This window comes from Gopherus evgoodei, chromosome 3 (genome assembly GCF_007399415.2).
Source record: "Gopherus evgoodei ecotype Sinaloan lineage chromosome 3, rGopEvg1_v1.p, whole genome shotgun sequence".
Lineage (NCBI taxonomy): Eukaryota > Metazoa > Chordata > Testudines > Testudinidae > Gopherus > Gopherus evgoodei.
The window spans coordinates 16,575,101-16,636,048 of record NC_044324.1 but is presented as its reverse complement, the minus strand read 5'-3'; the positions used below and the strand labels follow the sequence as shown (position 1 = coordinate 16,636,048).

General features: G+C 44.3%; 1 long non-coding RNA gene across 5 annotated transcripts; it reads right to left on the bottom strand.

The window, feature by feature from the left end:
- Positions 1 to 7,153: 7,153 nt before the first annotated feature.
- LOC115648068 lies at positions 7,154 to 56,875 on the bottom strand. 5 transcript variants are annotated; one of them, XR_003999453.1, is made up of 6 exons: positions 56,735 to 56,875; positions 56,455 to 56,662; positions 43,007 to 43,149; positions 41,166 to 41,296; positions 35,322 to 35,544; positions 7,154 to 7,188 (listed from the first exon to the last, which is right to left on the bottom strand). It is a non-coding gene; the product is annotated as an uncharacterized LOC115648068 (long non-coding RNA). The 5 variants fall into 5 exon arrangements; XR_003999454.1 differs by having other exon boundaries at positions 56,455 to 56,553; XR_003999452.1 differs by having other exon boundaries at positions 41,166 to 41,299; positions 56,455 to 56,875.
- Positions 56,876 to 60,948: the final 4,073 nt, after the last annotated feature.

The window sequence follows — 60,948 nt, the reverse complement described above, 5'->3', positions numbered from 1 at the left end:
GCCCATATGAGAAGAACAAGACTAACTTCTGTCTGACCGACTGTGTAACAATGCTATTCTGCTTCAGGCCAGTCATACTCACAGGATAGTATAAATATAAAACTGGAGAAAGGTAAAATGACTGTCAGGGAGAATATGAAAGATTCCCTTAGGCTGCCGTGAGGAAAAGACAGAATTTGGGTTCAAGTGGGAAACGTGATTTCAAGCTTTGTCAAGATAGGCCAGAAGGGCTAGACCTGAATGAGAGGTACACATTCCCGGGTACTAGACTGTGAAGTATAAAAGGAAGTTGCACTGTAGTGAGGGGATAACACATAGCAGTGCTGGTGAGGAACTGGTCTTGATTGCCTGGCCTCAGTCACATGACATGACAGGAGTCATTATCTTCTGACTCCAGTGGCTACATGATATACAAAATCATAAATGGTGTGGCGAAGGTAAATCACAAGCTCTCCTATGGAACAACTTTGAAATTTCAATTTTTTGGTGGAAATAGGTTTCCATTTTTTGGCCAGCTCTACAGCAGGTACCTTGGCCAAAGGATGACTGGGAGGGGAGGTGATAACCATCTACCAGCATCTGAAGAATACAACTGCTGAGAGACGAAAGCTAGTCCAGTGTTTAGGGTACTAGTCTGGGACCTGAGCCATTAGGATTCAAGTCCCTGCTCTGTCACAGACTTCCTGAGTGAGTCCCTTAGGGTATGTCTATATTGCAGCTGGGAGCATGATTCCCAGCACAGGTAAACAGATACATGCTAGAACGCTTAAAAATAGCAGTGTGGCCAGAGCAGCTTGGATTAGCTGCCCAAGTACTTCCCCAGCGGATTGGGCATGGTAATACTTTGGGTGTAGCCACACTGCTATTTTTAGTACACTAGCTCAAGCAGAACTAGCATGTGTCTGTCTATCCATAGTGAGAAATACAGTCCCAGCTGCAGTGTAGACATATCTTGATTCTCTCTGTGCTGCAGTGTGAAAAGGTGATCGTACTTCCCTCCCTCACCGCAGTGTTGGGAGTATAAATTTATTAAAGATTGTAAGGCACTCAAATACCGTGGAGATGGGTACCTCAGTTAGGAAGAGGCATTATTTGAGTTGAGCAATGGTATAATTAGAAGCAGTGGTTTGAAAGTGAGCGGATGAAAATTGAGTCTGAATAATAGAAATATTCTTTGTGCTCTGGCTCCTTTACCCCATTCAGACAGCGCAAGGGAGCTGGAATTTGTCTGTAGCTGGCCTCATGAGTACTCCCCTGGCAGAGGCAAGATTTGCCAGCTTGGCATAGCAACCATGTTGGTGAAGGGGCAGGGATGGGAAGCATGGACCTGAGCTTGGCCCTTTCAAGTCTCCACTGATTTATGGTCCTTTAGGGCAAGGATGAGACTGCTTCAATAAGGTCTCCTGTTTCAAGGGGCCACTCTGTGTCCCTGCATCAGTCTCCTGTAAGGGTGCTGGGATCAGGGCCAGTTTTATGATCCACGGGGCCCAATTCAAATACTCAGCGGCAATCGGGGGCTTTGGCAGCACTTTGGCGGCAGGGGGGTCTGCTCCGGGTCTTCCGTGGCACCGAAGGACCCCCCACTGCCAAAATGGTGCCAAAGACCCCCGGAGCAGGGCCCCCTTAGGTGGGGGGCACGATTCCAGGGAATCAACCTAAAGCCAGCCTTGGCTGGGATGGTAGAGGCCACGGAGAAGGGTGATGGTGGAATTAAAGCCAGGCTGGGTGTGACCCTAGGCACCCCTGTGTTCACACCCTACACGCTACTGCAATAATGTTTGTACAAAGTATGCCTTAGGAGGTATCATATGAATGGTAATAACACGCTGATAATGCACATGTTAATGTTATAAGTGAAGTTATTAATTCCCTCTGTGTGATGTTACTAGAACATGTTTTAGACCAGACAGCCTAGCCTAGGTAAAAGTGATAAACAGGTCTGTCCTAGACAAAGGAATGTGGGTTTACTTCAATTTACATATTAGCAGTAAACAAAACCATTGAGGTAAACTGGCCGGGCTTATCCGGATCCTGAACTCAAGAGACAGAGAATTAACGTGGCACCTGTACCCCAGAGAGACTTAAGACACTGAATCCCGAGGATGCATTCCTAACTTGGGGATATAAGGAACAGAGAGAGGCTCCATCTTTATTCTTCTCCTTAGAAGACAAAGAAGCAAAGTGATTTGATCTCTGTGATGGACCCTGGCTGGTAAAAGGCTAGAAAGGGGACTTAGGACAAGAGAAACCATTGTGAACAAAGACTGTATCTTGATAGATTAAGTTTTAGATTTTTAGATGCATGGTTTCACTTTTGTTTGCTTGTAGCCATTTCTGCCTTTATCTCTTTTACCAGCTATCACTTCACCCCTGCTCTTTTGTTAGTAAACTGGTTTCGCTTTCATTATAAATGACCAGGGCAATGTAAGTTCAGTAAAGTGTGTGCGTCTAGCTGCTAACAGTGTTCAGTGAGGAATGTTTTACTGTCTCTGAAAAGGCGCCAATCCTAACACTTTCTCTTTGAGGGTCCAGTAAGAGGGATTAGTCCCTGCAATAGGATGATTTTGGGGTGAATTCGGGTCTGGAAGAGTACTGAGGTCAGCCTACAAGGAGTAACCAGGTTGGAAAAAGTCAGGGTGAGGCTTGTGGATCACAGTGAGTCATGAAGAAGGGATCTGAGAGGAGCAAAGCTGGGGTGAGCAGAGAGACTGGAGGTGGCAGAAGCTGGGGAGAGATGGGAGCAGTGCCAAAACTAGGCATTTTAGCACCCGGGGCGAGCAAACATATTTGTGTCCCCTAATAGAGCCCTGCATGAGACTATTTTTTAATCTCACTCCCATCCTGCCCCGCAATACCCACTCCCACATTATTGTTGAATCTTCATCCCACTCCCACTACTCTGGCAGTGTGTCCTGCGGGACCCATGGGATCTCAGTCCTGCTGCAGGGCTCTACCACCTACCATTTTTTCCTTCTACCCCGTTTTTCCACCTCCAAAGCCCCCCCCTTTGGCTTTGCACCATAGGCAGCTTGTGCTGCTCAGGCCACTTGTCCCACCCGGTTACAGCTCTGGACGTGAGCTTGGGAGACAGAGGCTGAGAGCGGGGGAAAGGAGAACAGCTTGGATTTGGGGCACTGGTAAACCATTCAGTGGTGCTGTAGACCCTCACGTTTGTATATGCAATGATGTGATGAGAAAGTGGTGGCACTGGGTGCATTTGAGATACAAAATATCCATATAGAAATGCAAATCTCCACATCATCGTTTTTGGACATTTTGCTGCAAACTCCAATAGGGTCCCATTGATGAGAAAAATGCCACCTAGATCCAAAAATTCTTCTTGAGAGGAAACCACAGAATCATAGGAATGCAGGGCTGGAATGGACCTCGAGAGGTCATCCAGGCCATTCCCCCATGCTGAAGCAGGACTGAGTATACCTCTGTCATAAACAGATAGCTAAGGGTTAATGTCTCTTTCACCTGAAGCACCTGACCAGAGGACCAATCAGGAAGCAGGATTTTTTTTTCAACTCTGGGTGGAGGGAAGTTTGTGGCTAAGTCTCTGTCTGTCTGCCTGCTTTTCTCTCAGCTTTGAGAAGTGATTTCTGTTTTCTAATCTTCTGTTTCCAAGTGTAAGGACAAAGAGATCAAATAGTGAGTTATGTGGTTTCTTTTCTTTGGTATTTACATGTCTATAGTTGCTGGAGTGCTTTGAATTGTATTCTTTTTGAATAAGGCTGTTTATTCAATATTCTTTTAAGCAATTGACCCTGTATTTGTCACCTTAATACAGAGAGACCATTTGTATGTATTTTTCTTTTTTTTTTTATATAAAGCTTTCTTTTTGAGACCTGTTGGAGTTTTTCTTTTCTGGGAAACTTCAGGGAAATTGAGTCTGTACTCACCAGGGAATTGGTGGGAGGAAAAAGTCAGAGGGAGATCTGTGTGTGTTAAATTTACTAGTCTGATTTTACATTCCCTCTGGGTGAAGAGGAAAGTGCTTTTGTTTCCAGGATTGGAATTACAGAGGGTGGACTCCCTCTGTTTAGATTCACAGAGCTTGTGTCTGTGTATCTCTCCAGGAGCACCTGGAGGGGGGAAGGGAAAAGATTTATTTCCCTTTATTGTGAGACTCAAGGGTTTGGGTCTTGGGGTCCCCAGGGAAGGGTTTCGGGGGGACCAGAATGCCCCAAAACACTCTAATTTTTTGGGTGGTGGCAGCAAGTACCAGGTCCAAGCTGGTAACTAAGCTTGGAGGTTTTCATGCTAACCCCCATATTTTGGACGCTAAGGTCCAAATCTGGGACTAAGGTTTGACAACCTCTACTATCCCTGACAGGTGTCTGTCTAACTCAGGGGTGAGCAAAGTTTTTGGCCCCGAGGGCCACATCGGAGTTGCGCAACTGTATGGAGGGCCGGGTAGGGAAGGATGTGCCTCTCCAAACAGCCTGGCCCCCACCCCTATCTGCACCCTCCCACTTCCTCCCCCGACTGCCCCCCGTAGAGCCCCCAACCCATCCAACCCCCCCTGCTCCTTGTCCCCTGACCACCCATAACCACCCCCGGGACCCCACCCCCTGTCCAACCCCCCCTTTTTCCCATCCCCTGACCCCTATCCACACCACTGTCCCCTGACAGGCCCTCCAAAACCTCTGCCCCATCCAACTGCTCCCTGCCTGCCCCTGCAATTTATCCCTGCCCCTTATCCAATCCCCCAGCCCCTGCCCCCTTACCATGCCGCTCAGAGCAGCATGTCTGGAAGCTGCGCCACTCAGCCAGAGACAGACACACTGCTGCACTGCTCAGCAGAAGCAAGCAACCCTGCTGCCCAGAGCACTGCCAGCGTGGCAGTGTGGCCACAGGGGAAGGAAGCAGTCGGGGAGGGGCAGGGAGCTCATGAGCCGGGCAGGCCAGGCCCACGGACTGTAGTTTGCCCCCCTCTGGTCTAACTTGTTCTTAAAATGGATTATTATGAGTGAAAATAAGTTTGCACTGAAAACATGCAGATATCCATTCATTTGAGGTTTTATTTATTTCAAAGCAAAAAATAGCCATTTCCTGGAAATTTCACACAGCGTTGAATTTAGGGGGTGTAAAATTTTCAAGACACTTCATACATTTTTACATCAAATTCTTCTGAGTTCCATGCAAATCTAGTTGTAGGCCAGTTATTATGGCTCTAATTCAAAATGAAATACCACAAAATAGCAGGGAAGGTGACAACAGCAAGTTAACTTTGTAGGGTAAGCCACATGCTTTTGCAGAGGGTTCAAGAATTGGGTGAACTCACCATGAAGGAGAGAAGTTTTCAGACTGACTTCTCAAATTAAATTGCAAAATGTCACTCTAGTCGATACTGTGTAAGATTTGCGCAGGATTTTTTATTGTATATCTTAGTCAAAGAATGGGAATTAGAGTCAATGGGGATTTGTAGAGTTTAAGGTCAGAAGGGACCATTAGATCATCTAGACTGACTCTCTGTATATCACAGGGCAGAGACGTTAACACAGTTACCTCTGTATTGAGCCCATAACTTGTGTTTGTGTTTGGAAAAAGCTTCTCTTCCAGAAAGGCATCCAGTCTTGATTTGAGGACATCAAGAGATGGAGAATCCACCACTTCCTTTGGTAAAGTTTGTTCCAACATTTAATCGTCCTCGCAGTTAAAATTGCACCTAGTTTCTTATTTAAATTTGTCTGTTTTAAACTTCCAGCCATTAGTTCTTGTTCTGCTTCTCTCCAGTAGATTAAAGAGCCCGTTAGTACCCACTATATTCTCCCCATGAAGGTACTTATAGACTAATCAGCTCACCTCTCAGTCTTCTTTTTGATAAGCTAAACAGACTGATCTCTAAGTCTCTCATTGTAAAGCATTTTCTCCAGCCCTCAAATCATATTTATGGCTCTTTTCAGCCCCATCTCCAAATTTTCGACATCCTTTTTTAAAATGTGAACACCAGAGCTATATGCAGTATTCTAGTATCAGTCTCACCAATGCCACATACAGACATAAAATCACCTTCCTACTGCTCACTGCACCCTTCTTTATACATCCAAGGATCACACTTTTTGCCGCAGCATTTCACTGGGAGCTTATTTTCAGTTGCTTGTCCCCTATGACCTCTAAATCTCTTTCAGAATCACTTTGCAAAATACAATCCTCCATTCTGTAGGCATGGCTTGCATTCCTCGATTCCTAGATTTATAACCTTGTATCTGGCTACATTTTCCTGGAAGGAGCCCAGTTTATCCAGTGAACCAGATCGCTCTGTCGGCAGGGCCGGCTCCAGGCACCAGCCGAGCAAGCTTGTGCTTGGGGCGGCAGATTCTAGGGGCGGCATTCTGCCCAATCCTAGGGGGTGGCACGGCTGCCCTTTTTTTTCTCTTGTTTTTCTTTTTGTTCGCTGCTCTGGCAGCCCTGTAGGGGGTGGCGGCTCGGAGGAGGGAAGTGCCCTGTTGGGAGATGGCTGCGCGCTCCGTCTGCCCCAGCCAGTGCCACGTCTGCAGCAAGCCCGGCAGCCCGTGTCCTTCCCTCCCCGCCAACCAGAGCAGCGCGGAGCTCTCCTTGCAGGCGGCACGGCAGGAGGGGCCGAGTGGTGAGCACCCTGGCTGAAGGAAGCCCTGGCCACCCCGCTTCTCTCTCACCCCCAGGCTCCCTCTCCCTCCCTGCTGCTAGCCGGGGTGCACACTCCACGGCCAGGGGCACGTCTGCAGCACAGGGAGTCCCACTAGCCAAAAGTTTGCATCCTGGCTCCAGCCACCCCAAAGGCGGGGGATTTTTTTCCCTCCACTTGGGGCGGCAAAAAAGCCAGAGTCAGCCCTGTCTGTAGGATTGCCTTGACCTCATCATTATTTACTACTCATCTGCAATGTTTACCAGCAGAGATTATATACATAACTTCCAGATCATTGATGAAAATGTTGCATAGCATCAGGCCTGGCACCGATCCCTGTGGAATCCCACTGTCCTTCTGTAGCAGTTAATATCAGTTCAAATTCTGTGCTCTCAAGGAATGCCTTACTACTAGTGATCCCCTGGCCAGCTCAGCTAGGAAGAGAGAGCTTTGACAGGCTTTGAAGAGAGTCCATTTTATCTTCTTTGGCTAGATAGTTGCTGTCTGCAAGGTGGTGATGTATTTGTATGTGATGTAATGTGATGTAATTAACACAATTAACACAATTCAAGCATCTGGAAATGAGAGAGAAAAATATCAGTAAATGATAAGAGGGAGAAGTTAATTCAGTAGCATCAACAGGAAAGAGAGAACCTTATTCAAGGTTGAAAGGGCTAATTCAGACCATTTCCAGAGAAAATCACCTTCATAACTCCCCAAAGCAATACAGTAAGCTTCTTCTTGGCTGAAGTCTTAGCCATGGCGATCCACACTTTTGTCACTTATCAGCAGAGTTGCTAGGATTTTCTCTAACTAAGGAAACATTTGAAGCTGCAGTTGGTTCAACATGCATCAGCCAGTCTCCTAAATGGAACAGATAGACAAAGGCATGCCACAGCAGTGCTCCATATTCAATAGTGGGCCCAATTCAAGGACCAAGTCATCATCTTCAGAGTCCTCAATGGATCCACTGCCTTCAGGACTGCCTCTCTTTCAACATCACTCCAAGATTACTCTGATCAACAGGGGTTGGTTATCAGATCGAAGATCATGTTAGCGGGAAACAAAGTGCAAGTCCTATTCTGAGGACATAAGTGGGGATTTAATTGGAGTTCAGACTTTGTGTTGGGCCTCTGTAGGGGGTGAATTTCACCCTTAATATGTATTGTATATATTTGCAGTATTTAATGCTGAGTTCTTTTTATCTGACTTTGAAGCCATTAGGGTGCTCTTGCTGCATTTTCAAGTTCCTCTGCAATTTTGAGAGCCAGAAGCTTACTCCTTTTTTTAAAAAACGAAAGCTGCAATTCTCATGTACTAGCATGATTTCAGTAGTTGGAGTTTTAAAAAAAAAAACGCTATATGTTGCAAGGTACGCACTAAAATCTCATGAGAACTAGCAAAACTCCATTTCAGCCTGGGCTAGTTTTGCTTTTTTTTTTTAAATATACTTTAGGGTCTAATGGCAAAATATTTTTAAAAGAAAATGAACACAATCTATTGGTAATTGCTAATGTGATTGGGAATGTACATATAAGAATTGTAATGATATAAACCTGAAGAAATCTAATTTTAAAAAGGAAACTAACTTTAGAGTGATATAGTACTAGTTAATCCATTTAGAATTCCACTCTGGTTTCAAGTTTAAGAATTACTACACAGAGGACTGCCCTGGCTTCTGAGAGACAAGCCAAATGAGCGAATTTTTTTTTGCTATCAAGTAGGAACAGATATCCCAGATCATCTCAGCAATGGAGAAATCATTTTAAGTTAATTTTCTTTTAATTAATATGATCAGATGTCACTGTAAATGTGTCTCGTTAATTGAGAGTTAAATCCTTTAGGCTTTACTCAATCAAGTGTCCTGTGACTGCAGTGAGGTTGTTGTTTATATCAGACCTTCAGTGATCAATGGCATAAGTCAAATCTGGTTTAGGTCACAAGTGAAATGGGTTTGGTACACTCTAAGATCTGATCCAAAGCCCATTGCTGTCAATAGGAGTCTTTACATTGGCTTCAATATACTTCTGGTTTCTAGGCTTAAAACCTCTCCCTAGTGGACCACATGGTGACCTGTCTGTGTGCTGGGGATTGTCGCATCAGGAGATGCGGAGAAGGGAAAGGAATCCTCCCCTTACAGATAGGGAAGCAGCAACACACTGCTCTAGCCTCAGGTCCTGCGACCCTGCTGCCCGCATTCCCACTCCACGCAGAAAGATAGACAAGGAATCCACATAATGGGAGGTGCAGCCAACCCCTAAGTCTCCACTGTAAAGCAACATGCTGACAGATTCCTTATTCAGCCACTGACTGGATTCGGGAATCCTGCCTGTCTCCTCCTGGCCTCCAAGCCATGGTGTTCTACTGAACTCAATGCCCTCTGCTGTCGAGGGTGTCAAGGTTTTTCCCCCACTTTGAACTTTAGGGTACAAAAAGGGACATGAACACTTTTAAGCTTGATTGCATGAACACTTTTAAGCTTAATTATTAGTTTAAATCTGGTATGCTGCCACCAGCCAGAATTTAGTGTCTGGCACACTTTCTGTTCCCCCAAAATCTTCCCTGGGGAACCCAGACCCAAACCCCTTGGGTCTTAAAACAAGGAGAAATTAACAATCCCCCTCCTTTCCCCCCCAGACTTTCCCCTCCCTGGGTTGCCTTGAGAGGCTTCACACTGATCCAAACTCCTTGGCTCTTAAAATGAGGAATTAACCATCCCCTCTCCTTTCCCCCCACCAATCCCTGGTGAGTTTAGACTCAATCCCTTGGATTTTAAAACAAGGAAAAATCAGATTCTTAAAAAGAAAGCTTTTAATTAAAGAAAGAAAAAAAGTAAAAGTTATCTCTGAAAAATCAGGATGGAAAATGCTTTACAGAGTGCTCAGATTCATATAGACCAGAGGGACAACCCTCAGCCTTAGATTCAAAGTTACAGCAAACAGAGGTAAAAATCCTTCCAGCAAAAAGACATTTACAAGTTAAGAAAACAAACGTAAGACTAATCCGCCTTGCCTGGCTTTTACTTACAATTTTGAAACATGAAAGACTGATTCAGAAAGATTGGGAAAGCCTGGGTGTATGTCTGGTCCCTCTTAGCACCAAGAGCAAACAACAAACAACATAAAAAGCACAAACGAAGACTTCCCTCCACCAAGATTTGAAAGTATCTTGTCCCTCTATTGGTCCTCTGGTCTGGTGTCAGCCAGGTTACTGAGCTTCTTAACCCTTTACACGTAAAAGAGACATTAACCCTTAACCATCTGTTTATGACAGAGGGGATAACAGCATTTGCCCCTTCCTGGACACTTTCCCGCCTTACAAAACCACCAGGAATGTCTGGCAGGATTAGCAGCATCTCCTGAGGACAAGGGCCATGGTTACAATGAGAGAGCTGAGGTTCACAGGCAGAACTATGCAGGAATAGCTTGCCTGGCCGTTGGCCACTCCATACTGCTCTTTCGTCTGTTACTTCCATGTGCAAACAGAAATTTAAAAGCAACTAAAGCCATTGGGACCATCATATAATGGAAACAGACCCAGAATTCATGAAAAAAAAATTGTCTTCAAACTATTACAGTTTCATTATAAATAATGCAGCAGAGAACAATGAGATTCCTGCTGTTGAAATTAATAGATGGTGATGAAGTCTACTTAATTTAATGGCATCAAGTCCTAGCCTCCTTTCTTTCTGAAGGTACATGAAGAATTTGACCCATTAATCCATTATTCTCACTTAGTTTTGTTCCTTCCCCTACACTCACTCATATCAAGGACCATAAAAATTTGTTTAAATATTAAAACCACTTAAAATTTGAACCAGAAAAAACAATGAAACATTAAAACCTCCCCATACACACAAAACATGAGGGGGCAGAGCTAAGCCATAATAAGTAGACTGTAGGAACTCGGGGGTGGTGTGGTGAGGGAAGATGGCAGAGGACACAGGTCTCTCTGGCTGAGAGCAGACGGGAGTAGGGTACAGACAGACAGACAACGGAGGGGAGTGTACTACATGAATATCATGGGGTCTTGCTAGGGAAGCCCTAAGATGGAGTTTGTAAGAAGAAAAGACTTCAGCAGCCCAAGAGGGTAGAGGAACTGTTCAGTTTTGTTTGGACTTGTTTATGACACTCCAGAAGAGGTCTGACCGTAGGTGACTTGGCCGCAGGGCTGAGCTACAGAAGACCTGGCGCCAATGGCAGGCAGCTATCAGGAGGTGCTGGAGCTGAAAATAGAGGCAACCTCCTGCACTGACACAAGGGGGCACCCCAAGGGGGAGGGAGCCCTGCTTCAAGCACTCATACTTTTTTATGATAACAGCATAAACCAAAAGCATAAGAAACCAGTTGGCTGCCTTAGCAAAGCAGCCAAGGACTGAACTCCCCTCTTAGCTCTAGAACCAAATTAAAACACGTCAGTGTGGAAGTACGAGGGAACCTTGTGCAAAATCATCCCATACTAGGCTCTCTTCTGCAGTTATATAGAAAACTATAGGGCCAGGACTTGAAGTGCTCCTTTATTTGGGTCTGATTGATCCCTTCCCACAAATGTATCCATTCAAGGCAGTCGGATAGAAATTAAAATTCCACAAGGTTCTTCTCAGGGGGCGTCCTATTGAGGGCAGAGGTCTCTCTCACACAGATACCCACATCCCACCATTGAATTGGCAGCAATTCTGCTGTTAGAGCATATGTATCCCAGAAGATCTGGGCCATCCATGCAGAAGCCCTGAGCTTACTTTATGAGCCCACAGAGTTACTGGGAATATCCACACTGCAATTTAAAACCTGTGGCTGGCCTGTGCCAGCTGACTTGGGCTCGCAGGATTCAGGTTAAAGGGCTATTTAATTCCAGTGTAGACTTTTGGGCTCAGGCTGCAGCCCAAGCTCTGGGATCCTCCCATCTTGCAGGGTCCTAGAGCCCAGATTCCATCCAAAGCCCAAATGTCTATACCTCAGTTAAACAGCCCCTTAGCCCGAGCCCCACAAGCCTGAGCAGGCTGGCATGAGACAGCCCTGGATTTTTAAACTGCAATGTAAACATACCCTTAACTACACTCCGGCTCCTGAACTACCAGGCATTCCTGAACCAGCAGCTGGACCACATGTACTGGGAGGTTCCAAAAGACAGAGGGGACCTCATACATATACTAGTGCAGCATTTGGGGGATATTGCATGGCACTATTATCCTGACCCTTCCTCTCCTGGACCCATGTAATTCCCATGCATGGATCCTGTACTTGCAAAGAGCCCTCTGTGGGAAGAAGAGGATTGTGCCATGCATGACCTCTGGTTTGGTATGAGAATGGCTAGCTACATCTGGAAATGGTTCCTCTGCATGTGGATCAGAGGTGGACAGTCAGGCCCTCAGTATTTCCTTTGGCCAAACTCCCATTGACACTAGTGAGTAAAAACTGAGACCTGGATGCTGCAAAGTAATCAACCTTGGCAGAACTATACATTCCCAAAGAGTCAATGTGGCTCTACACAAGCATATGGGTCCACCTACATGGATCATTTTTCAGGGAGGGCCCAGAGCATGGAATTCAGGATTTGGAGTTATGGTCTTGTAAGGGTGCAGACTCACCCCTGCAGCACCTCCTGCTGGTTATCCTCAGGAATTGGCTCATTTTCCAACCTCAGGCCAGTGATCTGCCTTACCTCACTCTGGCCTCTGTGTCCCTCCCAGGACCCAGTGCCCCTTTACTGGGTTTCTGCCCAGCCTTGCAGAATCCCCTCAGTCTCAGGGTCTCCCCCTCCCAGTTCACCTCAGTCTTAGGCTACTGCCAGTCCCCATCTAGCTCACTGGGGTGGACTTCAGTGTAAGCCACACATCACAGGCAAAGGGGGTTCAGACCTGCTGCCTCTGGCTACCCATGGGCTGCCCCTGCAACCCAGTACCTAATAGGCCTTACCAGGCCTGCAGATTTCCTAGGCCGGAGCTCCGCGGCTCCCTTGGCCTTTCCCCAGACCTGCTCCACTCCAGATACCTGGTTAAGCTCCCTGCAGCCAAAGGCCTTCTCTCTGAATGCAGAGAGAGACTTTTAGCTTGAGCTCCTGGCTCAAACCTTTATAGGGCCAGCTGGGCCCTGATTGGGGCATGACCCCAGCTGAGCCTGCTTCCTCCCAATCAGCCCAGTCATCTTGCCCTTCCACAGCCCTCCTCCAGGGCTGTTTTAAACCCCTCAGGGGCAGGAGTGGCTGACCCCGCTACAGGTCTGCAGGGCAATCACTTCTGCACCTGCTAAATTCACTTTTAGAAAAATTAGCTTCCAAGAGCAGTATGTATATTATATTATTTAGTTATACAGTACCCAAAGAACTGATGTAAATCATTACTGAAGTCAATAGAACTATGCCAGTTTACTGCATATGTGCAAATGACAAAGCAAGTGAAGTGGCACAGAGTAGTAAATCATAAAACGTAATGTCAGTTGCACAGATTCGGTGGGATTATGTAATTATTCTTAAAACGAAAAGTATTTCAAGTGTTTAATTGCCAGCACTGCATAACAATCTAGAGTAATTATATAATTAGTAAAAAATTACTGATCCTATTAGGTACTTAGAACAAGTCAAATTTAGTTCTGATTTTAAAAAAAACAAAACAGGGAGGGACATTTTGTCCATGTGTTTTTCCGCATAACGATAGGGCTTATTTGCTTACTGACAACAGTTTTTTCAGTAAATGAAAAAATTCACAAAACACTTGGAAAATGAGTTCAATAAAATTTGTTTAAAACATCCACTACACACGTTCAATAGAAAAAAATCAATAATGTTGAATTTTTTTGGAAAAAAATAATTTTGGAATAAAAGACCATTTTTGGTTGAAAACCTTTGTGTGAAAAAATGCTGACCAACTCTGATGATGAGGTCACACGGCTGGTTTCTGGGGGAAAGGGGAAGAAAAACCACGAGACCTAACTCCCATGCTTGTGTTTTAACTGCCAGATCATACTCCTTCCCTTCTGGGGAAAGATGTGCCGAGACATTGTAGTGTTGCATGCTACGTAAGAACATAGGTCAGATTAGATAGAAAATAGTAGCCATAGCCAATTCATATTCTTAATGCTACTGTGACAGAGCCCTACACTGCACCCATTTAAGTCAATGAGAATCTTGGGAAATGAAAACTGGAGCCTTGTATGAACTTCGGAGTCGCCAGACCATAAACATCTTTACTGCAGGAAAAGAACCCTTCCGAGGCTCAGGTGAGAATAATGTCCATGTATGTTAATGTCTACAGAGACTGTCTACTCTAGAGGTGTAAAATGAAGATCCTGCCCAAGTACATAAGAACATAAGAACGGCCCTACTGGGTCAGACCAAGGGGCCATCTAGCCCAGTATCCTGTCTTCTGACAGTGGCCAATGCCAGGTCTTCAGAGGGAATGAACAGAACAGGGAATCATCAACTGATCCATCCCCTGTTGCCCATTCCCAGCTTCTAGCAAACAGAGGCCAGGGACACCTTATTTGTTGTCAGTAAGTAACTTATTTTAGAGTCTCAAGCAGAGCCCATGCGATATAATTTATTTGGATTTTAAAATGCGTTTGCCAGTTTCATCTGAACTACATCTTGTGGAGCTAAGACCCACAGGAAGTTGGGATAAAACAGTGGAATGGCCAAGCAAATAAGCAACTTGTTACAGGCAGCAAAGAGTATTTCTAACAGGATCCGAAAGTATGCCTGCCTGGTGCTGGGTCAGAGAAATCAGCTCTAAAAGTGGACTGATTCTAGACTGATTCTTCCTGCATGTATACCTCTGGAAATTTCCACCACATGTGTCTGAGGAAGTGGGTATTCACCCACGAAAGCTCATGCTCCAATACGTCTGTTCGTCTATAAGGTGCCACAGGACTCTTTGTAGCCATAAAATTGATTTAATTTGGCAATAAAGCACAAATGAAATATTAAAAACAAAAGTGAGGCAGGAGATATAGAGCTACATGGACTAGACAGGCTGAAAATAGCTGGATGTAAAGCTTTTGGAGTTATATTGTGTTAACTTTGCAAATATATTGTTGTGTGGAAAAGGGATTGTAAATTATATATATTGACATGATAGGTCAGATGATGATCTCAGTTAAACAAATGTACATTGGGATCACCTCCATTGACTTCAGTGGAATTATTCCAGGTGTGCTCCAGCAAAACCAAGAGCAGAATCTGTCCAATGTCTCTTGTAGCTGAGCACAATTCTAAAGGGTTTGGGGGAGAGCAGAGCAACAGTGGTTTCAAACACCATTGCAAATATTCTCTCTCTGTGCATGTACAGTACAGGCACCTGAACCTGCAACACTGACTCACATGAGTCACACTGGGCCAGAATCTGATCTCAGCTCCTTAAAGCAGGGTTTTATTTCACTCTTTCTTAGCCATCCTCCACGCTCAAGGGACAGTATAACCTACCCTACTTTGTGCTGCTCTGGCTGAAACCATCCACATCTTCCCCAGCTGGAAATCCCTCCAGTGTAGAAGAATCACCAATGGGCACTATGCCAGTGTAGCCAGCTACTATGCCACCCCACTTCCACAGAGGTTGCATTGGAGACATCAGAGAGAAGGTGGTCTGGAGTTTGCTGTACTCCAGCTGTCCCCAACTTGCTAATGATCCCTTGGGAACTTCCTCCATGGTATAGATTAGAGCAGTTCCTAAGCTCTCCAGGAATCCAGCCATACAGTGCTGTAGCCACAGCAGAGAATTTGACTCACAAACTCTAACCCACACGTGCGCACACGAGGTTATCATAAGGCAATCAGGGTTTGTAGACCTTATGGAAGAAGGATGTTTTGAAGAGAGGCTAGAAAGAGGAGATGTTTGCAGTATGTTGGACAGCATCCTGGAAGAGGTTCCGGGCATAGAGAGATGAATGGAAGAAGTCACAAAGATGAGACATGAACGCCATGAAAGAATGATTAGCTGTGCAGCATGGCTGGAGTAAAGGGGGCAAGGCAGGGAGTGAAAAGAGACAACTGCAGAGAGAGCTAAACTGGGCTAGGTTGTGAAGGTGAGGACAAAAAGTTTGAATCTGATCCTGCACATGGGAGGAAGCCAGTGAAGGAATTTGAAGGGGGCCTGGATGTTGCCAGAGCAGCAGACAAAGTAGCCACAAGCTTTGCAGCTGAATGGATTGGAAGACGTGATGGAAGGCCAGAGAGGAGGAAGTTGCAATAGTCAAGGTAAGAAATTATCAAAGCCTGGACAAGGGTTTAGTGGTGAAGTTGAAGGAATAGGGACAGATTTTGGAAATAACCTGAGCCTCAGCTGGTGAAAATGAGCATTGCTGGAGCTATGCTAGTTTACACCAGTGAGGATCTAGCCCATTGTTTCAAACAGATGATAGGATTAGTGAAAATCGAAGGGAATAAGAAACAGACCTCAGGGAGCTCCATTTCACCCAAAATTTAATGTATGCGCATATAAAGAATAGCCAATCCAGGCAGAGCTGTGGAGATAAAAGACAGTAGGTCATTCAAGAGCAAATGTCACCTCAATGGAAAACAAAGTAGTAAAATGAACAAGCCTCAGTGGGCCAAGTGGCTTTTCAGGCAGGCTCCAGAACTCATGTTCCGATAACAAAAATAAATGTACGGAAGAATTTTTTTTTTCTTTGCAGCAATAAAATCAGCATATTTGTGTCTGTGCGGCAGCTCCTTGAAATAAAGCTAGAACACCGTTTATCTCTTATCAGCACTCGGGATTTGCAATAATGAAAAGATTTGCATAACAAATGCTCTGCTGGTTGTTCCTCGTTAGGGTGAAAGTATTAATTTCTCTTGCTTGCTAGCGTTATTCATTAATTTATTTATTTTTAATGCATCTGCTTTGGAGCTGCAAACATATATTCCTTTCCATTTAACTAATACTACTTTTTTTAAAACACCTTCTTATGTTGACTTTTTCACATCGCAGATTTTGGATTGAAATGTAGGTCGTTTCCCCTTACACATTATTAATGGCTTGCATACAGTGTCGTCGTGCACACAGATGGGGAGCCTGATTCTCTTTGTTTATGTCAGCTTTCCCCCAGTGTCACTCCACTGACTTCTGTGGAGAAACTCCTGATTTACACCAGGGGAAGTGAAAGAAGCATCTGCCTCATGGAGTCAATTCATTTTTAAGTCAATCAGGAGGTGAATATATGCACCAGCACTGGTGAGGGCTAGAGGGGAGTCCAGCTGTTGCATGAGAGCATCCTTATGTATGTCAGTCTCCTCTGCCTTTTGATCATTTATACCTGCAGTTGTGCCACCTTTTGTGTGATCCCCTTAAAAAAATTTTTTGCCCCCTTGGCCCTCTCCTGAATGGCTGTGGTGCCACATCACCCCTTGCACCTATGTGTTTACTCTGATGGGGTTCACACAGGGCCCAACGTATGGCAGCCCAGCTATCCCTGCATGTAGGAAGTGCAAGGCAGTCATATTGCCCCACCCCAAGCAGTACACACAGCCAGGGAAGGGGGACTTCCCTTCTGCACCTGCCCTGCTCCGAAAACCCCGTGATTCAGGTGGCAACCAGGAAGTGTTCTGGGGATAGGATTGGGTGCGGCTAAACAGCCGTGGGCCCCAGCTATTCCCAGCTGCTGCAAAGTGTTGTTATTTGCATTAAAGCAACATGAGCTCTTATATTACCAACTCAACTCTTTCATTAAAGATTGCGTGATGAACACAACAGAAAACAGAGCCTGCTGTTCCCCACCACCTGCAGCTCCATCTCTGCCTTGGCCATCCAGGACCCTGCTTTCCAATATAGACAGCAATGCCTTTGCTCTCTACAACCTCCCCCCACATCCTTACACAGAGGCAGCTGCTCCACACAGCCCATAGGGCCTTCGGTCAGCCAGGCACAATTTAGTCCAGTTTGCTCCATTGGCAAGTGGAGTTTCAGCCAGTTACATACACTGATTTCCAAGGGGAACATACCATGTGACTACATGTTCAGCAGCTGGCCTCTTCTGAATTACCACAACACCGTTCTCACATGCATTACGAAGCACATGTTATCTTTGTGCAGGGGCTGCTGGTGGGTATTCAGTGAAGGGCAATATGTGGCACCTCTGCCTCCGCACACACATGTCCCATGTTCCTCCCTCCACATTTGTGTGGAATCACTGCAATTTTTCTGTTTCATTTCAGGTTAAAATGTAACAGCAAACAAAGAACAAGTATATCTTGGCGGAGGCCAGATAGCCTGGTGTGTTGTACTGTGACATTCTGCATCTGAATTAAAATACCAAAATGGCATCTATCTTCATCTTAAGCAGGCAGGGAGAGTCCTGTGCATTTAAAAGATGAAGTATAGCGATAACAGTCACATCATCTCCTTTCTGTTCTGCTACAAACACCATATGCGCCTGTCCACCATGGGCGGCAGAGGAAAGCATATGGGCAGTAGGTTGTAAACTATTTGGGGTACAGAAATAAGGAAAGTGTTGAAATTGTTATTGTTGTAGCACTTAGGTGATGAAAGTATTAGCTAAATTATATTGAACAAGAACATGAATGACTGATAGCCTAGTTAAGAGAATGGCATAGACGAGTAAGTTTCCCTGTTGTAACCTAAAGGATTAATCTGCTTGCTTACATATATATATCTTTTCTTAAAAGTTTAAGTATTTCATGTATTGTAATAGGTTTATAGATTTATATTAAAAATAAGTTTAGCTGTAATGCAAGAGACCTGCAGGCCAAAAATCTGTATGTTAAGCTCAGGCAAAGTTAGCATATCTGTATTAAGACCTTTTATCCAGAAAGTAAAGTTGACCTACATCTTGTTACCTAAATAGATAAGTACCCACATCTGTGTCTAAGACCTTTTACCGAGACCAGTGGTTCCCAAACTTTAACAACCTGTGAACCTCTTTCACCAAAATATCAACTCTCGCAAACCCCCTCCTAAAAAAAAATATTTCCAGGGATTTTCTCCTTTACCCGAGTGTAAATTATAAAAGCAGTGATCTTGGAAATATAAAATTTGTTTTTATGACATGCTTATTACACACTATTTATTATTAATTATTATTTATCATTACAGTATTTTTATTACATTATGCGAACGGCAACACTTTTCCAAGATCTCCCTTTCGTAGCTTGTATCACTATGAATAAGCCTTTTATAACAAGGCTCCTATGTTTCATCAAGGAGTATCAGATGTGAAACAGCATGAAGGTATTCAAGAAGCCAACTCAAAGAGTTCCTCCTACACAAGCATTCAGGTCTTGAGCAGTCCAGGCAAACGGTGCACATTATAACAAAGCTTAAACTTGTTCTTCATCATAATTTAAAAACAATACTAGCAGCCTATTTAATTTTAAAAAGAGCAAAAAATATCCACCTCCCTTTCTATTTCTTATAAGAAGTCTTGAATTTTAAATCTCCTGTGTGTGTAAGATAGGCTTGCTTTGATCTGCTTAGCTCTGGGAAGTCCAGGGGCTCTGGGCTGCTGGTCTGTGCTGTCCGGGGTCCCTAGGGACAGCTCTGTCCACCATTAGGGATTTTTTTCCTGAGAACCCCCTGTAACATTTCACGAACCCCCGGGGTTCATGAACCCCAGTTTGGGAACTACTGACCTAGACTAATAGACAATAAAGAATGGTATGGGGGGGGTGTCATAAACAGATAAGTAAGAGTTAATAGAACAAAAGTACTTCATATCTCTTTCGCCTGTAAAGGGTTAACAAGATCAGTGAGCCTGGCTGTCACCTGACCAGAGGACCAATCAGGGGATAGGATACTTTCAAATCTTGAGGGAGGGAAGTTTTTGTGCGTGCTGTTAGATTTTGGTTGTTGTTCTCTCTGGGTTCTGAGAGTGACCAGATGTGCAACCAGGTTTCTCTCCAATCTCCCTGATACAGGTTCTTATAGATTCAAAATAGTAAGTACTAGGTGATAAGGCAAGTTAGGCTTATGTTTGTTTTCTTTATTTGCAAATGTGTATTTGGCTGGGAGGAGTTCAAATGTGTATTTGGCTGGGAGGAGTTCAAATTTGTATTTTGTTGAAATGATTTTACTTTGTACTTGTATACTTAGGCTGGGAGGGTATTCCCAGTGTCTATAGCTGAAAGACGCTGTAACATATTCCATCTTAAATTTACAAAGATAATTTTTACTGTTTTTTTCTTTCTTTAATTAAAAGCTTTTCTTGCTTAAGAACCTGATTGTTTGTTTTTTTATTCTGGTGAGACCCCAGGGGACTGGGTCTGGATCCACCAGGGAACCGGTGGGGAGAAAGGAGGGAAGGGGGAGAGAGAGACTAATTTCTCTCTGTGTTAGGATTACTGTCTCTCTCAGGGAGAGTCTGGGAGGGGGAGAGAGAAGGAGGGGGGAAGGTGAATTTTCCTCTCTGTTTTAAGATTCAAGGAGTTTGCATCTCAGTGATCTTCCAGAGTAACCCAGGGAGGGGAAGCCTGAGAGAGGCAACAGTGAGGGAAAGGGTTTACTTTCCTTGTGTTAAGATCCAGAGGGACTGGGTCTTGGGGTTCCCCGGGCAAGGTTTTGGGGGGACCAGAGTGTACCAGGCACTGGAATTCCTGGTTGGTGGCAGCGCTACAGGTTCTAAGCTGGTAATTGAGCTTAGAGGAATTCATGCTGGTACCCCATCTTTTGGACGCTAAGGTTCAGAGTGGGGAATTATACCATGACAGGCGGTTTCAAAATTGTACGCACACACTTAACAGGTACACCACAAGGAAGCTTTTGTGTGCACATACATGTCATCAATACACACATACATACTAGCCTATGGGGTAAATGTACTGTAACATTTCTGTGGGTGAGGAATGAAATTTGGGCATAAGAGGAAGGATTTCTGGCACTTGTGCCCTATAAAAAAGGTACCCACCTTACTATCTTCATCTTCTAACTACCGATGCTATCCATCCACCATGGCTATTAACTATTAACAGGCCGTACATATATTCTTTTCAAACTTTTAAGTTCCAAGGGGACTAGGCTAAGCTTGGTTTCCCTAAACTTTTATTCTTAGTTTTGCTTATTAGGTTTTAATTATAAGTTTAATTTAGTTAAGCAAACTCTACGTTAGCTTTGCCAGCTCTTCGCATTAGTTTCCTCTGCACACCTCTGCAAGAGGTGAGAAGCCTGAACCGCCAGAGGCGAGGTCCTGTGTCTTTATCAAGACAGGGTGTGAGTATATTAGCCAAAGTTTTGCAGCACATAGTATTGTATTATCATATGTATCTTTTGTAAAACAGTAATACAATTACAACTTTGTAACTCTGACTATTTTACCATTTACTTACTAGTTCATTGATTTTAATAAAAAGTCTTTATGACGATATCTGGCTCAGTGTGAGCTTCCTGTCACACCCCCGAGGGTCTTTTGTAAATTCTATGGAGCCTGATTCAGGACAAGAACTTTTATCTTCTGATCAAACAGATTGGCAAGCCAAAAACCCTGCTAATTAACATTAATAATTATCTATTGATATTAATTAATTGAAATTAATTATAATTAAATTAAGTTGATAAATTCAATCAATATTATTAACACACCCTAGATCAGGCTACACTGTTGGTTTCTGCCAATGCAGCTCATTTCTGGCCTTTCCCTTTTAGTGATCTGAGGCATTACCAGTTTAAGTAAAGAAAAACATTTTAATCAGGGATTTTTATCCCATTGGCACTGCTTTCAACTGTCCACAAAATATTGATATAAAAAACAATGGTGAATTTTGGACAAAAGGTTGGAAAAAAGGTCCAGCACATGAATTCTGAATTACATTTGTAATTAACCACAAAACCATACTATTGCTACCAAATAGCAGCAACTGTGAATTTATCTCATTTTATAACCTACAGCAGCTAAATTGTCTTCTGGAATTCTGAGCCATTGTTCCCTCGGAATCTTTTAAGAAGCATCTATGCAAGTTACTCTGGTAGACTCATTAGAATTTGGATCATGAACATTGTTTCCCTAGGTAATCACATTCTATTCTAACATGCCAGCAAAATCTAAGATAAAGTCCCGTTTCATGTTGACCAGAAGTCAATGCATTACCCATGCGGACATTAATATGGTAAAGCAACTATTTCTGCTGAAGAGAGGAAATTAAAAAAAATTACCATTCTTTCCAGTTCATTGTGCTGGAACGGTACCCATCGGTCAAAAATAAATAAATATATAAAGATGCTTCCTTATTCATGGTATCGCCATCAATGGACATCATGTAGAAAATTTAACAGACACTATACTTATTTATTTTTCTTTATTTTAAACACTCATGCATGACATCTCCCTTTTCAGGGTGATATGCTTTTTAATTAGGCTGTGGGCTGCGGAATAAGTGCATTTAAGAAGTATCACTAAAGAAACTAAACCAGAAAGACAAGGAATTAAAAACACGATTCCCATATTTTCCCTCAGACTTTGGTGTGAGATTATATGAATCATCAGCATGTTTTTTTTTTTTACTCTGATTAGAAGAAACTTTGCTTCCTATCCTACTGGGGAAGGAGAGTTCTGTGAAAAATAATTGATTTACAGGCTTTTAAATTCCACATTTATCTAACAGATTTTATTTTGTCAGAAGATGAAATTAAAGTCTAATTTAATGCAGTACTCAGTCAGCATTCTAAAATGTTTGTCTCAGAGTGAGTGACGTTACTTCCTAACCATTGCAACATGGTTAGATATTCCATTTTAGCTGTAATTATTTGAGTATAAAAGGAGTGATGTCCATCTTGCTTCTTTTTAACACCTGCTTTTTAGGAGCAAAAGAGAACAAGAAAAGCAGGAATTAAAAATGGATGGCAGAAAAGTCAAGAGCTCAGGATTTCCCCGGTTGTTCATGGCCTAGATACTACAATAATAATGCTTTATAAATGCAGTGTAGAGGTATCTTTAGTCTGCATTTATCTATATTTGAAGGTATGATTGCCGCACTTGTAGGCATACTCGAGCTAGCTCTGATCTAGCTAGCGTGAGTACCAATAGCAGTGAAGCCACGGCAGCATGTGCATCAGCCTGGGCTAGCCATCCAAATAAGTCCCCAGGATCTCGAGCTTCTACCGTCACAGCTACCCTGCTATTGGCACTTGCACTAGCTAGAGAAAAGTTAGTTAAGATGTCTACCCATGCTGCAATCACCCCTCCAGTTGGCACAGGCATATCCTTACTCATTGTATGACCTCGGGCAAAACACTTAACCATGCTGCTCCTCAGCTGTCCCACATATGAAAACATTATAAATATAGTTTGCCTGTCTCTTCAGAGACCTAATGACTATATAACTGTGACTCTGGCAGACCGGTTGCCAGCTCATGCCAAGGCCCCTTGACCTCACTGAACACTGACAAATGCGTAGCTGGAAACCAGTCTGGCTCACCTGTGGGTTAGCATTGTTAAAAGAGATGTTGAGTTTATAAGAATGTGCTTAGTGTTTAGACTTTATGAAATGTTTGAAAATTGCTGCATGCATTAATCTTACTTATAACATCTGTATCCTATGGTACAAGATAATATTTAAGTGTTCACTCTGTAATGATGAAAGTGTTTGCTATGAAATTGACTCTCTCTCCCCTACCCCTCGTCAGGAGGGAAGCATCACCCACTGTGAAATACTAGTTTACCACAAGAGTTGTCATCTCCTGCCCAACAAAAGAAGGCCTATAGACATCAGACAAGCCATAGTGGAACATCAGTGGACAAAAGTCTTTGCTGATTGCTCCCCTCACACCCATGAAGTGGAAACATGGGCAAACCCTCTTCTCATCAGCTTGAACTCTGGGGGATGAGGATAAAAATCCCTGTCAAGAAAAATTATTATTCTGCTGCTTGGAATTTGGAGAGAGTAGTATTTATAAGCATAAACAGGGATATATAGAGCTTGCACATAACAGCAGTTAATATTACTTTTTAAGACTGTGTGTCTCTGTCATTTGTGTGTCTCTGTTTACCTGCTTTAACCTTGTAAATAACTCCTATTTCTTCTTCCTAGTTAATAAGCCTTTAGTTAGTTTAATACAGGATTGGCTACAAGTGTTGTCTTTGATGAGAGATCTAGGATACAAACTGACCTGGGATAAGTGACTGGTCCTTTGAGACTGGGAGTAACCTGAATATTATTATGATTTTTGGTGTAAGGAACCATCTAGCACATAGGCAGGCTTGCCTGGATGACAAGATAGACCCGAGAGCCGAAGGGGAGGGCCTGGGATTTAGTGTTAAGGTTGTCACAGTGCTTGAGTAGTTCACACTTGACTCTTAGTGAAATCTAATTACAGAACACCCAACCAGTTTGGGGTTCATGCCCTGGTTTGTGACAGTCTGCCCCGAGGCTGGCATCCACATTTGTGAGCCACTCCAGTTCTTTTTTTAACCCTGTTATAGTCTTGGCCAGTGTTTCCCCAACTTGGGATGCCGCTTGTGTAGGGAAATCCCCTGGCGGGTTGAGACGGTTTGTTTGTCTGCCGCGTCCGCAGATCCAGCCAGTCGTGACTCCCACTGGCCGCAGTTCACTGCTTCAGGCCAATGGGAGCTGCTGGAAGTGGCAGCCAGTATGTCCTTCTGCCTGCACCGCTTCCAGCAACCCCCATTGGCCTGGAGTGGCGAACCGCGGCCAGTGGGAGCCATGATCAGCCGGACCTGCGGACACGGCAGGTAAACAAACTGGCCCGGCCCACCAGGGGCTTTCCCTACACAAGCGGTGTCCCAAGTTTGGGAAACACTGGTCTTGGCCTTCACAACATCCTCTGGCAAAGAGTTCCACAGGTTAACTGTGTGTTGTGTGAAGAAATACTGCCTTTTGTTTGTTTTAAACCTGCTGCCCATTCATTTCATTTGGTGGCCCCTAGTTCTTGTATTATGAGACCTTCTCCTCTCTCACATCCTCCCTCCCCGAGAGTGTTTTTGTTTTTTTTAAAGGTCTCAGGCAGCCCTTAATTGGACTCAGGTATCCCTAGTTGACCTCTTTTCAGCTTATAGGGAAAAGGGCCTTTATCATTCTAGGGTTAATATCTCTGCCTTCCCCCACTCTTACAGTTGTCCAGCCTGACCCATTTCTGAACCACAACAAAGCTAAACAGAGAGAGCCAGACTATTGCTTTTCCCTCCCTACCTGGCCCTGGATTTAAAGCTGTGCCATGGTTAGAGGTTCTGTATCTTTAGTCCAGTACAAATCCTCCGAGCCATCCAATCCCTCCCTTCAGTGTTAATCTTCCCAGAACGAAAAACCAGAGAAATTTAAAACAAAATTAGCTTATTACTTAAAACTGTCCTTTAAGAACTGTGGAGATGGCACTACTGCTGGACGGCTTAGATCAGGTGTAAGCCCTCTGAAAGGCATCCTGATTTATTTCAGGAGAGCAATTTGTAGGCCTCATGCCCATAAATATGACACTGGAGGAAAGATTTAGACAACTCCAAAGACTAATCAATTTAATAAGCTTTAAGGGTTATACCTAACGTGCCAGCTGCCAATCTGCAGGCACTGCGGTCAGCTCTAGACATTAGCATGCTTATGCAGGGTGCTCCCCATTACAATTGCAAATGGGCTGTTCTGCTGTTTCACAACATTAGCCTAGCAACAAATGAGCAGGGAAAAACATTTATATTGTAGCTTGCTTGGAAAGGGATTTCATATGCATTTAACAAACAGCCCGATGCAAAAAACTATATACCGTGTACTACGAGGGGACACCTCTCCAGAAACTTCATCGTGTTTCTGTTTAGCCCTAAAACAGGCAGCAGATGAAGTCAGGGCTTCGGATCACTTCCCAGTGTCCAACCTCCACCTGTGAAACTGATCGTCTGTCTGCTCTGTTTAGTTGAAGAAATAAAAATTAGAGATGAGCCTGAGGCAGAATAAAAAGACGCTCCCTGCTGTAAGGAGCTTACAATGTAAGTCATTTTGGAAGGGATATAAACCCACTGTCTTCAGAGTGTAATTATTATTATTTATATGCACTATGGTAGCAAGTAAGCACTCCAAACAGATATCATTGCTCAGCTGAGCTGGACAGGGATTATCTTTTTAATAAATGTCTGTAGGTGCCTAGTACAACCAAGTGCTGATACCTGTTTGGAGACCTTATGTGCTAGCTACTATAATGCGAATAAATGATCATATTTATTCTCTGAAGACTGAGGGTTTAGATCCCTTCCACACTGACAGAGCCTTACATTTCAGGTTACAACCGAATGCAACTAGAGTGACCAGATGTCCCGATTTTATAGGGACAGTACCGATTTTTGGGTCTTCTTCTTATATAGGCTCCTATTACCCCTCCACCCCTGTCCCGATTTTTGCTGTCTGGTCACCCCAAATGCAGCACGTGAACAAAACAAGTGGCGGCAAAAGGGGGAGGAAATGAATGAGGTAATAGTAAGGTCTTGTCTACACTGGCACTGTACAGCGCTGCAACGTTCTCGCTCAGGGGTGTGAAAAAACACCCCCCTGAGCGCAGCAAGTTTCAGTGCTATAAAGCACCAGGGTAAACAGTGCCCCAGCGCAGGGAGCCATGCCGCCAGCCCTGGAAGCCACGCCCCTAGTGGAGGTGGGTTTTTTAGAGAGCTGGGATTGCTCTCTCGCAGCGCTCTGCCGCGACCACACAAGCCACGTTAAAGTGCTGCCCCGGCAGCGCTGCTGCTCCAGTGTTTTAACATTGCCAGTGTAGACTAGCCCTAAAACAAGCCTATTTTACTTCTCTATCTCACAGGGGGTCTTGAGGATAAATACATTTCCCTATGTTAAGTTCTCCCCACACCTTCTATGGGTCATCTTAATTATCACTTCCAAAGTTTTTTTCTCCTGCTGACAATAGCTCATCTCAATTGATTAGACTCTTCCTGTTGCTATGCATACTTCCACCTTTTCATGTTCTCTGTATGTGTAAATATCTCCTGTCTGTGTGTTCCATTCTGTGCATCCCAGGAAGTGAGCTGTAGCTCACAAAAGCTCATGCTGAAATAAATTTGTTAGGGCTTGTCTACACTCAAAACTCCAAAGCGCTGCCACAGGAGCGCTCCCGCGGCAGTGCTTTGAAGTGCGAGTGTGGTCGCAGCGCCAGTGCTGGGAGAGAGCTCTCCTAGTGCTGCACGTACTCCACCTCCCCGTGGGGATTAGCTCCCAGCGCTGGGAGAGAGCTCTCCCAGTGCTGCACATACTCCACCTCCCCGTGGGGATTAGCTCCCAGCGCTGGGAGAGAGCTCTCCCAGTGCTGCACGTACTCCACCTCCCCGTGGGGATTAGCTCCCAGCGCTGGGAGAGAGCTCTCCCAGTGCTGCACATACTCCACCTCCCCGTGGGGATTAGCTCCCAGCGCTGGGAGAGAGCTCTCCCAGTGCTGCACGTACTCCACCTCCGCGTGGGGATTAGCTTGCAGCGCTGGGAGAGAGCTCTCCCAGTGCTGCACGTACTCCACCTCCCCGTGGGGATTAGCTCCCAGCGCTGGGAGAGAGCTCTCCCAGTGCTGCACATACTCCACCTCCCCGTGGGGATTAGCTCCCAGCGCTGGGAGAGAGCTCTCCCAGTGCTGCACGTACTCCACCTCCCCGTGGGGATTAGCTTGCAGCGCTGGAAGCCACGCTCCCAGCACTGGGGCACTGTTTACACTGGCGCTTTACAGCGCTGTATCTTGCAGCGCTCAGCGGGGTGTCTTTCACACCCCTGAGTGAGAAAGTTGCAGCGCTGTAAAGCACCAGTGTAGCCAAGGCCTTAGCCTCTAAGGTGCCACAAGTACTCCTGTTCTTTTTGCGGATACAGACTAACACGGCTGCTACTCTGAAACCTGACTTTAAAGGTTGTGAAGCACTTTGAAATCTACTGAATAAAAGTGTTATGTAAGAGCTAGGTATTATCATTATTAATCATTATTATTATCATGACTATGAGATTTGCTTATGGCTCACCACCTGACTAGCCATTAGCTGACCTGTGACTGAGAAGGTGAGAAGAAAACTTTTCCTTTGGGTAGGTAATTCTGTTACTACCTAGTTCAGTGTTTCTTATACCTCCCTGTGAACAGTCTGGCAGTGAGAACGGCTGGGGCCAGGATATTGGGCCAGTCAGGGATTGTAGTTCATACGTTCCTCAGTTAAAAGACAAAATGCAATGTAAAGGATAGCCCATCCCATCTTTGACACGTAAGTAAATATCAGCCAGGTAGAATGAGGATAATAAATTAAACCCATACTCCTCCAATTGTCAATCCAACCTCTTCCCAAAAGTTTGGTGCAGGGGAAGAGGAGAAGGAGATGGTATAATGGGGATAAACCAGCATCTCTTCTGTAAAAGAAAATAATACCTTTCCAATCTGCTAGAATTCTTTAAGAGAGTCAACAAAATAGTGGATAAAGGGCAGCTAATAGATGTGGGCATGTTGATGCATCGCTGTTTACTGTGAGTCTGTCTTCAGAAGCATCTGCTGCTGGCCACTGTCAGAGGCAAGATATCAGGCTACGTGGATCACTGGTCTGATCTGGTATTGCAGTTCACAGCCATTCAGAGATCCATTAGAGATTATTTCATTATGCCATTCATTATGTGTTATGCTGGGGGTGTTGGTAGCTGCCAGCAAGCCTGACTTTGATATATGGGTCATCACAGATCTCATGCTACTGCCCTTCATTCTGGCTCAATAAAATAATTAATTAAGCTCCTCTATGGAATAAGATAGCTGAAACAATAGAAGCCACCACCCAAAGCAATGGCCACATGGAAGGCCTGTACTACAACTAAGTCGGAGAATTGGAGGAATTTCCTTGGGACCTGGCTGCAAATGCAGGGGCTGGGGCGTATTGGAGTGTAGCTGTGTGTGTCTGTGTCTGACAGAAGCAGAAAGCAACCGGAAAAGATAGGAGAAAACCAGAAAGCACTGGCAATGCAGACCTGAGAGGAAGCCAAGAGAGAGAGCTTCTTTGGGCAGAGTGCTGGCTGGAAAGGCAGGCTTGGAACTCTGAGCAAGGAAACTGCCTCCTTTTGTTTGTTCCTACTGTGTTCAGGGAAACTGGACTGTATGTCTCTCCTTGTAAATAAATAGGATTGCAACAAAGAAATACCCGACTCATATCACCAATTTCTCCTCCTATAGAAACAACCCCTCAGGGCCCCAAACATTGGCTAACCACTTGGGCTAAAGGGAAACACTGTTATTAAGGGTCAGATTTTTTTCAGGGTTATTTTTAGTAAAAATCATGGCCAGGTCAGGGGCAATAAACAAAAATTCACGGGAGCCGTGACCTGTCCAGTAACTGCTACTAAAAATAACTGGGGTAGAGAGGGCTGGGGGAGGAGCAAAGGAATGACAGCCCACAGGGGCTGGAGGGGAGGGGGCACAGAGCCCGGACCAAAGCCGTGAGGTGCGGGTGGGGGTACACAACTGCATCTCTTGCTCCAGTCTCAGCCGAAGCCATGGTGGGGGAATGGGCACACAACCCCAACTCTGGCACTGGCCGAAGCCTTAGGAGGCAGGTGGGCACACAGCCCTGGCTCTGGCCCTGGGTGAAGCTACAGGGTGTCAGAGCCCCTACTCCGGCCCCATCTGAAGCCACGGGGGGAGTAGAAGGGATGCAGAGCCCCAGCTTCTTCCTCAGCTGCGAGGGGGGGTGCACAGCTGAAGCCAAAGTCACGGAGTCCTGGTAAAGTCGTGGAACCTGTGACTTCTGTGACCTCCCTGACTAAACCGTATCCTTAACTATTATTACTCATGTAGCACTGTTGTGTAACGGTGTGACCCAGGCACCTCTTGGTGTGAACTGGCAGAAGGCACGAGAGGTTGCACAGGGTTTTGCTGATGGCGTGTCCACACCACACAAGGCTGGAAGGGGTTAAGGTGGCCAGGTAGACCAATTACCTGCCCAGGCTGCACCTGAAGGAGGAGCCAAGGAGCAGGAAATTATTTAGACATGAGGCTCAGCTGGACTGGAAAAGGAAGGAACCTTCTAAAACCCAGGAGCTGGGAGCAGAGAAGGACTGCACGGGAAATAGTCTGCAACCACACTCCCTGGGAGAAGGAAGGTATGTTTGGAGATAAAGATAGGTAGCCTACAGTTACTCCCTGGGAGGAGAGAGTTTGGGCCAGCGAATCCAGAAAAGTAGGGGAGAGCTGGTAAGGTAGGAAAGGCTCTGGGGGAAAGCAGTGAGGTAGGATAGTGATGATCTTGGCAGCTGATTGGAGGGGCCCCTAAGCCAAAACCCAGAGCAGACCTGGGTTCCTATACTGGCCACTGAGAATGTGGCATAGGCCAGACAAAAGATAGTGGACTACCTAGGATGATTTGTTCAGGAAAGACTTTGATACCCACAGGAGGGGAAACACACATAGTGACCTGGCTGGAGGGCCAAGTCACCAAGAGGGAACCCCCTGAGTTGCAGAGAGTGTGAGAGAATGATGGCAGAGACGCTGCTTGCGGAGGGTGCAACACTTGACCAGAGCTAATCCCCACAGTGGCGAGGAGGAGGCACTACTAGTCGTGAGTGGACCCTGTGACCATTTTATAGGGACCCCCTCTCAGATATATGCATAATAGTTCACAAAAGGGTGACATGTGAGGTCTCTACCTAGAGCCAGTAGCCCACTGGTCATCATAACCCTTGTGAGATATTTAAAGAGTTATGTGTCTAGACTGAAAATTATGTTCTTACGGTCTTAGTGTTAAGGCAGGTCAACAAGAGGTGACATACCTTGGACATGTTCCTTTCAGGGAAAAAGTTACAGAATCTTATCTCCCTGTCTGGTAATTTGTGTATTGTACACCTCACAATGGAGGCCTGTTTGCATACTGAGCCAGGGGCCAACTGAAAGGCTGCAAAATCTACAAGACAGAAAATCTGCAGGAAGAAACAAAACAGCACTGGGAGGTGTTCTGTTTATGAATGAAGACAAACAACGGGATGTTTATTTCCTGGGAGGCAAAAGAACACACTTGGTCCTTCACCTGAGAGGCAAGCTGACAGCAAACTTGTCCCATGAAAGGAGGATCACAACCAGGGCCGACCCACAACATTTTGGCACCTGAGGCGGGGAGCTCAAATGACACCCCCAGGTCCTCTCGCTTGGGCGAAAACTTTGAAAGGTCTCAATTCTGCCTTTTTCCTGTTCTACTCCGCTCATGGTACTCTGCTCTGCTACCTACCCCAATAAAGGAGAACTAACAACTTAAAATGCCTTGTTCAAAAATTTTAAGTAACACATAACTTTCAAACGCCTAAACAGCAAATGTAACTTTTCTTGTCTGTATAGTAAACACTGGCTTTTTTATCTGTTTGAATAATCAAAGTGGTGCTTTCCATGCCTTCTTGGTTGCAAAGATTTGAACTGCTTCCTGCAGGTCCACAGTATGGGCCAGCTCATGCTCTGTTGAGATTGTTGAAAGGCCGACCAGCCTCTCCTGTGTCATTGTGGAACATAGATGTGTTTTCTATTAACTTTAGCTTGGAGAAGCTGTGCTCTCAACTGGCAACTGTTACAGGAAGTGTTAAAAGTATGCGCAGAGCAACAAAAGCATTTGGAAAGAGGGTGGTCATCTTATTAAAAAGTTTGGAAAAGAGAAGACTGAGAGGGGACATGATAGCAGTTTTCAGGTATCTAAAAGGGTGTCATCAGGAAGAGGGAGAAAACTTGTTCACCTTAGCCTCCAATGATAGAACAAGAAGCAATGGGCTTAAACTGCAGCAAGGGAGATTTAGGTTGGACATTAGGAAAAAGTTCCTAACTGTCAGGGTAGTTAAACACTGGAATAGATTGCCTAGGGAAGTTGTGGAATCTCCATCTCTGGAGATATTTAAGAGTAGGTTAGATAAATGTCTATTAGGGATGGTCTAGACAGTATTTGGTCCTGCCATGAGGGCAGGGGACTGGACTCGATGACCTCTCGAGGTCCCTTCCAGTCCTAGAGTCTATGAGTCTGTGAGTCTATATATTCCAGAACAGCCTTTGGAGTTGATCCTGCTGAAATGTATCCTGAAAGGGCTTTCAGTTCATCACCTAAATCACTCGCATCAATATTGCGCATGTCATCATGTGTCAACACTGTCTCTAATGCCCTGCATTGCTGGTGTAGGTCTTCTTCAGGTATAGAGAGGAGTTTTGGAATATCATACAACATCCCAAATATACTGCTGTGTTCCTTGAGCTGCATGAAACGTTCTTCAACTGACTGATTGCACAATCTAGCACCTGGTTAAAGAATTCAACTTTGAATTGTTGTTTGGGTCTCTTGTGGGATTATCCCATGCCTCGTAATCAAAATGTCGTCTTCTTCAGTGACTCTTGTATTCTTGAATTGGTGGGAAAATAGCTTCAGTGTGAAGTTCTCTGCCAACTTCTGTGTACTCTTCAGAATGTTTTGAAATCCCTCATCTGACCAATCAGGCTGTAGGTATGACTTTGCTTTGTCCAGTTGTTCCATTGCTCCAGATATATCAAAGTCAACACCTTGGAGTCTCTTGCTTACAACATTTCTTTCAAACAGTATGTCATGCCACAACACTAAGCCACACAGAAATTTGAAGTTATGTATGTTTCTGGTGATTCCATTTCCCTCTGCCACTGTTCTCCCATGAACAGTTCCTGTCATAGCATTATCCCCCATAATGGCAACTATGGCATCATCTGTCTTCCCAATTTGGTGTTTGATAGGCTTTATCGCATTCACTCGACTTTCCCATCGTGTGGCACTCAGTGGTTTGAGAGTGAGAAAGGATGTTCCCAGATGTTGCTTCAAAATTTGCCATTGATGAGTTGATGCAGAGAAAAATACCGAGATGCTTTGAATTACATTAAAAAATTCAGCAGCCTCACTAGAAGCTGATGCTGCATCACTGACCACCAAGTTCAAAGAATGAGAACTGCATGGGATAAAAAAAGTTCGAGGGTTTAACTCTCGGATCTGTGTCTGCACTCCTCTGTTCTTTCTTCTCATGTTGGCACCATTATCGTAGCCCTGACCTCTCATGTTAGCTATCACAATTCCCATACCTCCAGTGCTTTAAGAAGCACATTTGTCATACCAGCTCCTGTAGTATCATCAATGTCAATAAATTCTAGAAAATGCTCTCTGACAGTCACCATTGCAAGGACATTTTCACTAGGTTCTGTTGTTGTTACAAAACCAGGGCCAGCTCCAGCATTTTTGCCACCCAAGGCAGAAAAAAAAAGCCGCGATCAGCACTTCGGTGGCAGATCTACTGCTGCCGCTTCATTCTTCGGCAGCAATTCGGCGGCAGGTTCTTCCCTCCGAAAGGGACTGAGGGACTTGCCGCCAAAAAGCCAGATGTGCCGCCCAACCACCTGCTTGCTGCGCTGGTGCCTGGAGCCGGTTCTGTACAAAATACATCATTCAGGTCATTTGTTCTCTATGGCTCATGTCAGGCATGCAGTCCAGAATAACAGTAATATCTTGCTGACTTCAGATCTGCCACAATCTTCTGTTTGACTTTTGTTGCCAGTAACTGTATGATCTCATTTTGAATTGTTTTTCCAAGATAGTGGTGTCTGTATATGTCTTGGGTGGTGACTCTTCTTAGATGCTCCTGGAGTACAGCATCAAACTCAGCCATCAACACCACAATTTTAAGGACGTTTCCATCATTTGGCCCATACAGCTGATCTGAAGTGACACGCAGTGCTAAGTTTTGGGTAGCAAGCATTCTCACAATGGCAATGAGCCTTTTCAAAACATTCTGCCAGTAAAGAGACTCTGATGCAATCTTCTCGTGATGCTGATCATCTGTGGTGGCCTTTAACCTTAGTCTCATCTCAAGCTCTTTCCACCTATGGAATGCTCTCTGGCGATTTGCTGCCTTCTCATGGCATGCCAGATTTCTAGCCAGATTTCTCCAGTCCTTTGTTCCTGTAGATCTCAATGTGGCTGGAACATTAGATTGGAAGAGTTTGCAACAAAAACAGTATGCAGCATTCTGGGGTTTGGAGTACATAAGCCATGCCCTCTCCACTTTGTCACCATTGGGGATTTCACACCAGTAATGTGTTGGATGGAAACTTCTATCCAAGACGTGACCAGCCCAGCCATGGTGAGCGCACTTTATGGCTACTGACTGGGCTAGGGGTGCTCCCCCATGAATGTGGGCCTGGCCATTGGCCTAGTTTGTTAATCTGGCCCTAGCAAGATCCCGAGGCTGGGATTGGTTCCCATTATCCCATCCTGTGAGAGGTATCCCTGAGGCTAGCAGAGCTGTACAAATGGCAGTCCCTGTTCATGAAAGTGATTCCTTGATTCCAAAGCTTCAACTACCTGAAGGGGGCTCCAAAGAGGATGGAGCTCGGCTGTTCTCTGTGGTAGCAGATGACAGAACAAGGAGTAATGGTCTCAAGTTGCAGTGGGGGAGGTTTAGGTTGGATATTAGGAAACACTATTTCACTAGGAGGGTGGTGAAGCACTGGACTGGGTTACCTAGGGAGGTGGTGGAATCACCTTCCTTAGAGGTTTTTAAGGTCAGGCTTGACAAAGCCCTGGCTGGGATGATTTAATTGGGGGTTGGTCCTGCTCTGAGCAGGGAGTTGGACTAGATGACCTCCTGAGGTCTCTTCCATCCCTGATATTCTATGATTTTCATTGTCTTTGGGGAACATGAAATTTTTCACTTGCTGTGGCCCATGCAGCACAAGGAAGACCCCCTCAGGCTACTGCTCAAGTGTGTCCGCAGTCCTGGATCATCTAGACCTAAGGAACTAAACTCAGCAGAGTATGTCCCTAACCTAGAATAAAATTTTCAACTGAGGGCGGGTAGCGGAAGCCAAGCACTATTTTCACTCGTGTCCACCTCTTTCCACAGCTGCCTGGCTGTTGGACATAGGGTGACCAGACAGCAAGTGTGAAAAATCGGGATGGGGGTGGGGGGAAATAGGAGCCTATATAAGAAAAAGACCCCAAAATCAGGACTGTCCCTATAAAATCAGGACATCTGGTCACCCTTGCTGGACAGTCCCATCACCCATGCATCAGGCTGGCTTTTTCTTTATTCCAGCACTGGAACAGGCCTCCCTCTGCCCCTGTCCTCTTCCCTGCGGAAACTGCATGGAGTCCACCAGATGTGCTCTCAGTGAAGCTTTATTACAAGTCCCCTTCACCAATATCACCACAGTCCCCTGTGCTCCTACCTATTTACAGTGTTTGCTGAGGTTTATGCCCTCTCAGCAGGACCTATGGGGAACAGAGGTCTCCCTACCCTGAGCTCCATGCATGCATGCTTCCCCAACCCTTTTGTGCTGCCTTCCTCTGTCTCTTTTATCAGCCTTGGGCTGATGGGGCCAAGTGAATGTTTACTCCACCCAACCCATTAGCCGGATTAGATCATTACCCCAATCAGCCTCTCCTGGGACACTAATTAGCCTCCATGTTATCAGAGTGCAGGCTCGCTCCCCACACTCTCTCACAAGCACCAACAAACTTCAGAGGACAAGGCCCCATCTTGCACCACTGCTCCACCATCCAGTACATTTTGAGCATCATTTTTTTGCTGCATCAGGCATAGCCTGAGAGCCACAGAAGCATTTTAACATCCCATAATATGATCTGCCACTGGGGTTATTTTAAGGACTGTGATAGTTCCCCTTCCTGTGCTTTCACAATGAACTCCAGACCAATGGATTTCTTCTTCATGAGCAAAGTATACATAGTGGACATGGGCCTGGGGAGTTTATGAAGCATTTGATTCCCTATATTTTAATTCCATGCTTCCTGCTAGTAATTAACCAGCCTTTGGAAATGAAGTACTGACCTACCTGGCGTTGTTTTTTCATCTTCCTCCTCCTCCTCCTCTTCCCATCTTTATTATCAGAGAAGTCCCTTTGGAGAATCAGTGTTTGCTTGCAGCATGTCATAAAAAGACATGTTTTCCCAGAAGCTATTGTAGCATGCATGGTCCTGATACTGTAGCTTCGGGATGCCATATGGTCTCTTTGATAGATCTGACTGAGCACTATCCTACATTGTAGCTCTGCTCTGCTGAGGAAGAAGACAAAGGGATTAATCAGAATCATTGGGGTGTCTGCAGTCTCTGGAGAGACACAGTGGAAGCATGGCTGCAGCAAAACTATGCTTACAACATGCCATGGCAAAATGTACAGAAAGTGAGAATTAGCTGCTGCTATCCTTTGGGAGAGCAGTAAAAACATCTGTGTTATTTGGGACTGTTCCAGGATGAGGGAATCACAGATGAATCCTGGAAATCTGCCTATTATCCTAATGAGGATGTTTCCATATCATGGCATACAGTTCACATATGGGCTGGAAGACCTATAGATGAGGAGACTGGGGGAGGGAAGGATGGTGTATGTGACCTTCCATGATCCCCAATGGTGGCTGCTCACATTGAGCATGTTCCTTTGAGGAATCAGTGTCTGACTCAGGCTGTGTTATTGCCTGTGTAACTTCAGTCCTCAGGAGGACTTGCCCATAATAAGAAAAAAAGGGGGGTGGGCAGGCTTTGCGTGGGCTTTTAAGCAAACAAAATACAGAACATATGTGCACAAGAAATTTCACACACATGCACAATTTCCCCTCTTAAATCTCAGATGGCTCATGTGCTAGGATCTGGCATAGTGCAAAGATACAACCTCTGTGGACGTTCAAGTGGGATACATGCAACTAGGAATAATAGAGTGAAATAAAACAACGAAAAAGGTAGATCAAATTTTAGTTAAAATTTCCTAACGGAGAAGTCTTAGGCTGTGGACCAGCAGTAAAAAGCCCCATTACATGATCAGTATGGACAACTTAGAATCATAGACTATCCTGGTTGGAAGGGACCTCAGGAGGTCATCTAGTCCAACCCCCTGCTCAAAGCAGGACCAGTCCCCAGACAGATTTTTACTCCAGTTCCCTAAATAGCCCCCTCAAGGATTGAACTCACAACCCTGGATTTAGCAGGCCAATGCTCAAACCACTGAGCTTAAAACTCAGCAAGTAAGCTCTTCAGGAAAGAGACTGTCTTGAACTATACATTTTTTATGGTGCCTAGTATAATGGGCCCTTGATCTCATCTTGCTACAGAGATGCAAATAATAATTAAAAATAACAGTAGACACCATGCAAAAGAGAACTCCCATCACCGCTAATAAACTATTTTTGTCCAGACCGTTTAAAAATCATTGTTTGGTGTTTGTTAGCTTCTGCTTAACTCAGAAATGTGGGATGAGCTCTCTGTTAAAGATTTGGCACACCAACTCCTCAATGAAGGACTGAGAGAGCTGCCAGTCCATATTTCTGAATTTCCAAGACATTCCCCCTCCCCCCACCGCCTGTGAAACAAAGAAGATAAGCCTTGACATTCCAAATATTTCGAAGGTTAAAAAGAAAAAACAGAAAAAAGTCAGGCTGATTATGCCTTAACTGGAGTATTGTGTCCAGTTCTGGGCCTCACATTTTCTGAAAGATATGGACAAATTGGAGAAAGGCCAGAGAAGAGCAACAAAAATGATTAAAGGTCTAGAAAACATGACCTATGAAGGAAGACTGAAAAAACTGAGTTTGTTTAGGGGGGAGAAGAGACGACTGAAAGGGGACAGGATAACAGTTTTCAAGTACATAAAAAGGTTATTACAAGGAGGAGGGAGAAAAATTGTTCTCCTTAACCTCTGAGGATAGGACAAGAAGCAATAGGCTTAAATTGCAGCAAGGGAGGTTGAGGTTGGACATTAGGAAAATCTTCCTAACTGTCAGGGTGATTAAGCACTGAAATAAATTGCACAGGGAGATTGTGGAATCTCCGTCATTGGAGATTTTTAAGAATCGGTTAGACAAGCACCTGTCAGGGATGGATAATATTTAGTCTGACCTTGAGTGCAGGGGACTGGATCACCTCTCAAGGTCCCTTCCTGTCCTATGATTCTATGATCATAAAGAAAAAAGGCACAACACCAATTTTTTTCCTCTCCCGGCCACCTCTAATTACAGAACAGCCAGTCAACCGGTAATGACAAGTCTGGTGAAAGTTTGTGAAGGGTCTGGATTGATACACAAAAGAAGTACCACTGAACTCACTAATAGCAGGAAACAAAATTCATTAATATGTTATAATTCACATATATAGAAATTCCTAAAATAAAAACCATGCCAAGATTGTGATGCAAAGCAACAAGATCAAGAAGGTGCAAATTAATACCAATCCTCAGGGTCGGTGCTTCCATTTAGGCAGCCTAGGCTATCACCTAGGGTGCCAGGATTATTGGGGGACGGCATTTTGCTGGGGGGGGGCTGCAGGGGGCAGCTCCGGTGGACCTGCCGCAGTCGTGCCTGCAGAGGGTCCGCTGCTCCCGCGGCTCTGGTGGACCTCCCGCAGGCACGGCTGCGGCAGCTCCACCGGAGCTGCGGACCAGTGGACCCTCTCTGCAGGCCAGCGCGCAGGACGGCGAAATGGCCGTGCACCTAGGGTGCTAAAAACACTAGAGCCTGTACTGCCAATACTCCCATCTCTAACTTGTCGTATGTCTGATCATTACAAGGGTGTTGGATCAGTACATGCTGTCACTTACTTTGTGCACTACAATACCCATACAGCCATGGCAGAGTGTCTGTCTTCCTTAATGTTGAATTTTCCTGCATTGGCTTGAGCGTTGTCACAACAACCTTGACGTTGCTTCAACTCACAGTGCTTCTTGTGTGCTAAATTATACCACGCACATGGCATCACTTTAGCGTTTTTTATTTTTATTTTTAAGAGCACAGCATCAGAATCACAAATACGCTGACACGTGCTCTGCAGCCATTAAAACAGATGCTAATATAAGATTTGATTTAAATTGCAAATAGGGCTGACTGTTACTAGTAAGACACAAGAAACCAACTACAAAGATCTGCATTCCTAAAGATCACCTTTCACTCCTAAGGGGGAAGCAAGGTGTATTGAGGGGGGAAATAATCTTCCACTCAAAATGCTGCTGTTACGAGAAGGTGCTCCAGTGCTGTCAGGTGTAATTCATTAATCCACAACGGCTACACCTTTGCTTCTGGAATGGGTGGCTTCTGTGATCCAGGAAAAGGGCCCCATGCCCATACTAGCAAGGATGGTGTTGATTCACCACCCCAAATAGCTCACCGTCCTCTGCACTCTGCTAATTAGCGTGAGTGGATTAGCAGCTGCTCTTTGCAAGGAATGTTGATGAGCCTCATTAGCAGCAGGCAGAAGTTATAAAAAGCCACAGGGAAGGAATCGGCTGAAAGTAGAAGAAGGCAGGAGATTTTGTCTCCTGCTCCTTCTTGGGGACGTGGTTGAAACAAGCTAGACTTTTTGAACTGAGCTGTTGCAAACTGATGAGCTGAAGGGAAATACTGCTGTGTCTGATTTGAGTTTTAAATAGGCAGGGTGATATTGACACTTTGTTTTGTTTTAATATTAAACCCTATCATCGAGGTGCTTAAACGCCACCAAGCCAGGCGTGTGGAGTCTTTTGCTTGGGCCAGAGTTTGCTAAAACAGGAAACTGACCCCTGGGAGCCTCAGTGAAAAGCATCATCATAGAGCAGTACCTCTGGATTGTGCCAGTGGGAGCTAGCTGAGCAGCTGCTAGGGGCAGTCTCTAGGTAATGGCAGCCATCTGGTGGAGCGCTGCCAGAGGGCAAAGACTTCCACTAAGTAGGGGCAGGTGACAAGACTGGCATTTTGATATTAGTCCCAGCAGACAGTGCCCAACCAGGAGCACCAAGAAACTAAGGGAAAGGCAAGATCTCTCTGCAAAAGGCAGGCACAGAAGGGGGGCTTGCCTAGAACGGTGAGGCACAGCTCGCTGCTGGAATAGGGTGGCAGCTGGGACTCGGCCACGGGAAGGTAGAGGTTGCCAGCTTACCTTCAAGAGTGACCTAGAGCATGAGAATTGCCATAGCAAGGGTGTCACGGTTACAGGGCTAGCTGTGCTCTAGATCCCTCTCAGCTCAGTACCCCCTTCCGGCAGCAGGCCTAGCTCCCTGCAACCCCCTCAATCGGTGGAGCCCAACTAGGGTGACCAGATGTCCTGATTTTATAGGGACAGTCCGATTTCTGGGTCTTTTTCTTATCTAGGCTCCTATGACCTCCCAGCCCCGTCCTGATTTTTCACATTTGTTGTTTGGTCACCCTACCTTTGACTGGGTCTCTGAGCTGCAGCCCCCTCCCAACCCCCAGGCTGAAGTGGTTTTGTCATTTGTAAGCTCTTACTTCAAGGACCTGTGACCAACAAGCTGCCTGGAGTTTCTCAGGAACAGCTTCTTCGGCACAAAGCGTTCTTTACTCACCTGGAGGGACATAGCAGGCAGAGTGAAGACAAAGAGTAAAATAGAGCAAAGTCCCTATGCATGGGTCTAACCTACACCTTAATCTTTCCTTGGAAACTTTTGAAAGTTCCCTGGAGCTTGGATCCTTCCATCTCTGGACTGGGGGAAGCAGACTGCTCTATTGCATCTTCTGTATCTCTTTCTCTCAGCCAGAGACACCCCTCCAGCCACTGCTCCTGAGACCCCACTCAACCCCCCTTCTTCCCCTGGGGATAAGATCTTTATGGTTTAAATATTCCCTTCTGAGCTGGGTTTCAGCCGGAGCAGCCTGGATGGAGCCCAGCAGGGGCACTCCTCAACTAAGAGCTTTCCCCACCCGTCCACTATTGTTCCGTAAGGAGCCTTTGTATTCTCAGTAATAGTAGCTGCTCTTTGCCATTGATTTGCCTTTTCTGCTTGGTTCCTTTAACAGACCCTTTTGATCTCGCTCCATAGCAAGTGACCCATCATAATCAAACACACGGAGGCACGATATTTATTTAAAAAAATACAGGTATTTCCCAGTCTATCAGAGGGACAATATAGGATCCAACAGAGGCAGAGATCTTGTGCTCTACCTGTGGTAGGCCTGGGTATATCAGCTGGGTGATGATTTGGGGACTCTGTATAATTTAGGAATTCCAGGTTGACTTTATGACCTATCTACATGTATCCTCATGAACGTCTTTGGCTGTGTACTGCCTCATGGTCCTTGTGAGAAGGATGGAGGGGAATGACGCCTGCACATCTGTTCACGAATAGGTCAATCATTAAAGACTATCAGGATCTGAAAAGATCTCTCCTGGGGAGACCAAAAGAAAAGCTGCATCTGAGGTCTGGTCTACACTGCTAGACCTACATTGGCATAACTAGGACACTCAGGGGTGTGAAAAATCCACACCCCTGAGCAACCGAATTATGAGGGCTTTACACACCACCACCACCACCCCCAGTGTAGACAGCGCTATGTCAGTGGGAGAGCTCCCCATCTTAATTAATTAAATTAAAGCTCTCCAGCTGCACAGATGCATTGGTGCAGCTGTGCCAATGCAGCATTTTAAGTGTAGACACTTGCCCTTAGATAAAGCCAGTTTTCTCCCAATTTCTCTACCACGGAGAGTAGGATTTGAAGGAATGGAAAATCTCCAAACAGGAAAACCAGTCAGGTAGAAATACTTGCCTTTAAAAACACATGGGGATTTACAGAGACAAAGGGAGCTTGGACAGGATAGAGGGATGCTTTCGTAGCAGAGGGGTCCTTTATGACTCCTGGATCAGCTGAGGTCAAGGGAAATGGGTCCTAACCCATGAGCTACAAAAGCTTGAGCTAACTAGCCATACCTCCTTCAGCTTGTGGCTGCAAAAACTCTTGTCTTCTGCAGATCAGCACAGACGGGAACCTGTAGCACCCACTCACCAGTGGCTTAGACAAGGGAAGAGCAAAAAGCCAAGTATCACTGAATTTAGACAACCTGCTTCATGAAGAGACATAAGCATTAACATTAAGACTAATAAGGATAGTGTACTTGAGAAAATGTACCGGGGCTCATCTTATTGTGCTAGATGGCTCTGAGAAACTCCTTGATATATACTGAGAGCTTTTACTATATGAGATTTTATACATTAATACTGATATGGATAATACGCTATGCACTTCAATAAACAGGTGAAAGTACTTGCTACGCTTTAAGGGATATTAGTGACAAATGTATTTATATGTAAGAAGAGGCTGTCCACAGAGCTCTCATAGCATGTGTTTTTCATGAGAGGTTTTGAATGAATAGTATGACCGGCTTAGAGATTTAAGTTAGCAGTAACATGAAGATGAGAACACATTGTTCGACAACCTTCAAAAGTTGAATAGGATCCTAGGATGCAGCAAAACGGAAAGCAAACAAAGAAAATTTTTCTGTGAGTCGAGGACACAGCACATTACAGGATCAGGTCTTAAAGGGACACTGACACCTCAAATTTTACTCAAATGTTAGGCTTTATAAACACAAATGTACGTATCATCGAGGCTCAATCAGAATGTTTCCACATTTAAAAAAAATCTAACTGCAATAGGTTTTTAAAGAAATAGTTAAACCAAGCATATTGTCAGGTGTGTATCTTGTCAGTTCCTGTTTTATTTTACTTTATTAATATATTAAAATTTGAAGACATGTGAAGCCTTCAGTAAGGGGGCCAGCAATGGGAAGATAACAGGGGGTGGGGAAGTGAGTTTGGAGGATGGATACAAAGGAGGGACCAGACGTGGCTCAGCACAGAACATCATGGAGGAGGAGAACACACTCACTGCCCAAGGGACAGCATGAGAACTAACCTACCCGTATGAAGGAGGAGACTGAGGTTGAGTGGCACAGAGGGACAGGGACACAGTTCTAGATATAGACAGGTGTGGAATGGAAATAGGGAAACAGTGAGGTATGTTGCCAAAAGCAGAATGTAAGTGGAGAGTCGTAGTGAACTAGGATTGAGAGGCCAGTGGTGTAGGAGACAGGGCAGAGAAGTGGGAGTTAGGAGTTCTGTTTTCACATCTCCTGGGTGCCCTTGTACAAGCACTTCACTTTCTTTCCCCTCCCCTCTTATGTCTCTTTAGATTGTAAAGTCAGGTAGTGTCTCTTACTCTGGGTGTGGACAGCCCCTAGTGCAAAGGGTCCTGATCTCAGTTGGGACTCTAGTTGTATCTACTGTCAGCAAATTATTTTGTAATCATGGATGAGATAATAAAGTGATGGGGGTCATATAGGTACACAGATAAATGGAGGCAGCTGTAGAGACGCTTGAAAGTGAGAATGAAAAGTTTGAATATGATACGGAACAAGATCCGAAGCCAAGGGGAGGTTCCAAGGAGGTGGGGTGGAAACAGGTGGAGGTGCTAACACAACAGATCATTGTAATGGTAGTGTGTTGTATAGGCTTTCTGGGTGCAATATGAGATTTGGGGAGGGCAGAGAGGAGGAGATGGAACCAGTAAATAAGACAAGAGAACGCTACACTTTTCTGTGGTTTTATCTGTTAAAACTATCCAGCACCATTTGTACACAGTAAACTCGCCACAGATATTAATCCTGGACTGGCAAATTGTATGTCATTCAGTGCCCCTCACCCAGTGTTGCTAGAAAGATGACACTTCGGCCAACATTAATATAACAGATAAATTGTCTCAAAGTCCTTACGCAATCAGCCTGTGCTCTTCTGAGTGTGAGCACGTAAACAGGATGTGCAGATCCCCCATACAAAGATTTGACAGGGTAGTCATCATCATTAGCAACCTTTCAGATGTTCTGGGGCTCATTTACCTTCCGCCTGACATTGAGACCTATGCAGAGACAAAAGGATCCACTTATTGGAGTTCTTATTTAATATTTGTATACCACACTGTAATGTTTTCCTTAAATGTAGAGATCAAATCAGCATTGACAAAAAGTATATGCCTGTCAGCTTCCATTAAGCTCTTATTAAATGTTGCAGTGTTCTAGCTAATAGTTGTGAGGACAATTCAGCCATGGAGCAACAGACACTTGGTACAAACATCCTCTGTAGTTTAGAGCAGCCCTAGGGTGGCTGTAAAGCTGCAGCAGCTGCCAACAGCCCCCCCAGTACATTCTGTTCATCTATGGAGGCAGAACAGGCTTTCCTCTCATTCCCATGAGACCTTTTATTTACTTCACCAGCAATGTGCTCTATCGGTTTTTTGCTGGGAGTTAGAAGATGGGGGTTCTAGTCCTGAATCTGCTCATGGCATGCGTAAGGCTAAGCAAATGAGGGAATGGAGAAGAAGAGTTCAATCCTATAGGGGGCCACTTAGGGACCTGGGGCAAAAATCAGTACTTGGTCCTGCTAGTGAAGGCAGGAGGCTGGACTCGATGACTTTTCAAGGTCCCTTCCTGTTCTAGGAGATTGGTATGTCTCCACTTATTACTTACTTACTAAGAAAGGGTTGAATATAGACAGGGGATGTGATGCTGCAGTCTGAGGAGGTGCTTGGAGGAAGCTGGGCAGATCAAGTGAGGGAATTATCCAGGGATGAGAAAAGTATGTTGGGAACAACATGAGGTATATTAAAAAAGGCTGCTCTCAGATGATGGGTGTTGTTTTTGGCATGTGGTACCCAGCTTTTCTTCAGCACCAGAATGATGCTCGAATCCTACACTGACGGGGATGATATAAGAACCTAAATAGAAATTATTAGAATAGAACAAACCAGAATGAACATGATTCCTAGAAAAAGTGTACAACTGGAGAAAGGAATCCCCTCTTGCCACCAGTCACTGGAAGTGACTGAGGTTCACTCTCTTTGTTGAGTCTCTGTTTTCTGAGCTTGTCAAAAAATGCTTTATATTTTCACGACTTCATTTCAATCAACTTTTTTTCATCAATTTTTTGGGCGTTTTTGACAAAATGAAAACCAAAAAGTTTTCAAACTGATATATACCTGTTTTTCATTCCCTTCCCTTTTTTACTTTTTCCCTTTTTTGAACAGGACATTTTTTTGGTTTTCAGTTTTTCATTAAAAAAAATAAAATTTTCAACAAACATTGGTTAGGTCAAAAAGGTTTTTTTGTCAAAACAATGTTTTCGTGAGAAAATTTTGACCAGCACTATCTATTTTATAGTTCATATAACAGGCTACAAGTTGAAGCTAGAAATAAGGTGCAAATTTTAAGTTAAGGTAATTAACCATTGAAACAACTTACCAAGGAATGTGGGGAATTCTCCATCACTTGGAGTCTTTCAATCAAGCCTTTTAAAGATATTGCTACATGACCTCAGTCATCTTCTTGGTGGGTTAACACAAGCAGGGAAAGTTTTTGGAATGATGACACAGGCACGAGCTTAATAAGCAACAGACCAATATGTGTTTATTATTGGAGGAAGATACAGAGGCTGCTCCCTCGTGCTGCTGACCAAAATGCAGTTTGGCTTTCTCCCCCAGGCAGAAATACACCTGTTCTGTGTGTGAGCCTAGAGAGAGATACTCAAGACAGTGTAACATTCAGGCTTCATTCTTTCCTCCACACATAGTGTTGTCTCTCATCAAGCACTTCCTGAAATAGGAGTTCTCTTCAAATCCCCAGACATGACCACATGGTGGCACCGCTACTGGGAAGCAATGTATACTGACAACACCCACACTCCAAACTTCCACTCAGGGTCCTTCCTTCCCGCACTCTTTAGGGACAGCCTGGGGATGTGCCAAAGATTCAGACCCAACAGCACAATAACTCTTACAACGTGCTCGAGTTCCACTCCAAGGCATTGAGTTTGAGGCAGGGATTACTGAGTTAAATTTGCAGGAGATCAGAGCAGAGAATCATAGTGGTCCCCTTTGAATTTAAAATCTATGGGTGAAATCCTGGCCCCATTGAAGTCAATGGCAAAGCTCCAAATGATTTAAGGGGGTGCAGAATTTCACCCTATGCATCTATTACTCTAAGTAATTCAGAGAGAAACCTTCAAGGACATGTGTAGGTTTTTGGTCAATTAAATATAAAACACCCTAACATTTAGTATAAAGCCAGAAAGCCAATTAATCCCCCGGCTGCCTTACGCCTAGCAGAGTAAAACACTACATGAGGCTTGCCTACACTACCCTAGCGTTGGCACAGTTAGATCGGCATAAAGGGGCTTTATTCCAGTATAGCCATTCCTGTACAGGAAGGGGACTTGCTATTCTGGTAGAAGTCAGTCTTATAACTGCACCCACACTTTGGCCTGGTCTATACTGGAGGGGGAAGTCGATGTAAGCTACTCAACTTCAGCTATGGGAATAGTGCAGCTGAAGTCAACTTATCTTATTTTGACTTACCTCCCACCCTCATGGCGCGGGATCGACGGCTGCAGCTCCCCCGTCGACTCCGCTTCCACCTCTGGCTCTGGTGGAGTTCTGGAGTCGACGGGGAGCGCATTCGGGGATCGATATATCGTGTCTAGAGGAGATGCGATATATCGATCCCTGATAGATCAATTGCTATTCACCGATGTGGCGGGTAGTGTGGATGTACCCTAAGGCTTCTGCCAGTATAAGTATTTGGTGGGGGGGAGGGAGAATCACACCCTTAGCTGAAATAGTTACTGATAAAATTAGAAGGGATGGGCCAGACTTAAGACACACAATTATTATGAGCAGTGTCTTGCTGACAGAAGGGACTGTTTGCATTGAAATCCCCTTCAAATCCCTGTCAGTTCTTGCTCTACTTCCACAACAGTAAATTAAAAAGAAAAAGAAAAAACAGCTGGTGCTGAACCAATGCCAGTTTCTTTTTACTCTACATCAATAGAATCTAGTTATTAGCTGAGTGAAACCTTGGGATTGAGACCAATATGTTACTTGAAGGGTGAGTTCACACCTAATTGTAAGTATAAACCCTGCCTAAAACAAAAGAAGTGTGTGAACCCACCCAGGAGCTTTGACTGAGTATTTTTTTGTGTATGGGGAGGGAGTAGGCAGAACAAACAAACCCCTGAGATTATGTCTACACTACATAATTTACAGCAGCGTCACTGCGCCACTGTAGCACTTCTGATGAAGATGCTCCAAGCCGACTGGGGAGAGCTCTCTCATCGGAGTAGTTCATCCACCTCCCGGAGAGGTGGTACCTATGTTGAGGAGAAGCTCTCTCACTGACAGAGCAGTTTACACCAGCAGTTTGGTCAGTGTAACTACGTCACTCAGGGGTATGGACTGTTCCTTCTAAATACATCAGCAGGGTAAATACCAGGGAGGGAGATGAGTTATTTAAATTAAGTGCCAATGTGGATACAAGAACAAATGGATATAAACTGGCCATCAACAAAGTTGGTCTTGAATTTAGGTGAAGATTTCTTCTAATCATCAGAGAAGGGAAGTTCTGGAACAGCCTTCCAAGGGGAGCCTTGGAGGCAAAAAAAACCTGACTGGCTTCAAGACTGAGCTTGATAAGTTTATGGAAAGGATGGGATGATGGGACTGCCCACAATGGCATGTGGCCCGTAAGCAACTGCCAGTAGCGAATATCCCCAAAGGCCAGTGATGAGACTCTAGATGAGGAGGGCTCTGAGTTACTACAGAGAATTCTTTCCCAGGTATCTGGCTGACGGGTCTTGCCCACATGCTCAGGATCTAAACTGATTTTCATATGTGGGGCTGGGAAGGAATTTTCCCTGGGTCAGATTGGCAGAGACCCTGTTGGTTTTTCACCTTCCTCTGCAGGAAGGCACAGGCCACTCGCAGGTTTAACTAGTGTGAATGGTGAATTCTCTGTAACTTGAGGTCTTTAAACCATTATTTGAGGACTTCAGTAACTCAGCCAGAGGTTAGGGGTCTATTACAGGAGTGGGTGGGTGAGGTTCTGTGGCCTGCAATGTGCAGGAGGTCAGACTAGATGATCACGATCAGAGGCGTAGCGAGTGCCCTCCGTACCCTCCGACCGGATGGGGCCCCGCAAGGAAGGGGGCCCCTAAAAGTGGCAAAAAAAATGTAAGGTATAACTAGGTAAGTGACATTTATTGACTCTATTGCACAATCCATGTCGGTTTTACTGACAAAACCGTGAAGTCATTATGATACATCATAATGCTATTGGCTACATCAGTTGTCTGTCGGTCAGTTTCGAATTTTAGTTGGACCCATTCAAAGAATGTGTATTTGCGTTCATAATGGCGGTCAGCGGATAAATGTTATTAATTTCGTTGTTTAGTTTTTTATCATTTCCAACGCAGAAGCATGCTTTGTGATGTCTAAGAGAATGTATAAGAGCAGAGCTAGTAAACGAAAGGCAGCAAAAGATGCCGAGAAGGAACTTGAGAAAATTCCAAAGTTGTCAACGTATTTTGCGCTGCAATCCAACGTACAGGTACAGGCACATGAAACGGACAGCGCTAGCAGCAACGAATCGTATCCAGAAGTATCCAGAAGTGCTTCAAGTGAGGTCGAAGGTGAAGCCAGTTGTTCTACCAAACAAACTGTGACAGATATTCCAGCTGCTGCCGGGAAAGAAGTATCTGAATCTGAACCACTGACTGATGATCCAGGAGATTGGCCGTCTATAATATCAGACAGGCACGTGAGTGACATTGTTGCACATGGCCCACCGCAGCAGAATGAAAGTTACGAATTTCCATTTAACGAGGAAAGACGGAGGTTCACAAGTACTCATTTCTATCGAACCATGGCAAATGGCGAGAAAATAAGACGTTCATGGTTAATGTACTCAGTTCAGAAAGATGCCATTTTTTGTTTTTGTTGTAAATTATTTGGCACTGGTGACATACCGCTACGTCGTGGAACATCTGCTTGGAAAGCACTGTCAAAGAGACTTCAGCAGCATGAAACAGGCAAAGATCATCAAGACTGTATGGTGAAATGGTTTGACTTTCGGTCAGGCATAGTAAACCATACATCTATTGACCAACTCGAATTGCAGGCTTTTCTGAAAGAAAGAGATTTCTGGAGAAATGTTGTCAAACGCATGGTTGATGTCGTTATTTTCTTGTCTGAAAGAAACTTGGCATTTCGAGGAAGTAATGAAAAGCTCGGCGATCCTTCGAATGGCAACTTTTTGGGAGTGTTTGAATTGCTTGCAAAGTATGATACTGTCCTCAGCGAACTTTTACAGAGGTTTAAGAAGGCAGAGACACATGTTCAGTACTCAGTCCACAGATCCAAAACGAGCTGATTCAACTTGTTGCCAGTAACATTCAAGAGGCCAACATAGCACAGCTTAAAAAAGCAAAATATTATTCAGTTATTTTGGACTGTACTCCCGACGTGTCACATGAAGAACAGATGTCTGTGGTGTTACGCTTTGTTGAATGCAACGGTGAAGATGGTGTCAATATTCGTGAAGCATTTGTTGTTTTTCTTAATGTTCATGATACAACTGGCGAGGGCTTATTGGAAGCGTTTCTTGAAAAGGCAAACAACTTAGGAATAGACATTGCTGACATGAGAGGCCAAGCTTATGATAACGGCACAAATATGAGAGAAAAGAATAAAGGAGTTCAAGCCCGCATGCTAGAAATAAATGACCGTGCCTTGTATGTACCATGTGGAGCTCACACTTGGAATCTTGTGATCTCAGATGCAGCAAAGTCATCAAAATATGCCGTTGAATTTTTCAGTCTGTTTAACAGAATATACATTATCTTTTCTTCTTCACCTTCACGTTGGGATATACTTCAAGAACATATGCCAATATCTGTTAAAGGGTTATCGGACACTCGTTGGGAGTCGAGAATTGCTGCTGTGAAGCCATTGCGTTATCACCTTGAAGAATTGTGCAATGCTTTGTCATCTTTGCGAGAATATGCGCTCGAAAAGAAAGATGGCAATACAGCAACAGAAGCCGGTGCGCTTTTAGACCATGTTACGACGTGGCCTTTTGTTCTGACTGTGTACACGTGGTACGATATACTATTTCACGTCAATAAAACCAGCAAATTAATTCAGTCACCAGATGTGTCAATTGACATACTGCAGGCAGAGGTCGGTGCTACAATGAAGTTTTTGGAAGACTATCGAAATACAGGATTGTCATAAACAGATAGCTAAGGGTTAATGTTCTTTTACCTATAAAGGGTTAACACAGGGAACCTAAAACATCTGACCAGAGGACCAATCAGGAAACAAGACTTTTTCAAATCTGGGTGGAGGGAAGTTTTGGGTGTGAGTTCTTTGTTCTTTGTCTTGGGTCTGACCCTCTCGGCTCTGAGAGTGATCTTTCTATCTCCTGCCTTTCTAATCTTCTGTTTCCAAGTTGTAAGTACAAGGATAGTAAGACCATAGGTTTATATTGTTTTCTTTTGTATTTACATGTGTATAGTTGCTGGAATGTGTTAAATTGTATTCTTTTTGGATAAGGCTGTTTATTCATTTTTTTCCTTTAAGCAATTGACGCTATATATTGTCATCTTATTACAGACACTATTTTTAATGTCTTTTTCTTTCTTTTTTTTATATAAAGCTTTCTTTTTAAGACCTGTTGGAGTTTTTCTTTAGTGGGGACTCCAGGGAATTGAGTCTGCAGCTCACCAGGGAATTGGTGGAAGGAAAAAGTCAAGGGGAAAATCTCTTTGTGTTAGATTTACTAAGCCTGACTTTGCATACTCTCTGGGTGAGGGGGAGAGATTAGATCTCTCGGTACTTGTGTTTCCAGGACTGGAAGCAGGGAATCTCCTAGGGTCGTCCAGGGAGGGGAGCCTGGGAGGAAGTACCAAGGAAACAAGGGGAGGGGGTTATTTCCCTTTGTTGTAAGACTCAAGGCATCTGAGTCTGGGGGTCCCCCAGGGAAGGTTTTGGGGAGACCACAGTGAGCTAGGCACTGTATAATTCTTAGCTGGTGGCAGCGATACCAGGTCCAAGCTGGTAACTAAGCTTGGAGGTTTTCATGCTAACACCCATATCTTGGACACTAAGGTCCAGATCTGGGAAAAAATGTTATGACAAGGATATAACTCTGTGGTCACAAATGCACGTGAAATAGCAGAACATATGGGTATTGAGCAGGTGTTTCCAGAAACCAGGGTGCGACGTAAGAAGAGAATGTTTGATTACGAATGTGCTGATGATTCGAGTCATCTTTCTGCTGAAGAAATTTCAAATCGCTGTTCTTTCTTGTTCTCACTGATCAGGCCATATCTTCTGTTTCATCGCGATTTGACCAACTAGTGGAGTGGTATAAGTTGTTTGGATTTCTGTACAACGCTAACAGCCTGAAGCAGTTTCACAGAGAAAATGAACTGGAGAATCACAGCAAAAATTTTGACAGAAAAATGGCAGACATTGATGCCAATGAACTCATAATGGAATTGAATCGTTTTATTTATGTCATCGAGAAAGAGAGAGGACTTGTCACGGCAAACAATTTTTTAACGTACATATACAAGAACAACCTTCAGGAGATATATCTGAATCTTTGCATTTGCATCAGAATTCTTCTGACCACACCAGTTACTGTCGCTGGTGCTGAAAGGAGCTTCAGCAGAATGAAACTGATCAAGAATATCCTTCGCTCAGCCATGACAGATAATAGGCTTTCTGTGCTTGCAGTTATCTCAATCGAAAACAAGATTGCCAGATCTCTGGATATGACGCATTGATTAACCAATTTGCGAAGAACAAGGCTCGAAAGAAGCGCTTTGCGTAAATACGGAATACATGTACACTGTAGGCCTATGTATACATAATGTGAACCCTGTATATTGTATAAAATACCGCATTCCAGTTTCTGCATTGTAAGAGGCCCCGGACATATGTTCAAAGGGGGCCACGTTCTTTGTTGCTACGGCCCTGATCACGATGGTCCCTTTTGACTTTGAAGTCTGAGTCTATGTTTGCCCCAGTGCCAGCACAAGGTGGTGCACTGGATTGTACAGCACCATGGGGCTGCCCTGAAAGACCCAGAGGGGGCATGGCAGAATGGGGTTCCTGCAGAGATTCCCTGGGTGGATAGCTCCTTACAACCCTTTCTAAAGGTATAAAAAGGTCCACTGCTTTATGTATACCTACAGCTCAGCTGGAAGTACTGTGTCTCCAGCCACTGCCACCTGGAGGTGCACCCGCCCTTCAGCTCAACTCATTCTAGGGCCCAGATCCTGTAAGATATTCCGACTCTAACCCCCACTGATTTCAGTGGAAATTAGGAGCTGAAATATCTTTGAGGATGTGGGTCCAGGGGTCTAATTGGCCCATAGCAAGCATATGGTACTCACAGGTACAGAAGAGTCAAAAATTGTGTCTGAAATTTTAATAAGACTGGATAAATTTATAACCAGTAACATATGTGTTTCTGTAAAAGGAGTTAAGGGTAATAATCTCAATACTCCAGGGCTATTCACTGTAGGGGTCAGGAAGGAATTTTGCTGTTTCTAATATATTTGCTACATTTTGACAGCGTTCTGCATATAATGTTTGTCAAGTGCTTTGGGGCAAAAGGTGCTCTGTAAGTGTAAAATATTATTATTACATGTTCCGGCTTAGCTGGTAATTATATTTCAAGTTACCAACCATATAATTAGCAGTTTCCTGTCTTCATTGCTCTATAGGGAAAAAAAATCAGATAATTACCCTGTAACAACATAGTACTTTCCTTACATTGATATGGCCAGTGTAACAATAGTTATTGTACATGAAGGTACACAGAATTCTGCAATGGAGATCTTACTTGGCCACCTTGATAACCTAAGTTGCCAACAAGCCAGCTGCAGCAAACCATATCTATATTTCAGATGTGATACATTCATACTGATTACTAAGGTTCATTACCTGTGGCTAAAATTTTAACACTACAGAACACAGCCTCGCAGATCTACAATGGACTGTGTCTCACCTGGAGGCCTAGATGAAAGAGAAAACTGGCTAAGTGGACCTATTTCACATCCCACCTGCTAAACAAGAAGCTGATCTTAGCTGGGTTCTGGAAACTTTTGTTTCTGTTTGGAACCCTGGAGCCCTCCAAACCTTTTCCTTCATGAGGTACTGGATTTTCACCACCTAATGTTGGCCTAGAAGTAACAGATGAAGATTCCTTCCCTTCTAAACTGAACCACCAGGCGTCTATTCTGTTTTGAACCTTGAGTCACACCAGTCCCTATACAGTATTTGAGCCTGCTGCCTCTCCAACATTCCCAGAACATACTGAACCTGGGACTGAGCCTGCAATGTTCCATTTACAACATTCCCTGAAGCAGTCGAATAGACCTTTTTTTCCGTCCAAGCATGCAGCATTTATATATCCAGTGCATACAGGGGGGAATCTCACTTGTATCTCATGCATTTTTCTGATTACTCATTAAAACAGGATTATGGATTTGTATATCATGTTGATCATTTTCTCCCTCCTATTATTTTGGTTTGACTCCCGATTCATGTCACTGAGATCTAGATTCCCTATAATAAGCTTCCTAAAAGTTTGGGCTTGGTGGGATCTGGGGTCATAGTTCAGCCTGTGAGAGAGAGTTAAAAGTCCACTTTTTTTTTTCCTTCATGGTACTGAGCACTTTCAGTTCCCATTGGCTTCATGGGAGCTGAAGGGGCTCTGCATTTCTCAGGATCAAATGCAGCAGCCCTGCATGGCTCTGGATTTTCCCAGGCTTCAGAGGATCCAGGCTCATCTCTCATATTTACCATCTTCAATATGCTTTACAAACAATAACTCCTTCATCCCCACAGTACCACTCGCGGTATGGCTGTATTTGTATTACATCCATTTTATAAATGGGAATGCAGAAGGCAAGAGATTAAGTGACTTATCGCCATGAACAGAGGGAATCAGTATCTGAGCCGGGTGGGTGTCCTGACTTCCTGTGCTGAACTCAGACACCTAGGCCCTTTTTGCTTGCTAAGTACACTCTTGTTAGCTTAGGTTTTCTCTACATCTTCTGTTCATCTTCTTTTTGCATGTTTCCTGTTATCTCATCTAGTCTTTTTCCTCTGGCTTGCTGACCTTTAATCCTATTACTAGGAACTATTTTAAAAGGTCTGTTTGCAAGTGATGCTTTAACAGCCTTTCCAAAGTTCTACCTATTCTTACAGTTTGCTGAAGTAAATAAGCAACCTACCCTTCATCTCTAGCATTGGATCTTACTGGGTGTTATTCATTTCTTATCACTGGGGTAAACCTTAAATCTTCAAATTCATTCTAGTCCTTATTCACTTTTGACTCAGACAAAATCTCTATTGGGCCTGCTCCTCTGAGGCCTCTTGACACTGTTCTAGTAATATGAAGGGGCTTTAAAGTGTGAGTAAATTACATTCACGCCCACTTTATGGCCTTTTTACACAGCTAAAATAGTGTAAAAGGGCTCGGTGTCAACAAGAATCAGGCCCACTGACTTCAACAGGCATTTAGCCTGAGTAAAGACTTTAGGAGTTGATTCGTTGTTATTTAGTCACAGTTTTACCTGCCCTGCAGCCACTAATACTTCTTATTTAGATAAGGCCTGGTTTAAATTTGATCAAATCAAATTCTGTAAACGTTTAAGCAAAAAATGAAAATGAACTCAAACCTTTTTTGGAGGTTCAAAAACCTTGGGTGAACTTAAAGAAAAAAATTCCCCACCCCCGCACTCTGGTGCCAGCTGGAAAGGAAAAATTCTAAAACATGACCAGAAAGGCTCCCCTTCCAGTATTAGAACCACATGATAATGGAAATTTCACGAGGAAGTCCTCATGGCATGATTTACAGCCTGGCTTTCAGACCTCCATTAAGATTCTTATCTCTTGTTGTACAGTGTGGTTGTAATCTCTCTGAGTGTAAATCTGAGGATTTGCTTCAGACTATTCTACAGAGAAGGGCCAATTGCACGATTCAGATTGCAAATCCAACCAGGGGCGTTTGGATCTGGGTCCCTCGGAACTTTCCAGTATTATTTTCATATCTTTGCTCTGCTGTTCTGTAATGTCCCTTTGGGACCTGATCCTGCATAGTGTTAAATACCCTCAAACCTTAATGACATACAACCAGGGCTGAGGATGCTCAGATCTGGTGGTGTTCAGCACCTTGCAGGACTGGGACCTTCATGTATATTCTGGTCCTTTTGTTTTTCAAATGTTAAAGGTACAGCTCCTGATGCACCCACCAACTCCCCTTGAAGTCAAGAGACTTGCCCAAGGTTACATAGCAAGACAGTGTCGGGAGGACGAGCTTTGGAATCCAGGTTACTTGACTTTGCCTCATGTCTAACCAACTAGATCACAACTTTGTCATTGACTCCAATGGGGGGTGAGGTGGGGGACAGGACTCCACATAGTATTACCTTTCCCATTTGTAGGGATGGATAATGAGGATACTAACATTTACCTACCTAGCTACGTGTGGCTGCTGAAAACGTAAACCCTATTTATTTTTGGATTTTGCTTAAACTACTACTGCCCGTTTTACAGATGACCAGGCTATGGCACAGAAAAGTTAAGTAACTTGGCTAGTAGCCAGCATGATTTGGTGGATTAAGCATAGGGCAGGGTGTCAGGCTATCTGAGTCCTTACCCTGCTTCTGACACTGACTTGGTATGTGACCTTGGGCATATCATTTAACTGCTCTGAGCCTCGGTTTTCCTGTCTGAAAAGTCAGGAAAATGTAATTTACTTTCTATATAAAGCATCCATGTTTGTAAAGAGCTGCATAAGTGCTAAGTCTTGTTTAGGCCAGTCATATCTGGAGAAAGAAATCAAGACCTCCTAGCTACCAGCCATGTGTCTTTCACATGCATTACTGTGAACAATTTTCAGTCTCCCCCAGAATTTCATAATAGATCAAAATTTCAAGGAGTTAGGATTCATATGATATGTCCTGCCGACATACTCCACAGGAATTCTGTTGAAAAAATATTCACCAGTTTCACCCCACTCTATCTGTAACTTAGAAGAAATAAGGCATAGACTGCTTGAATGTTCCTGGTTGTTGTTTAACTAATTACTCATTTTCGAGGCAGAAATCAAAACTAAAATACTCCCCAAATTCTCCTCCCACAATGACTAATTTTCTGCCGACGCCACTTACTTTTTCAGATAAATGATACCCAAAATAGCAAACTTCTAATCACATAATCCAAACAAGACAGGTTTTAGCTCCTCTTGCTATAGATTTTCTTTCTGGTCTCTCATGAGAATCAGCCTTTTAACTAGTCTCGTCTCCATTAGAGTAACATTTACTTTATAAATTTTGGTTAATGCTTATTTAGTTCAGCATGGTATGTTGCAGGGCTATCTGAAGCCTCCTCCACAGCAGGAAAAGAACTGTTGCTGTCTGAGAACTGTTTTCAGCAAAGCTCCCTCCTGCGGTGGCACTGAAAACAATTTCACTGCAGCAAGTGTAGGACCAATCCATCCTCAGTGAAGACTGGAGAATTTAGCCATAAAGCTCCTTTGGGTCCTTCTGGGGTGGGGTGGGGTGGAGAGAGCTCTTCCCAGGGCCAGAAGACATGATTTGTTATACCAGGCCATTTAGAAATAGAGCAAAATCTATCACAAGATGAAACGCATTTACAAGTATTAAACTCTCCCCATTAAACTGGCATAGAAGTCTTTTTGCCAGCTGTGGAAGCAACTCTGCTTAGAGGAGGTTTTGATTATACTTATACGCTCAACTATACCACAGTTGAGCCAGAATGTGGCAGGATCCTAGCACAGGTAACTAGAGTACTTCAGGGATAACAGCTCCTTTTTCCCCCCTTCTGCAGTTTTCTCTCTGCCTTCAGAAGACCCCCCACCCCAGGAAAGTAGGTAGTCTAGTAAAGTAAGCATTTTATGTCTGCTAATGAGCTCATTTCCTCTCTACTCTCCAGCCTGGTTTCTCCTCTCCGACCCCATCAGAGAATCCAATAAGGCCCAATCTAAAAGCTCCTTAGAGCATTTTAATTGCAAAATTGATAACATCTCATGCCAGTAAACTTGGCTCCATTAGTGAGGGAAGTGCCTTGTGTGGAAAAATGAGGTCCTGGAAAGACATGATGGCCAAATGCACTTTACCACCCTGCTGGAATGGCAACACTTACTCTCTGTATAACTATAAATCATTTACAAAGCCATGAAACGGGACGTTGACCCGATGGCCTAATTTTTGAAGGACAAGGTTATGCAAGGTCATCAATATCAACCATAGCAATTGCTCTCTTTCCTCATTCTTCAGAGTGCTTATAATTTACCTTGGTATTGTCTGGTCCATAGGGGAAGCAGTTGCTCCATCCTTGATTCAGTGCAACTTCTGATGCCATGTAATATTTAGTAAGAACTCAGGAGTCAGGCTGCTTGGAGAGAAGACAGCGTTTTTATTAATGGCATGAGGGCTCAGCTCATCTTCAGTCTCCTCAGGCTTCTGGAAATACCTCGTTGGCACGGAGCATGTTCAGAATTCTAACCCAGGAAATAGCATCGTTATTTCTGTATTAACATTACATCATCTAATTTCCATAGCCATGCACCTACCAGACTCATATGCTTAAACACATCCTTAAATGTTTTGCTGGACCTGGGCCAGAGTGCTCGACATCTTGCAGAATCAAGCCCATAGTACCCATGGGTGAGGTAATATCTTTTACTAGGCCAACTTCTGTAGGTGAAATAGACAAGCTTCTGAGCTCCACGGTGCTCCTCTTCAGGTCTGGGAAAGGTATGAGAGTGTCACAGCAAGATATGACCTCGTCCACCTAGTCTTTCTCATATCTTTGAATCAACACAGCTACAACAACCCTGCAAACATGATTTAAAGAGCAGTTTTAATCAGCAAAGTGGTTATATAAAAATGCCTCATATTGGTTTAATATATCTGTTCCGTATGCATCTTCCAGTCATTAACATCAGCTTATTTTACTAAATTGTTAGCTAAATGCTGATGATGGTGCAGCCTGTGTTATGACACGAGATGATAGAAGTGGCAGAAAGAGAACCGGTTGATTTTTCAGATCCCAGAACACTTGATTTGCAAGACTTGCAGTTAGAAGAAGGATTTTTTCCCTTTTGAGGGGAATCATTACAGACCTCCGATGTGATTTTTTAGAGTCACTTTGTTTTTTTAGTATGTAGCACTCACAGCTTATTTTCCATTTTCAAAGCCCTTTGAAAATGCTGGCTAACTAATGCTCACTACACCTATGTGAGGTAGGTAAATCAGGATTCTTATTCCCATTTTACAGATGGGGAGACTGAGACACAAAGCTGAGAGTCTTGTCCAGCACATCAATGGTGAAGCTGAGATTAGAAATCAGGAGCTTCTGGTGCCCAGCCCACAGCTCAATTCTCTATAAAGTGCTGCCTTTTTAAATTGGAGCTAAAACTACACAGAACAGTTTTTAATGGAAAAATAATTTCAACTTTCAGGGAAAAAAGATTCAAGATAATAATTAAATTTCAAACATTTATGAGCCTAAGTCTCCTTCAAGTATTCAAAAGCTTCTTTCATTTTCCACATCTTCAGTATTTCCCTGGACAGCACCTCCAGTGCCACCAAATTACAATTTCTCTTTTTGTCTCTTACATACTGTAATGCATAAATCAACAAGCTTCTATCCAAAGATGCACACTACTCTATGCCGTTCTAATTCAGTTCTCATGCCATGTCCATCACCAGGGTATCAGAGTGCCTTACAGAGCCAGAAAAATTCAAGCAGGAGACTGATGCCTGCGAGGTGGGGTTAAAAAAAATTGCATGTGTAACTTTTTAATTATCTTAATTATTTTGTTTTCCTTTATTTTTAATGAGCGGGTTAATGTGTTATTTGGGAAGCAAGTGCAGTCTGCATTTGGAATTGATTCTTATCATGCTTACGTTGAAGTAAATCAGTAGTAACTTCATTGGAGTTACATCTAAGTAAAATCTGAGTAAGTGAGATCAGAATCAAGCCCAATGTGTATGGATCTACTAACAGGGATACAGCAAAATCTTCCACTCCTGCATCTCGTGACAAAGCTGTGAATGTAGACTCATTTGTATTCTCTCTGCTCTGCAGATGACACTTTTTTTTGACTGACTGCTCTCTTGCTATCACCTGCTTCTGAAGAAAAGCTCCTAGTGAAGAATGTCAAAATGCAGTCACTGTTAAATATGCAATATAATATGCCCTCATTTCTTTATAGGTTTTTTTAAAAACATGTCAGTTCCGAAGGAGGGGCCAGCCAGGCAATACTAGAGAGTCTTCTGGCTGCCCACATAACAGTTACAGCCTGGCCATCAGTAGTACAACCTCTAGAAGAGGAAAGGGAGTTTGTTTTTCATGGCTCTTTCAACCCCTGGCCTTTGGGTTGATTTCAGTGGCTGGTAATTTTTGCCCACCCCAAACTGGGCTGAAATCACTAGCTTATTTCACACATCCTGATGTTCCATGTCTGTATCTAGGAATGTATTTAGCACCCATCGCTGTATTATCTGAGCACCTTACAGACACTGAGGGGCTTATCCTCACAACACCTGCATGAGGTGGAGAAGTATCCAGTTCGACAGAACCAAACTTTCTGTCGAGCACAGTGGTCTTTGCTGTCTGTCCTAATTTGCTTTACAGGGTTGTTTGCATGCTGTTAAGTGGTTGTCGGAGTTTAACCCAAAGGCAGCTACATTTCCACATTACTGGATGAAATGGGTGGAGCGCTCAGGAGCCAGGTTTGTCAGGACATGGCTCTTTCGTGAATTGCCTGAGCATTCAGCACAGCCTGGGTCTGCTCAAGCTTCTGGAAGAAGAACATGCAGAACATGCTCCCATGCTGATATTATATCCTCTCATTTGCATACTCACTCACATATGAGTAATGTGATACATTTATAATCCCTATGGCCTGAAGTTCCAGAGGGAAAAGTATCAGAAGGGTAGCAGTGTTAGTCTGGATCTGTAAAAAGCAACAAAGAGTCCTGTGGCCCCTTATAGACTAACAGACATATTAGAGCATGAGCTTTCATGGGTGAATACCCACTTCGTCGGATGCATGCATCTGACAAAGTAGGTATTCACTCATGAAAGCTTATGCTCCAATACATCTGTTAGTCTATAAGGTGCCACAGGACTCTCTGTTGCTTTTTACAGAGGGAAAAGAGTCTCTTGGAAAAAAGGGGAAAGTGCTGCCATAGATTTATTTGCATATGCTACCCAATTCCCACAATTCCTCTAGTGACAATTGTGGAATCACCATAACTAGACATGAACATGGCCAGTCATGGGCTCACAGAGAAGGGAAAGAGCTCTGCCTGTGCAGAAAAGTAGGATTCTACTTAAGAGCATGAAGTGCTCTTGGTTCCCCTTCCATAGGGACTTAACTGCAAGAGATGATCCAGAGGGCAGCAGCAGAGCTAAATGGACTCCAGTTGCATATTTAACAGTGACTGCATCTTGACATTCTTCACTAGGAGCTTTTCTTCAGAAGCAGGTGATGGCAAGAGAGCAGTCAGTCAAAAAAAAGTGTCATCTGCAGAGCAGAGAGAATACAGGTAGCATCTGTGAATGGGGACGTTCTACTCTCACCGCCACAGCATCTTAATAAAGCTGAATCGCTATGCTGAGTTAGATGGTGGTACTTCTGCATGGGACTAAGCAAGCATCTCCCTTCAGACTGGAGACAGACCTCCACAGGGATACTTGGATGCTGCTACTTGCTGATCCAAACCCTGGGTGGGTTTTGGTGGACGGGTAAGGTGGTGCTGTCAAGGGACTATCTTAGAATCATAGAAGAATAGGGTTGGAAGAGACCTCAGGAGGTCATCTAATCCAACCCCCCCTGCTCAAAGAAGGACCAACCCCAACTAAATCATCCCAGCCAGGGCTTTGTCAAGCTAGGCCTCAAAAACTTCTATGGACGGAGATTCCACCACCTCCTTAGGTAACCCATTCCAGTGCTTCACCACCCTCCTACTGAAATAGTTTTTCCTAATATCCAACTTATACATCCCCCATTGTAACTTGAGACCATTGCTCCTTGTTCTGTCATCTGCCACCACTGAGAACAGCCTAGCTCCATCCTCTTTGGGACCCCCCTTTCAGGTAGTTGAAGGCTGCTATCAAATCCCCCCTCACTTTTCTCTTCTGCAGACTAAATAAGCCCAGTTCTCTCAGCCTCTCCTCATAATCATGTGTCCCAGCCCCCTAATCATTTTTGTTGCCCTCTGCTGGACTCTATCCAATTTGTCAACATCTTTTCTGTAGTGGAGGGACCAAAACTGGATGCGGTACTCCAGATTTGGCCTCAACAGTGCCGAATAGAGGGGAATAATTACTTCCCTCAATCTGCTGGCAATGCTCCTGCTAATGCAGCCCAATATGCCATTAGCCATCTTGGCAACATGGGCACACTGCTGACTCATATCCAGCTTCTCATACACTCTCATACACTGCGGCTGAGCCAGTCGGTTCCCAACCAATAGCAGTGCATGGGATTCTTCCATCCTAAGTGCAGGACTCTGCACTTGTCCTTGTTGAACCTCATCAGATTTCTTTTGGCCCAGTCCTCCAATTTGTCTACTCTGGATCCTATCCTTACCCTACAGTGTATCTACCTCTCCCCTCAGCTTAGTGTCATCTGCGAACTTGCTGAAGGTACAATCCATCGCATCATCCAGACCCTTAATGAAGATGTTGAATAAAACCAGCCCCAGGACCAACCCCTAGGGCACACTGGTTGATACTGGCTGCCAACTAGATATCGAACTATTGATCACCACC